We start from the raw sequence: 58,153 nt of genomic DNA on the forward strand, positions 1-58,153 counted from the left end.
CGCATAGGGTCTTGGCTGTCATTCACGGAGTGGATGTCACGCACGGCATCCGCTCGTGTGAAACAGCCCTAAGGGTTACATAGCATCATAAATCAATATAATGCTATGTGACTCACTCGTGTCAAAGAGCCCTCAGGGTGGGGCCAGCCACAAAATGCAGACCACGGTCCCACTATAGTCAATGGGTGCATAAAAAAATAAATAAAAAAAGGCAACACGGATACGGTGGTGTGCACAAGGCCTAGAGTAAATTCACTGTGACGGCTCTAGTCATCTGCAGCCAAATAAACAGAAATGCATCCACTACTATGAAGTATGAACTATCCCTCAGGCTGATGGTGTGCACGTCTCCATTTTGCTGGTGTATGTGCCATCCACTGCATTGACCTTCCCAGTCTGCACACAGGTTACCGTCCCGTGTGTATACAGACTTGTCAGTAGCGTTATTTTATTAATAGGACACGTCGTGTAATGGGGTTTTATTGGAGAAGGCCTCCCTAGCTTCGAACAATGCGTTACCGCGTGGTATGACGTCCCTAGCAGTGGCCATCGCCAGGACCGGAATTATCCGTTTAGGCGAGGGGGTAAATGGCGTAAAGTTCTGGTATTTATAAATGTCTCTTTTGCAGTCAGCATAGAAGGAGACCAGGTGCATATAAAATGCACAACAGCGGGCACAAATGGCCTCCCCAAAATGGCGCCCATCCTTGAGCCTGGGAAGCTCGCTCTCTGTGAATTGAATTAAGTCCTCCCACCCAGGTCCTAGGCGGTTCTTGACGTCACTTCCGCAGGGCGGGTCATCCTCGTTGCTTTTATCTGCGGAGACGGAGCTGCACGTTCGGACTTAGAATTACATTCGGCTGAAGTTACGTGTTTGGTCGGTCAGAAGAACACGATGGAGTCCGAAACCAAGTACCTGCCGGAGCTGATGGCGGAGAAGGACAGCCTGGACCCGTCGTTCACACACGCCATGAGCCTGCTTGCGAGCGGTTAGTACGCCTGGGAGGATGTGGCGGGCGGGCGGGAAACACGTATTGGGGAGGACATGGCGGTGCGCGGCGAGGAAGGGGTGTGGTGGCGGGAGGCGCGGTCCTGAGGGCTGGGCAGGCAGTGTTATCAGAGGGCCGCGGTGTCCATGGTCCCCCGACCCATGAGGCGATAGCCCGGCTCAATTAACCCTTTATCTCTAGCAGGGTTTATTTTTTTTATGTATGTGTTTTTATTCTACGCTCGTATATATCGCTGGCGTATTCCGCAGCGCTGCAGGCATCAGCATCATGCTGTCCCCATGGGGCCCAGGTTCTCAAGCTTTTAGTGGTCCAATTACTATTGGAGGATGTAGGCCTTATCTGCTCTGCCATCAGTGTGACCCACTGGAGTGGATATGGAGCCCCCCAATGCCTGAGCGCGCGTTCCCCTCCCCCAGTGCAGGCCTGTATGTGAGTGCTTTGTGTAAACCGGGGTGGGTCACGTGACTGGCTCCTCAGGACCGTGCCACTGTGGATTGCTGTAGGAGAAAGGGAAAGCCCCGCGATCTCCCCCTGGTGGTAACAGCCGGTTGTACACGGAGGGTTTTATGTGACTGAGCTTCAAGGGTCACTGCTAGGATTTCTGTCTATGAAGAAAGCAGCACAGGTCCTCGGTGTAGGGTCTATATATATATATATATATATATATATATATTGAGGAAATCAGCAGTGTTCCAAAATAACAAAGTAATAACTTTTATTCACGGTAGATGTCTGTCCACATCAGTGACTGCAAGTTTTTATACTTCATCACTTTGGATCCAGGTTGCATCTGGTGGAATAAATTATGCACATTATTTTTTGTGCTGGGGAGTAGTTTTTATTTTATATATTTGGTTGGTGAATCGCACCTATAGCTGCTGGCACTCCCATTTAGTTTTGATTGCGGTTCTGCCAAGTTAAGTTTTTTTTCTCCATTTTTTTGGGGGGGGGAATAAAATATAAAAATTATATAAAAATCTTTGAACTAATGGTGGTCTGTGGGTGGCACTGTTATGGGGCATCTTGTTCTATATATGTGTTATCCACAGGTAACCCCCATAAGTGTCCCTGTGTACAGTAAATAGTAACCCTTATACAAGTGGGGGCCGGCAACTGGTGTTAAAATCGCTGCGGTCACTTTACTCTTGCACTGGGCCCTGCACGCACGTATTCAGATGTAAACTGTAGGCAATCCATATTTAAACTACAAGGTAGCGCAATCCGCGTACCTTAGTACTTGCAGGCAGGCGGTCCATTCACACTCCCTCACAGCGGATGCTCCGCCTGCTTGATTAATAAAGTGGACGGAGCATGTGCCGTGAGGAAGTTAGTGGCCTGCAAGTATGGGTGTTCAATAGTGAGTACTAAGGTACGTGGATTGCGCTACCTTGTAGTTTAAATATGGATTGGCTACAGTTTATTTCTGAATACATGTGTGTGCGGGGCCCGGTGTAAGAGTACAATGACTGCACCGGGCCCCGCCATGAGTTTCCTCCAGCCCCTCCCCACTGGTGCATCGCAACCTGCGATGTAAGGATGGCAGCATTCGCCCCAAAGACACACTGGCATTTTCCCCTTAATACATTTTGATTTGGGTTCGATACCCTAAAAAAAAAATATTGCGATACTCTATACCACATGAAAAAAACACCAAAAAAGCTGCATGCATTCCACATTTTATGGAACGTCCAACTCTTAATAGAACAGTCCGATCCTATTTTTGTGGGGGACAAGGTGACCAAAAAAAATTCGACTCGCGCATTAAAAAAAAAATCTGTATGCTCACCGCATAGTGTGTGTGTGTGTGTAAAAATAAATATATATATATAATTTTGGACTTTTCAGACGTCGCGATAATTTTTTTTAACTATTTTCCCCTTTAGGGGCCAGAACCTGGGATCTTTTTATCCCGTGTCCTATTCGCCCTAATAGAGCTCTATTAGGGTGAATAGGACCTCACACTGTCCCTGCTGCCCTGTGCATAGTACACACAGCAGCAGGGAGCTCACCATGGTAGCCAGGGCTTCATGGTAACTGATCAGAGCCCCAGGATTACCTTGCTGGGGCTCTGATCAGAAGCTGCCACCAATGAGGGGGTGGGGGCACTGCGGCACTAATATAATTAACATTTAATACAGGAGGAAGGTGCAGCATCTGAGTGGTTAACTGCAACTAATTGCAGCTCCCCGCCATCACCAGCCTCCAGGATTTGTATTAAGATGGCAAAAAATTTTGACCTAAGTATCATGATATGTAGAGCGGCTCCCAGGTATCTCACTGCACTTACTATTAGCCCTGGGTGCTGTTCCATTCTCCTGCGGTATCTTCAGGGACTTGGTTCTACTGGGCGGGGACTGCCCTTGTTCTCCTGGGCGTCTCCTTCTCCCAGGCTGTGAGCTCTGCGCTGCGATTGGCCAGTGCTACAGCTTGGGAGAAGGAGATGCCCAGGAGTACAAGGGCAGTCTCCTCCTACTATAACAAAGTCACCGGAGAACAGAGCTCTACATATGAGAGCAGTGTGCTCGTTGTTCCGATACTAGACTGCGCAATAGCGAAGCCTAGTATCGAAAAAAAGGCAAATCCTGGTCGTACGAATGTATTACTGTAGTGCAGCGGCGACATGAAGCGCACTGCGTCATAGCAACCAATGACGCCGTGTGCTCCTGCTCTCGGCAGGAATCCAGGCTGTGTTACCACGGACCGCTCACAGCCCTGTGCATTTGGCCTAAGAGCTTACAATCTACAAGGGAAGAAGACAGTAGGTGGGGGTAAAGGATGCTCATCTGGAGGGTGTGGTGGCAGCATGCCTATTGCAGGTGGTGGGGTAGTGAGTCCCAGAGAGTACCTGAAGTCTTGTAGATTGAGACAATGGAGGAGGTCCTGCAGGACCTCCATCTGGAAAGATCAGACGTGTGAGGAGGGGGACAGGTCATGGGTGTCCTTATATGTAGTTAGTTTATGGGTCTGTTGGTCATTGATCACATGGATTATTATGGCTGCCTGACTCGGGCAGTGGGCTTCTGCATCACTGTATTCCAGTAGTTTTTGGGCGGTAGAACACGCAGGTGGAGGCGGCTGTTTCCCAGTCATTTTGCGGTTATGGCTGAACTAGAAGAATATTAGCACATGGGGAATGTTGGGCCATTAGGACAATCCCAGTCCTGGCCTCTGGAAGAAGCGTTACATTGTGGTCCTTCATTGATTTCACAGGATGGGGCCACTCTCCTCCACGGTCTACATAATGTCTGCAGCATGGTGACTTGCGCTGCATGTCTTTTAATTACCATTTCAATGCGATTTCTATTCCCTATAGCAAAGGTTTCTCCTAATGTATGTAGATGGCCCTGTAGGTCTGAAGGGCAGCAGGCTCATGTATGGGGTTCTATGCTGGTTGCATCCAAGGCACACAAACAAATCAAACCACGGATCCACTGAATGTAGATATGGAAACCGCATTTTTCCCAGTTCCCATTATAGAAATGGCTATATTATGCAAAACGGATGAGATTAGTACGCATTGTGTGATTTGGTGGACAGGCACACGGATGCTGACAAGCTCATGACTTGAGTCTATCTTCCTGACCCATAGAAATGAATGGGTCCATGAGCAATCTGCAAAAAAGTTGCATGTGGACCCAAAATACAGTAAGGCTACTTTCACACCTGCGTTCAGGTGTCCGCTCGTGAGCTCCGTTTGAAGGGGCTCACAAGCGGCCCTGAACGCAGCCGATCCACTGAGAATGCATCCGCCTGCCAGCGCTCAGCCTCCGCTCCACTCAGTGAGCGGACACCTGAACGCTGCAAGCAGCGTTCGGGTGTCCGCCTGGCCGTGCGGAGGCGAGCGGATCCGTTCCGACTTATAATGGAAGTCAATGGGGACGGATCCGCTTGAAGATGACACCATATGGCTCAATCTTCAAGCGGATCCGTCCCCCATTGACTTTCAATGTAAAGTCTGACCGGATCCGCTCAGGCTACTTTCACACTTAGAAAATTTTTCTAAGTTATAATGCGGACGGATCCCTTCTGAACGGAGCCACCGTCTGCATTAATGAGCGGATCCGTTCAGAACGGATCCGCTCGAACGCAAGTGTGAAAGTAGCATGTATGCTGAGAAAGACAACATAAAGATTTGTCTTTTACGTTTTTATTTATTTTCTGTACTTTATCTGTTCCCATTTACTGAGGAGTATTTGCTCAAAATAATGCTGCTAAAAGGAGCTGAACAGGGTGAGGTGTGCCCAAATCAAGGAGGGAATTTATCAGACCAGCGTTTAATGCTGCTGGAGGATGCACTTAATCTATGACTAAGCGCAGGCAATGTTTTTGGATATAGCCAGGTCCATAAATATTGGGACATGGACACAATTCTAACATTTTTGGCCCTATACACCACCACAATGGATTTGAAATGAAACAAACAAGATGCGCTTTAACTGCAGACCGTCAGCTTTAATTTGAGGATATTTACATCCAAATCAGGTGAACGGTGTAGGAATTACAACAGTTTGCATATGTGCCTCCCACTTGTGAAGGGACCAAAAGTAATGGGACAGAATAATGATCATAAATCAAACTTTCACTTTTTAATACTTGGTTGCAAATCCTTTGTAGTCAATTACAGCCTGAAGTCTGGAACGCATAGTCATCACCAGACGCTGGGTTTCATCCCTGGTGATGCTCTGCCAGGCCTCTACTGCAACTGTCTTCAGTTCCTGCTTGTTCTTGGGGCATTTTCCCTTCAGTTTTGTCTTCAGCCATCCAGTGAGTTCTGAAGCATTTGGCTGCATATGGGCAGATAATATTGCCTAAAACACTTTAGAATTCATCCTGCTGCTTTTGTCAGCAGTCACATCATCAATAAATACAAGAGAACCAGTTCCATTGGCAGCCATACATGCCCACGCCATGGCACTACCACCACCATGCTTCACTGATGAGGTGGTATGCTTAGGATCATGAGCAGTTCCTTTCCTTTTCCATACTCTTCTCTTCCCATCACTCTGGTACAAGTTGATCTTGGTCTCATCTGTCCATAGGATGTTGTTCCAGAACTTGGAAGGCTTTTTTAGATGTCATTAGGCAAACTCTAATCTGGCCTTCCTGGTTTTTGAGGCTCCCCGATGGTTTACACCATGTGGTGAACCCTCTGTATTCACTCTGGTGAAATCTTCTCTTGATTGTTGACTTTGACACACATACACCTACCTCCTGGAGAGTCCACGTAAGGCTACTTTCACACTTGCGTTCGTAGCAGATCCATCTGGTGTCTGCACAGACTGATTCGCTCCTATAATGCAGACGATTGGATCCGTTCAGAACGGATCCGTCTGCTTATATTTCAGAAAAATTTCTAAGTGTGAAAGTTAGCCAGACGGATCCGTCCAGACTTTACATTGAAAAGTCAATGGGGGACGGATCTGTTTGAAATTGAGCCATATTGTGTCAACTTCAAACAGATCCATCCCCATTGACTTGCATTGTAAGTCTGGACGGATCCGTTTAGCTACGCACTGCCAGGCGGACACCAGGGTTCGGGTTTCTGCCTGCGGAGCGGAGGCCAAACTATGCCAGACTGATGCATTCTGAGCAGATCTGCATCCACTCAAAATGCATTGGGATCCGTTCGGGGCCGCTTGTGAGAGCCTTCAAACGGAACTCGCAAGCGGAGCCCCGAACGCTAATGTGAAAGTAGCCTAAATAAGAGTTGGGTGTGCTCACCTGTTTGCAAATGCTCATGAAAGCACGGATTGCTGTCAGGAACCGGACAGAGAAAAAAGGAATAATCCAGCTTCATCTTCAACGTAGCAGCTTTATTGATAAACTTAGTGCATTAAAAACCATACAGACAGTCCATGTCAATGTGTTTCGGATCCCCTTAATGCTGATCATTGAGTCATGATTAAGGATCAGCATTAAGGGGATCCGAAACACGTTGACATGGACTGTCTGTACGGTTTTTAATGCACTAAGTTTATCAATAAAGCTGCTACATTGAAGATGAAGCTGGATTATTCCTACCTCCTGGAGTGTTCTTGATCTGGCCAACTGCTGTGAAGGGTGTTTTCTTCACCAGGGAAAGAATTCTTCGGTCATCCACCACAGTGGTTTTCCGTGGTCTTCCGGGTCTTTTGGTGTTGCTGAGCTCACCGGTGCGTTCCTTCTTTTTAAGAATGTTCCAAACAGTTGTTTTGGCCACGCCTAATGTTTTTGCTATCTCTCTGATGGATTTTTTCAGCCTAATGATGGCTTGCTTCACTGATAGTGACAGCTCTTTGGATCTCATCTTGAGAGTTGACAGCAACAGATTCCAAATGCAAATAGCACACGTGAAATGAACTCTGGACCTTTTATCTGCTCATTGTAATTGGTATAATGAGGGAATAACACCCACCTGGCCATGGAACAGCTGAGAAGCCAATTGTCCCATTACTTTTGGTCCCTTAACAAGTCACGAGTAAGGGCTGAGATTGAATTGCGCCAGAAACATGTAGACTCTGCATTTTTGCACCTGGATTTTATTGAATATTGAATAAAGCCTTTTTGGATTACCACAAGCTGGACAAAACCTCTTTTTCCCTAGAATCAGAACATTGTAGAATTTTAAGAATCTAAATCTAGACGGTGACGTTAGAAATGTAAAATAAAATCACTTTGAATTAAGTTTAAATGGGTCATACTAGACATTCAGTTTAGGGTCCATTCACACATCCGTTTTTTCTTTCCTGATCTGTTCCGTTTTTTGCGGAACAGATCTGGACCCATTCATTTTCAATGGGTCCTGGGAAAAAAATCGGACAGCAAAATGTGTTTAAATATAAAACATGTCCTATTCTTTTCCGCAAAATTTGGATCCTGGTACAATACAAAGTCAATGGATCCGCAAAAAACGGAAGACATTCGGATGTCATTCCGTATGTCATCCGTTTTTTGCAGAATCCGTTCCTGGAAACACATAACAAAATTTTTCATTTTTTTTTTTTCAAAGAAATCCAAACAACTTTATTTGATTATTGAAATGTATACATGTTTGTTTTTTGCGGATCCGCAAAAAACGGATGACATACGGAAACATTTTCAGGAACAACGGATCCACAAAAAACGGACCGAAATTTGGATTATAGAAAAATACTGACGTGTGAATGTAGCCTTAAACTGCTATAATCCTCTGGCTGGTAAGGCTGCTGCAGTGGTGCATGGTTGTGCCAAGTGCCACCTTTGGAGTCTCTCCTTCCTGTGGGCAGAGGATCTGTGGTGGAAGCGCCCCTTTTGACACATATCAAATCCATGGTTTGTATAGACAGTTGTGATGGTGACTTGTAGCGGCTCTGTTGGCCGCATTGTAGCGGTGATCACCAGCCATGGAGAGGTGGTCTGTAGTCGGTCTCCTCTCCTCCTAGGGGGAACTGGGATTCTATGCTGGCTGTGCCGCATGAGACAGAGCTGCTACTGAGCTTTTTAATGGAGGCAGTGTCTGTTTAATCGCATCTGTTTCTGATTGGATCAATATTTGTAGCCTTGTCCTTGCATGCCGTGTCTAAGATGTGCGCTGTTAGTTCTGACATCTGCTCCTGCCAGCCCAGATCTCCTAGTGTGTGCCTGCTGTGCTCGCAGCGCCGTGTTCTGTGTGGAAGGCCCATGGAGCCTCAATGAGAAACCCCCTCCCTTCCTCAGCAGCTGCTCTTTGTCTGCCGGCGTGTGGGAGGACGTGTTCACAGCTAGTGACCATTTTGGAGACTGCCATTGATTTACTTGTGCTTGCTCTACACAATCCACATCCTCATACACTCCCTTAGCAAATTGTATTTTTGAGATGACTATTGAGTCCTCAGCATTGCAGGCAGTTATTTCGTCACTCAAAGTAACCTCTATCTGTTAGTGCTGAGAACAAAATGAGCCATTCTAACTGTTCTGAACGCTTGTTTGGCCAGCAGCTAGCCCTCTTGACTGGACCAGTGTGCAGATGGGTGCACGCCACTTGCAGATTCCTCTGGCGGCTTCAGGAAAAAAATGGTTACATAAAAATACTGTGTATAGGTGATACGTTCCCTCTATTGGGGTCTACATATGCATGAACTTGGCTCTGGCTTTTTAGACGCACTTGTATGTCCTGTTTCATATTTTCCAGAGACCTTTAGCTAACATTTGGAGTTGGCATTTTTACCCCAAAAAACAAATTAGTGTGGGGGGACAAAAAACAAACTACCTGCAAAAGCACCGCACCGTGCAGGATCTTGGACCTGTTCTGTAGGGATGGAGATCAGCCACCACATGCAGAACCTCATCCGTGGACTGGTTTTCTAGTTGCCGTGGTGTGGGTACACTTGGGTGTGAGTGACTGCGTCATACTGCTTTCTCAGGACTGTGTGGACTATGTTGGGTTAGTGAGGAATTGTTTGCATAGAATTCAACATGTTGGTATAGGCTTTTATAACGCTCAATCTTCAATTAGTCACGTCTGCCAGTCTTGCATAATGAATTCTCTATACTGGGTTACTCTTGGTGCCATTGTTCCCTGCCGTGTTGAGATATTATGGGGTTATTTCTTCATACTATGTGTCCCCGATATATTTCTGTGGTCATTACAGATACAAAATGAAGTGACTGTTTTTTGTTTGGGGGAGTGTGGCATTTTCTGGTTTGCGTCTGCTATCCATTTTATTTAGACTTGGATGATTTTCCATCATGCTAGCTCTAGTCTAATTATCATACCTTTATAGGACGGCCCCCACTGATGCCATGGCACTTTTTATTTTCTATCTACAGGACCCCTGGCTGTGAGCGCATCCAATCGGAGCACCCCGCTCTTAGCCAGTGACAATGAGCTCAAGGATGTTTACACAATCAAGTTCTCGTGAGAACTTGAGCTCGTTCTGCCTGGTTATGAGCGGGGCGCTGTGATTGGATGTGCTCACAACCAGGGAAAATGCATATCTCCATCTAGTATAATACAAGGCGCATAAATATATGGGGCCATCAAAAGACGAACCGGGGGGTTGGGGTGCTGTAGAAGAAAGTGCCATGGCATCAGTTGGCGCAGCTCTAAGGTACGATAATTAGACTAGAGCTAGGCTGATGAAAGGTCCTCTTTAAAGCTGAGAAATGTACTGACTTTAGATGGACATAGCATTGATCGTTCCCTGAATTGCTTTTCATATGCAGGTACCTTGTCAGTTTACATTTTGAAAGGAATCAATTTTTGTTGGTTATGGTATATTAAAAAAAAAATTTTTTTTTTTTTTTGCAATTACTCTATTTTTCTGCAATTGCCATTGGAGAACATTGTAGGGTGGTTATAAACTTATTTTTTAAAGGAAGTCTGTCACCACATTTTGACATGGGCCGCTTACATAGCGCTGTAGCATAACTGTGTAGATGATTCAAATGGTACTTTTGTTGTGTTCTTGTGAAGTTTATCCGAGGCAAAAACTGACTTTGTATGTAAATGAGGGCTCGCAAGTGCCCAGGGGCAGCGTTCACTTCGTTGGAGGCCAGGCTACTCTGCCTCTTTTGCTTATATCTCAGTTTTTGCCTTGGGTGAACTTCACAAGAACACAACAAAGGTACCATTTGAATCATCTACAGTTGTGCTACAGCGCTATGTAAGCGGTCTAGAATGTCAAAATGTGGTGAGACTCCTTTTTAAAGGGGTTAATCATAAACATTGGTGATGCCGCTGAATAGCCTATACTAGTCTTCCTCCCCCACAGAACACGCGAGTGTAAAGGGTGAGTGTAGGCTGATTTTCTAACTTCTAGTGTTATCTCCAAACTCCATTAAAGGGGTTGTCCGGGTTCAGAGCTGAACCCGGACATACCCAGACTTTCACCCAGGCAGCCCCCCTGACAAGAGCATCTGAGCATTTCATGCTGCAATGCTCTGCCCTGTGCTGAATCGCGCAGGGCAAAGGGATTTTGTGGAGTTCTGGTGACGGAACGGGCTCTCCTACAGGGCTGCCAGGCAGAGCCTTCCGCTTAGCAGTGTGTATGTTGACGTCACTGGCACTCATGGACTGGCTTTAGTGCTGCCCTAGCCTGTAAAACGGCTAGGGCAGCGCTAAAGCTCACCCATCAGAGCCGGTGACGTCACCATACACACTGCTGGGCGGCAGGCTCTGCTTGGCAGTGTTATTGTAAACCAGAGCATCAGAGCATGAACTACTCCAATGCTATGGTCAGGGGGAGGCTGCCTGGCTGAACCTGGAAAACTCCTTTTAATTAAAGGGGTTTTCTGAGACTTTAAGATAGGGCATCAATTTTGGATCGGTAGGAGTCCCACCTGGCACTCCCACCAATCGGCTGTTTGAAGAGAAGGTTGCGCTCCCCTCATTGTTTACACCTACTCACCGCTGTGATGTTGACGGCAAGCAGGTAATCACAAGCCATACCATTCATTTTCAAATGAACGAGTCGTCCCATAGAAGTGATTGTAATTACACCTGGTCACTGCTGCAGTGTAGATGGTGTGCAGGTTAATAATGAAGGGAAGGTACTGCTCATCACCCACCCCCTAAATCAGAAGAAAAAGGCCTTGCTTTTATTGTGTAAAAAAGATTTGATACATATGCAAATTAACCTGAGATGAGTCCTGTATGTGAGAGGAGTCAGGGACAGGACTCATCTCAGGTTAATTTGCATATCTATCAGTGTTTTTGACACAATAAAAGCACACAGCTATGGGGGCTGGGTATTGTGGATGTACTAGCGGCCATCCGGCAACCCATGTCCGCAGCTCTATACCCAAAATCCAGGTGACAGGTACCTTTTTAAGGTGGTCAATGATGCCGCAGAAAGAGGAATTGCTCTGATAAAATTTTAACAATTCTTGAGTAGTCGAGCATCACAGAAAAGCTAACAAGGGATTGCATCGTTCAAAGTTAATTAATAGAACACAGGTTTTGCCTATAATACTACCTATTAATCTTAGGGCTCCTTCACAGTTGCGGCAGGACGGATCCGGCAGGCTGGTCTCCCTGTCAAATCCATCCTTTTGCCGGACCGCCGCTTCGTCTCCATTGACTATAATGGGGTTGGGGGCTGACCTCCGGCGCAGCATGGCGAAAGCCGCTGGACTAAAGTAGGACATGCAGGACTTTTTAGTCCGGTGGCTTTCCTGTGCTGCGCCGGAGCTCAGCTCCCGTCCGCATTATAGTCAATAGGGACGGAGCATCAGCTCGGCGAAACAGTGGATGGACGTATCTGTCCTGCCGCAAGTGTGAAGGAGCCCTTAGTGTCCAGTTCTAATATTTTAAGTTTGATTGCTAGTTTGTCTAATAAAAGTAACATTGAAAAAATCATTTTTTTTGCTACTTTTACAAAACTGAGCAAAGTGTGCAACCGCTAAATATTATCCAATCTTCTTGCAATTTGGCATATATATCTTTTACATCACTGAGAATCAGGGCATGAAAATGAATGTAACATTGAAAAGAGGACGGGACATCAGTAGTAAGTTAAAGGGGTTGGCCGCTTTTTAAGTCCTATCTGCATTGTTACCGTATGTCCAGTAGTGTCAGCTTAATTGGTTCCTTTTTACTTGCAGAAATTGAAAGACTAAAGAAAGGAGGCGAACCCAGAAAGGATGAAGAGGACACATATTTGGACTTATTTTCTCACAAGAACATGAAACTGAAGGAGCGCATTTTGATTCCAGTGAAACTGTACCCTAGGGTGAGATGTGGAGACTTGCATTTTGCTGGGTTACAGATGACGTAAAGCATTTCACTTCGCATACATATTTACAGCAACTTCCTGTACACTCATTAAGGGGGGCTGCTAGTAGTCAAGAGCAGGTCCACGTTGTCCACTCCCATTTCTCTCGAAGGTACATGCTTCATCTTAGCTGCCTACGTTCTATCTATTGATATTGGAGAGGGTCTATCATGGGCCTTCACAACAGCTCCTCTGTTGGCTGATCTGTACATTGTACATTCTTTGCTCATTTGCGCTGTTGACTAATTGAAGGTTATTTTTCTACATTCCCCGCCATACAGAAAATCAAAGTGTACTTGTTTTACGCCTTAAACTGGTAGAGAACACGTAATCGTGTAACCTGCAGAGGTTATTCAAGAATATGTACGGTTACCACCAGGACATCAATGATTTCTGTAAAGCGTTCCATTTACATACCATGCAAGTGGCTACACGTGACAGGCTCCCCTAACCTTTCACAAGACCAAAGTCCAGGCACTGTGTAGAAGATTCTGCTTACTTGCTTGTAGTGGGCAGCAAGCCCCCACAAACCGCATGTGATCTCTTTGAGATGCTATTGGCTTACTCTTTAAGGGTCCATTCACACATCTGCATCCGTTCCGCAATATCAGGAACGGGTGCGGACCCATTCATTCTCTATGGGGAATGAAGAGTTCTGGAGAGCACACTATGTAGCACACTATGTGCTCTCAGCATTTCCGGAGCTCGGCCCAAGCTTCCGGGCCGCGGCTCCGCAAAAAAACGTTATTCTTGTCTGCAATTGCGCGCAAGAATAGGCAGTTCTATGGGGGTGCCGGCTATGGACACTAACGGAGTTTGTGCTTTAAGGACACCATGGGGAGACTTCACTCGGGGCCTCCTGTATTTGTCAGACAAGAACCACTTACACATGGTTAAGGGAAATGCTCAGTTGACGATAACTCCGTTACAGATCAGTATGTGGGATCTCCTGATCTGATGCCGAGCCTTACTTTATTGATCTTTTTATTCTACACAAACTCACATTTTAGTCTTTTCTACTGAAGCGGCAATATAAATGGATTATTTTGTTTTGGTTCCTTACTAAAATCCTTTTTTTTGCTTTGTATTTCTGTTCCTAGTTTAACTTTGTCGGAAAGATATTGGGTCCACAAGGCAATACCATCAAGAGGCTGCAGGAAGAAACTGGAGCGAAAATTTCTGTACTGGGGAAAGGTTCAATGAGGGATAAGGCCAAGGTACGTTTCCATGTGTTCCGGTACCTGCTGTCTGTGATCAGTAATTACTCTGGTACAGTACCTGAAATGTAATTTAATTTATTTTTAAGGAGGAGGAACTGCGAAAAGGTGGAGACCCAAAATACAATCACTTAAACATGGACCTTCATGTTTTCATTGAAGTTTTTGGTCCACCTTGTGAGGCTTATACTCGCATGGCGCATGCCATGGAGGAAGTTAAGAAGTTCTTGGTACCGGTAAGTAGATGTTCATACTGACGTTCTGTTTGACCCTGACTGTTGTCTGACAACCAGTTTGATCTGATCCTTACTGTCCTTCAGTAATGTAGTGAGCAGGCTTTTCTTGATGCTCTCTGATGCTCGCTGTCTGACACCAGAGAGCTGCTGCTTTCCTCTCCTCCATGCATTTTATGTACTGTATAATATCGGACGTTTTGTGAATGAGGTGGTTTTTGACCTTTTTTGATGGGTACTGTTAAGTATATAGGACAGTTGCTTGAACAATCCTTTTGCCTTAATGCTTGTGCTGGTGTGTCACAACTTTCCCAAGCAGAAGTATTCATTGCAAAGCTAGCAATCCCACTGTCTGAACTACAGTTTTCCTACACTGGAGCAGGTATTCCCACCTATATCCTGTGGATATGCCATAAAGATCTGATAGTTGCTGGACTTGCACCTATCTTCTGAGCTGGGGTTTTTCCTACTATCTCCATTTACAGTTCTGGCCAAGCAAGTATGCTGCCAGAAATGTAAATGGGGAGAGATGTGCACATGCATGGACACCTCATTCGTTCTCTGACAGGGTATGGGGGTCCAATCACTCTTGTTGTGAAGGGAGGTGCAGGTCCATCACTTTTTCAGACGTTTGACACATCCTGTGGCTATGCCAAAAATGTTTTAGGTGGGAATACCTCTATAATGACTAGTACAGCTCTGGGCGTGCTTGCTGATTTGTCCTTTTTCTTAAAAGTACCGTATTTTAATTGTCAAAACCCCATGTATATGTTCACATTACTCACAGGATATGATGGATGATATTTGTCAGGAGCAGTTTTTGGAGTTGTCCTATCTGAATGGAGCCCCGCCAGAGACAGCCCGTGGAGGAAGAGTTGGTCCAGGTCGTGGTAGAGGAGTCCCAACTGCATCAGCTCCAGCATCAAGGTAATGTATATTGTATATACCATCTATTTGTGGTATGGTCTGAAGCAGGTTTTGGGTTTTTAGGGTAGGTTCAGACAGCTTTATTTGGAGGTTTAGAGGCTGATTTCCCTCAGGACAATGAGGACTTGGGACAGAGGACAACAAAAGATATGTGGGAAAAAAAACGGGTCCTAAGAATGCCAACCTGGATTCCTGCTGACAGTGTATTACTGTAGTGCGGCAGCATGAAGCGCACAGCGTCATAGCAACCAGTGACTCCATGTGCTCCTGCTGTAAGCGGGAATCCAGGCCGACAGACTGTTCACGGCTGTGTGCAGTTCGCCTAAATCTGATGGGCAGCAATATCTAATTGAGCTAAGCAAGTTTTTGGTATAAATTTTTATTTTTCCTCATTTCCCCAGTTCTCTTCTGGCTCTGTTTACCTGCAGTAACAACAATCTCTGCCCCTCCCACTGCTCTGCAAAGGCAGTAAATAAGTCTGCCCTGAGTGACAAGTGTGCCTGCTAGGAGACTCGGCAGCATGTTGTATGTGTAGAACTACAAGTCCCAGCTGTACAATGACACTGCTGATACACACGGGATCTTCTCCCTACCTGTGCAGAACTCCTCTAGTATGTGAGCTCCTGTGCTCAGCATTTGTCTCCTCACTGCCTGCAGCTACTCGGTAAAGCCTTCAGCCCTCGTCTGTGCTCCTGAAGGAGTTAATCTTGCCTGAAGTATCCAGTGGGAGGGAGACCCAGGGGGCATGGCCAGTGTACAGACTCGATCTGATCTTAGGCTTTGCACGAAACATCAGAGCATTGAGAGAAGGTGACATAACGGGTTATGTGACCCTCAGTGAAATCTGAGAAACCAGCAACTGGAGATAAAGGGTCCATTCACACGTCCATAGTGTATTGGGGATCCGCAATACACCCGGCCTGCACCCCCATAGAACTGCCTATCCAATTGTGGACAACAATAGGAAATGCTTTCTTTTCCATACCCGCAGACTGGACGTTTAGGGGCGCGCTCCAGAAATGCGAGTGCGGACAGCTGTCCCCATTCATTCCTGCCCCATAGAGAATGAATGGGTCAGCACCTGTTCCACAAATTGCGGACCTATTCTATGGATGTGTAAATAGACCCTTAGTCAGTTGTAAAGTCCTTTCATTTGCCTGGTTAGTTACATACTCTGACAACCCCTTTAATGGCCCAGGTTACTGTAATTTCTGATCCTGGCTGCTGCGGGCATGTCGGAGTAACTCAGCTGGGATTTTCTGTATGTTATTAGAGGGTTAAAGCCAAAGCACTCCAGCCTGTGAGCTACTTTGAAGTAATGTCATAGTGCATATATAAATATATATATGTTTTTTTTTTGTCCTTTTTAGAGGCAGGGCTGGAGCTATACGTCCGCTTGTTCCAAGGGGAGCCCCAGGAAGAGGATCTCTTTCACGTGGTGCCAGTGTTAGCCGAAGTGTTGCACCAGCATCTGCATCGAGAGGAGCACCTTCTGCAAGGGCTCGGGCTGCTTCAATTCAAAGGATTTCTCTGCCACCACCTGCAGCTGAAGCCTATGATGAATATGTAAGTAGATGATTAAGCGGTCACTCATTGTAGGTTACTTTGCATGGATTATGTTCTGAGAAACCTATTAAACTAAGGGCCAGATTTATCATTAGCTCAGGTCAGAATAACTTAAACGCTAAAACTGTGCACAAATTTGCAACTTTTTTCTGCTCTGCACTATGCTTGCCGGTTTTCTGAAAGTGGGCATGTTTTCTTATGTAAATGAAACTGCTACTGTCAAACCACATTTATTAGTCTTCAAGGGCCGATCATAAATCTGACTTTCGCCATATGTTAAAGTGGAGTGAGCTGTCAGTGTCATGATAAATCTGGCCCTAAGACTTATCTCGGTACAAAAGTGGATTTGTGGTCTGTCTATTCCTTTACTTGGTCCAGGTGCTGTTGAAGTGGTTATTGGTGTTTTGTACTATTTTGTCTAAGGGTCCATTCACACGTCCATAGAATGTGTTCGCACCCGTTCCGCAGTTATCTGGAACGGGTACAGACCCATTCATTCTCTATGGGACAGGAATGGAACTTCCGGTATGCGGCTCCAGAAAAAATAGAACATGTCCTATTCTTGTCCATAATTGTGGACAAGAATAAGCAGTTCTATGGGACTGCCGGCCGGGTGTATTGTGGATCTGCAATACACTACGGACGTGTGAATGGACATAAAGTCTTATTTTCCATTTGCAGGGCTATGATGATCCATATGCAGAGCAAAGCTACGAAGCTTATGAGAGTTACTACAGTCAAAGTCCAGGGTAAGCCAATGATGCATGATTAGTAGATGGGTTTTTCAGGGAGTATTACTGATTATATTTTTAACTGTAAAGGCTGTGAACTAAAGTTTAAGTAGTCTTAATACAGAATTTCTGCTGTAGTGTCAGTTTTCTCACACTTCATTGTGTTCTTTAGCCTGATACTTGGTTGGTCAAATCAACTTTCCAAAAAAAAATCTGCTTGTGTAACAAAGCCAGACTTTTAGAGGTGGGTTTGTCTAGTATCCCACTCTTTAAGACCCTGATGTAGTGTCTAGTATGAGTCCTACTAGTGGCTAGTTATGAGTACAGCATCATTGGTTAATGCATCCATGTGATGTAAAGGATCATGCCCTTGCTAAAATTCTTACCGAATACAAAATGCCCCTGTAGACTTCTGGTCAGATCCAATTATCAGAGTATTTATGAAGTCTACATGTGTTTCCTTTCAAGCTTATCATTTGGGGGGGAAATGGAGGTAAACGGTATGCCAGAGTGGAGTTTTTGAAGTACTGCTGTAGGATTTCTTAGCAAAATCAAGAAATGAATGTGAAATGTCTTTTTGTGTTTAGAGATACAGAGTACTATGACTATGGGCATGGAGAGGGGCCAGAAGCGTATGAAAGTTATGGTAAGTGTTCTCCTGTGTTTCAAACAGGTCTTTCCAAACATAGGCATTGTCACATTACAGTAAATTAGTGTCTGGCTGGAGTGACTGCCAGAGCCCCCACCTGTCACTAGCCTGTGCTCCTCACATGAATGGAATGGCAGTCATGTATGTGCTGCTCCATTCAACTCTGTGGAACTGCCAGAGGTAGCCCTGAGCTTGTACTTTCATGCATGACTGCCGCTTGATTTAAAGTCACTATTCTCATGTTTTGGGTGGGACCCCAGTGGTCAATCCCTTGCCAATCAGATACTTATCCTCTATACTGTGTATCCAATTCTTTGAATAGGACAACCCGTTTAATTGGCAATAGTAGGTCATGCTGGAATAAGTCTGTTAGATGCAGTATTCTAAACCAGAGCATAAGCCTGAGTTTTGTAAATGTTAGCATTTTTATTACCCATCAATCATCCAGCCCCTGAGGTGAAGGTTGGGACTCTCCCCCCTCCCTGTTTGGGGACTGATATTTTTGGTGTGTAATTCTAGATTTTGATGAACAGGTTTTGAAATGGTGTACTCTATAAATCTTCATAAGCTTATACCATATTTTGTACCTTGTGTTTTTGTTGTAGGACAAGACAATTGGAATGGTGCTCGGCCCTCTTTGAAAGTACCATCAGCACCTAAAGGCAGTAGCTACAGAGACCACCCATACAGACGCTTCTAAGATTGCTACGCCTCTACTAATTACTGATATCTTGTGTCCAAGGACTTCCTGTACCTTATCCCACAACACAAGTAAATCTCTGTGCTCTGTGACTCCTTTCCTCTCCCATCCATACTCCCTGAATCTAACCTGACCTGTCCCTCGTAGGACCGCTTTTAAAACTGGTGAACACAAAATACCCATTTTATTTTCGTTGTTAACAAAATACAAAACCAAAAAAAAAAAAACTTTCAACCGTAAATGCTTTTCATGTAAATTGAGTTAAATAGTAGTATGCAAAGTGACTTTGTTTGAAGGTTTCTAACAAGAACTTTAGTGTTAGCTGTAGACTCTGTCCTGAACTAAGCTGCATTTCAATATTCCATTTTTTTTATTTGAGCTAAACAGTCATTAGCTGTAATGTTTGCTGTTTAAAAAAAAAAATCCTAGCAGTTGACTTTGTAATTATTCTCCACTTTATGTTATTAAACCTTATGGACAAATCTCTTGTTAGTATTGTCTTAATTCACTTGTACTCAAATAGGGTGTTAGCTTTTTAAAAATTAATAATTTAAGTCATGCGTTCTGGCTTTGACCGATGTAGCCAAGCCTTATGAATTCTATGTAGTGTTTTATTTTTTTATTCTCCTAGATGGTGAAACTTCCCTACCTCCAAGGAGGTCTAACTTCTCGGACTCATGTCTGAGAGATGACCGGTTATCACTTTAAAATGGTAGTCATAGGTTCATACAGCAGTGTTGCATTTCAGCACAAAATTAATAATCTAATGGTTTATACTCTCCACCAAATCCCTGGCTGACTGTATGAAGTTTAAATAGCCTTTTTGGAATGTGGTAGATAATGGCCCTGATTTCCAAAGTTAGTTAGAATAAAGACCTATACCCAGTAATTGCTGGCCAACTGTCTTGCGGAGTATGCAGTGGTCTCCAAGCTATATTACATGTCTGCTCAGGAGAGTGTGCCTGCACAACCTCTTCAATCCATTGGGGTTTTTAATATTTTTGATGGCAAGAATAGCACTCTAAACTGCACTAGATTCCTGATGCAGAACTACTAAACCTGAGTGGTAGTGTGCACAGAGCCAAGATCAGGGTCTACTCTATAAAGCAGTTTCCCTGTATCTAACAAAGGGTGATATGACCAATACAGATTGCACCTAACCTATGTAACACGCTTCAGTCTGTCCCCTGTGGGTCTTGCAAATGCAATTGATTTAAGCCAGTAGTTTCTGCTTCCTGGTGGCAAGCAAAGTGAATCTCTTTACATTGAACTTTTTTTTATTTTTTTTTATTACAAATATAAGGTAGGCTGGTGATAGACAAAGATCTGTGCATGACTGACCATAGAATCAAAGCATACTATGCTATTTGGTTTCATCCATGAATATACTGGTGGAACTCGAACTTAGAATGATTTGTGAAGTTCATTTTTTTTTTTTTTTTCAGTAATGCAACTTAAAAGGTGAAACTAACATATGAGACTCATTACATGCAAAGCGAGATATTTCAAGCCTTTATTATAATTTGGATGATTATGGCTTACAGCTTATGAAACCCCAGTCTCAATTTTGAGGTCCCCTATGCTCAGGGGGTATGGATTCATTAGCTGACTAGAGTGTGACACTTTGAGCCTAGAATATTGAACTTTTTCACAATTCTAATTTTAAGCTGCATTAATGCAATTCCTTTTAATTTGCATTGCTGAAATGGATTTTTGCACGATATTCTAATTTTTTACCTGTGTAAGATCAAGTTTTTGCTGCAGTAATTTTGTTTAGCAAAATACCTATTTTTTTTCTTGTGTTTTTTTTTTTTTTAGAACACAAGGTCCATAATTGCCTTTTTCAGATATACAATTTATCTGTATGAAAATGTACATTGCTTTATAATAAACTAACCTTGTTCTTAGTTTTAGTGATTAAAAAAAGACTGGATCCAGGTTTTAATTATTCTCTATTAAAACCTAAAAAGATGGACACCGGTGACTAGCCATTTTTTCAGAGAGACCCTCTTGGCTTTCCATACACAACCATATGCAACATTAAAATCCCACACTATCTCATAATTGTATTAACCAATGTTACTAGAACAGTCATGCTACTATAAAATGTGACCACTATAAATGTTGCTGGAGGACAGTAATGTAAAAATGCTCTAACTGGATCTGTCTCGTAAAATATTCTGTCCTTAACTGGTGCAACAATAAGTAGAGGTTGAGTATTTCTCTGGTGCCAAATATTGCTGAGAAGAAAAAAGGTTCTGTTATCACACTAGAAGTTAAGCAGCTAATACAAGCTTGTGTCCGCTGTATTCATCCACTGCCTAACTGCACTCAGTGCCAATCATTGTTCAGGGCTTGTGAAGGCTAAAAATCACGCCGTTCACGCAGCAGATTTTGTCCACAGAATTTTGGGGCGGACACCAAGCAAAATTCTGGTGACAGCTGCATGGTGTCCTGAAGCCTCCTGTTTTCAGTGGGAGGCAGTGCTGCTCTCCACAGGCTGGTAGATGAAAGCCGGGACTAGACAAATAAGACATGTCTCTTCTTGGCATGGCCTGTGGCTAGCTGCCGCGAGCAGATCTGTCATCTGAAATGAATAACCACAGCAGAAACTGCTGCGGTATATAGCGTGGCTTTTGACAGCGTTAGAGGACCTGTAACTTTTCCTGACATGTTTAGCAACTACTTGAATTCCCATTGTAGTAATTTTGGCATATGACAATGTTGTGCTATTCCTTTATTCCTGCTAGAAGTTATGAATTACTAGCATTTTGCCATGAAGGTTCAGATGGGTGTGACGCCATCCAAGCAGTGCTGTTAGCAGACTGCAGGGACACACCACTTCTTCTAGCAGGCAGACTAATGAATGACACAATGTAGTTTTAAGGTGCTCCAAAATTATTACAAGGGGAACCCAAGTAGCTACTAAGACATGTCAGGTGGGGTGACTGGTTCTCCCTAATCCAGTAGACACAAGCATTGAATTGCAGCACTCATAGTGAAGTAACCTAAAAAGCAGAAATGTTTCTGAAACTTGGCATCACAGATAAACAATATATCTCTACATTTCTTATACTGCCATTAACTAGGTTACAGATCTGCCTTAAGGCTGTCATGAGAAACTCCACGTCTTTAAATACAACATACAAAAAAATAGTTGTAATGCAAGTTTTGACGGTTTTACATATAAATGGTTGTCTCATCACTTCGGTCCGTTTTATCCTTCCTAGGAGTGTTAATTCCTATGGCAGGGTTGAGGTCTGGCTGCATGGTGTAAGCCTTGCACATGCACAATAATAGAGAGACAAAATTAAACTTGTTATTTGTAGTCTAATGGAAAAAAAGACTGGACAGTTCCCATGGGCTGCGGACATCGTACAAATGCCAAGGTTCCTTAACCTTATTAAAGAAAAGAAAAATCATGCAAGAGACTCAGGATGTGTAAATCATGCATCGCAAACCAGGTAACCTAATTCCCTAATACTGCTCTCCGCACGTTAATGTATCAAGACAAACGTCCTGTGCAGTCTAACTGGGAAACTGCCTAGAAAGCTGAATCTGTTTCTGAATATCTAGGCGTGCTAGTTAAAGTGTACAGGCTGTAAATATTTCATGTTAATATCCATATAAACTGATAGCAGATTGAACGTTATCTACAGAATTTATCAAAAAGCTTTAAAAGCCATGTAAAAAAGAACTGGAACAGTTTTTACATTAAATGGAAGTTGACATAAAAAGGTTTCCAAGTTGCCTTTAATGACAATAGCCTTTAAATCTGCTACCTTTTTAATAATAATCTGCTCCGTTATTGAAAGTATTAAAAGAAAAGAAAAAAAAACAACACACCCTGCTCCTTCAATTTTGCTGTTTTTTTGTTTTTGGGGCGAGGTGGGGGTATTCCTTTGGTCAAATTACTATTTGAAATGTCTGCCCATCTTTAACAATCTGACTCTTCTGTCTTGTTTTGCAGGTGTTGATTGGACATATGTGAACAGTTTGATTTACAGGTAAGCAAAGCTGCACTCCCAATAATATAAAAATAAAAATAAATTTGCATTATATAGGAACTTGTCTCCATGAAATGCAGAGTAATCTGCAGGAGGAGCAGAGCAGATTGATATGGTTTTGTGGGAAAAGATTCCTTAAAGTTTTTATTTTATACACTTAAAGGGACACTGACAGCCCCAATTAGCATATTTAGGTATATATACGTTGAATACAGGTCTTATAAAGTCTATTAAAATGATCTAAGTATCCCCCCTGTCCACCTTATAAGTACCAAAATATAAAGTTATATAACCTGCTTGTCCGGTCACCAATCTGCCCAAGGGGCGGCGCTTCATCACAAAATGCGCCCAGCCAGCCGCTCCTAACTGCCGTTCTGAAGCGCCGCCCAGCTCATCAATATTCACTTAGCTGGGCAGCGGCTACAACTCTCCCGACTCAAGTGCTGCAGCCTCTGCTTTATGCGCATGCGCCGGGCACTTGAGTCGGGAGAGTTGTAGTCGCCGCCCAGCTAAGTGAATATTGATGAGCTGGGCGGCGCTTCAGAACGGCAGTTAGGAGCGGCTGGCTGGGCGCATTTTGTAATGAAGCGCCGCCCCTTGGGCAGATTGGTGACCGGACAAGCAGGTTATATAACTTTATATTTTGGTACTTATAAGGTGGACAGGGGGGATACTTAGATCATTTTAATAGACTTTATAAGACCTGTACTCAACGTATATATACCTAAATATGCTAATTGGGGCTGTCAGTGTCCCTTCAATCTCTTTTTTTACCTTAGAGCAGGGATCAGCAACCTTCCACACTCCCGCTGCTGCAAAACTACTACTCCCGCATACAAAATTACTCAGCTGTTCTTGTAACTCCCTCAGAAATGGAGGATTCTGGGAGTTGTAATTTCAGAACAGCTGGAGGTTGCTGATCCCTGCCTTAGAGCAACCCCTGTGGACATCTATCACGGACTGACAGCTATCGCTATACACACACTTATATAGGGACTCTTATCACTGATAACCCCCCCTGTGTACAGCTGAAATCCGAAATTTAAATGTGTAAGTGACAAGTTTTACTGTGTCTTTTCCCACAGAACTATATATCGCTCAGCTCCTTCTGCTCTAGAACATGCTGCCTGCCAATGATGACGCTCTCTCCTTTCTGAACTATATTGTGCATGGGGGAGGTATCTTATCACTGATTGCATTCCCTGTGTAATCATGTACCAAGAGATCTCACTGATGGCTGTACACGGGCCGCTTTAAAGAGGACTTTTCTAGCAGGTTTATGTAGGGCATATTGCAGGGCTGTAATATCACTTACTGCTGTGCCCCTCCTCTTTCACTTTTCCCACCTGATATGCTAATGAATAGCATCGGTACAGGGAGGAGACTGCTCCCTGGCTGTTGCGCGGTCCAATCACAGCAGAGATCCTTTTCTGATGGGGAAAAATTTTCTTAAGTGGCGATTTTTAGGCCTCGCCACTTTCCAAAACCAGGATGGGGCAGGAAAGTTCTGGTGCAAATGAAGACATCTAAGAGCTGCCAAAGTATGTGCCTAAGTTAGGACTAGGCCTTAATGTCATTCATTAGGAGTGTTCTCTGGCAGCGCAGGAGGATTCAATGACTGGTGTAAAATCTCCCTAATAGTATTAAAGGGTTGCGTATATGGGACTCTTGATGATATGCTTGGTGCAGGGCCTGAGGTGATAGATGACGCCGGGGATTTTGTTGAATCCCTACACCCTGAGATCTGTCACCCTTATTCCCTATAGAATCTATGCAATATTTACAGAGATGAATAAAACTGTATACAGTCTTGTTTTCATTTTCTTTCCAAATCCAGTCTGTGATTTATCAAATGTATTCATATGTTTATATAGGATTGTAGAGGAGCGGTTCTACATTTATTTGGGATGGCCTTTCTGTAAGCCTGACGTGCAGAACTGTGGATTCAGTGGAGATTTCAGGCAATAAACCGGATGTAAGACTAAGCTCAATAATGCAGAGGACCTCTGACATTTTTGCACAGGTACAAAGCTTTGAGAATTGCATACAATACAATCTGCTTGTATTTTCTGAAACTTCACTCAAACTAATTTGAATGCTTGTTTTATGTAGTCTGACATTAGATCTGGCAGATTCGGACAATTTTTCTGTGAAACGGTCAACATACTGACAGTCTGCAACCACCAAAATTGGCAGAACCACTTGATTAGGAAATGTTCAGGTTTTATATACAGTTAGATGGTACCCTGCAATCATAGTTAGAAGTCTTTCATGTGGTTGTCTACAAAGTGACATTCTGGGACTCGTATATGCATTCCTTGCATGTATAGATAGAACCGCTTTAATTTTATGTGAGTTGGTCACCAGAGGTTGCAGTAACTCCTGTACAAGCGTCATAGACGCCTGTTCAGACAATTTTATGCTTTGAAAAAAAGGCTAATGCGTATGAATACGCATTAAGGCTTTTCATGCAGTTAACCAGCACGCTGTCACTCATGGGCAGCACAGCAATACTGCTGTTGCCCAAAACATCCAATAACAAAGCTCCTTGCTTGCATGTGTAGGGTTGGCAGCGAATAAGGAGCTTATTAGGGGGGTGGCCTGCTCACTGGCCAATTTTGGCGTGCTGCTTTTACACGCTGCTCCAGAGTCCCTGACTGTAGGCTAACTAGTGACTCCATGAAGCCTGGAGAGCAGCCCGTGAGGAGGCCAACTGATGTGTGGGGACCGGTGGACACAGCAGAGCACTGATCTTTGCTCTGCACTGGGTTAATGGGATCACTTAGAGTGCAGCATGCCTGAATTCTTCTGACTGCTGAGCCAGCTGCTGACATCAGAGGTGAGGTGGTGACTGCCAGACTAGAGGTTATCATACTTCTCAGAGTCTTGACACCGGAATGTAAAGTACGATGCTAAACTCTTGTGTTGGGTACTCAGCCAGAGCCTGCTGGTGTAGTAATCAGTAAGTCAGCAGGCTGGGCACCTGAGCCAGCAGACTCACTGATCACTAGGCTCAGGTACTCAGCCAGAGGCTGATCATCTGAGTCAGAGGCCTCACTGATCACTGCACCAGCAGGCTCCAGCATAGGTGCTCGGCAAGAGCCTGTGGATTAACTGATTACTGCACCAGCACGTTCTGGCCTGCTGGTGCAGGCTATGGCTCAGTTGCTCAGCCAGGGCCTGCTGTTGCAGTGAGTCAGTCTATCATGTTTATGCAGTGCTGTGTGTATCCTGCATCATCCCAGCAAAGACATTTTCTGCGCTGCTCGGTCATCTCGTATGTGGGCACTGGATCTACACAGCAGAACATTGTGGGGATAATTGTGGTGCTGATCGGCCAATGTAATTCTGGAGATGCAGAGCACTGAAAACTTGCCATTTTGGCTGCGTTGTGTTTTCTCCATCAGATTTAAAATAAGTTTTTAAATTGCACAAAGCTCAGAAATTTAAAATGGTCTAAATTTGCATAGAAGACAATGTATAGAAGACAATTCCAGCTTAGACTGGTAACTGTTTCCTGCAAAATGGCAAACTCAACGTTTAGGCCTTTTTATATCTATTGATTTACTTCAACTTTCGTACTCCACTTCAGGTGAAAATGCTCCAAGAATGGCAAGAGGAGTATTTTTACTCTTTTGGAAAAAATGTAGTGTGACCTCTGGGTGCCACAGTCTTAGAAGGTAACCCTTAAAGAATTTGCCTGAGATCTAAAAGAAATGTAAGGCTGGTCTCTGGCCATTGCTGGTTTCAGCAGGGATATGTGCAGGAATGGCTTAGCAGTCACGTGCCATTACTGATGCATCACTGTTCAGTCCGATTGGTGTTGACGTGCATGTAGACACATGTCGCACTTTCAGTCTAGCAGGGATGGAAGGCACAACACTAAAACTGGGAGGCCCTGACAAGCTGGAGAATTTTTTCAGCACATATCAGGTTACCCCTAAAACCACTCTTGGCTATGGAAACCTCTTTAATTTGTTGACTGCTGCAGCTAATAATGGATTACTTAATATTCCTTCATCTCATGCACGTCAGTATGGGCACAACTGGAAATAGTTATGCAACAGAGCGTGCTTCAATCTAGTGTCCAATGGGTAGTCTCAACAAACCTCAACCTTTCACAAGTCTTGGGACTCTTTTTAGATAAAGGTGAATTTTTACTGTTGGGGGTTATTCCCATCTCCTACTTAAGCATTTTTTTCACCCCCTCTCTGCCCGTTCTTCCACTGCCGTGCTTACGAAGAAAGGGCTATGCTGTTATCACATGACCAGCGTGATGCCCTGCAGGGCTGTGGGTATAGGCTTCAAGTGCTGGGACTAAACTGTGAAACGTGTTGCATAGCTGCATACAACACTGTAACCTACATTTGAGCCCCAGTGACATTTTCACTTCTATACAGCAGTTTCTCCCAGAGATCATCTATTCAAGAGCTAAGACAGGCAGCCATTTGTGAGACTCCAGACATGAGAAATTCTTCACTGTACAGTGCAGCTTCTGCTTCATATGCAGACTGCACATCACCACCCTAGCGAATACTGCCCTATACTAACATATACTGCTTAGTTCAATAGCAGTGAGGAGAGCCTTTGACAGATTCCCTTTCATTTGTTCAGTTTACCTTGTATGTAGCATGGTTTGCTTCTGTGCGGGTTCAAGTATGCTGAATTCCTGGTGAACATTTAAGTACACACCGCCCACAGCTAGATGTGAGAACTGGTTGCTGTGTGTGTGTGAGCCTACTTCTGTCCAAAGGCTGTCATACACATTTGATCAGCCGACTGACATATTTTTCTTTACCCCCCCCCCCCCATCATACACCTATTTGGTTCAGCCAAGCATATGTGTATTTGATGGAAGAAAGCCCACTGTCAGATACTTCTGGCAGTGGTTTATCTCCTGGAAGAACAAAAGGATTGAACTAAAATATTTGGCTCACCCGATCAGGAGCTTCCCCCATAAACACTGCATGGAGGTGGCCGGGAAACAGTGGAGCGTTCCAACGCTCGCCTTATCAGTAGGACCTATTGCAGTGCACAGGAGATATGACGGGCTATCTTTCCATAACTCAGTGCTGTGCCGTTTCTGTAACTCCACTGTTTCACGGCCGGCTGGTGGGAAACGGCAGCATTTTATGATCAGGGGGTTCAAGTACAAACTGTCATAAATAACAGCAAACAAGAGGAATGAGGGCCCTGCTTGCAAGAGCTTACAATCTGATTCATGAGCCAGGAACCAGACTATCTGTTATGCTTCTGGGTGCATGGGGTGTGGTGGATACTGATGGTTCAGGTTTAGAAGGGTCGTAGGGTGAGAGTTCTAGTTAAGGGGATGCAATAGACCAGGGATCAGCAACCTCCAGCACGCCAGCTGTTGTAAAACTACGACTCCCAGCATGCTCCATTCACTTCTCTGGGAGTCATGAGAACAGCCAAGGAGCTGTGCATGCTGGGAGTTGTAGTTTCACCACAGCTGGCGTGCCGAAGGTTGCTGATCCCTGCAATAGACTAACCTAAAATGGGAGCACCTAAAACTGTAGATGTTATGAATTAACCTAATTGCTTGGGCTAGGGCATTCCAGAGGAGTGGTGCAGCTTGAGAGGAGTGTTGGAGACAGGAGTGACAGGTTCAGATAATGGTGGATGGTAGTTGTAAGTCATTACATTAGCTGAAGAGAGCATGGGTAGGATGGTAGACAGAAATGAGGGAAGAGAGGTGGGGGGGGGGGGGTGCAGCACTATGGGAGCTTTGTGGATGAGAATTAACAGTTTAAATGGAATCCTGTACTGTATAGGTAAGAGTCCAATGACTGGCACAGAGGCCAGTTGGTAATGAGTTACAGTAAGAGATGGGAATGGATGAGTTTCCAGAGTTGGGCAGATTCTAGAGATGTTTTTGAGGTGCAGGCAGTGTGAGTGGGCAAGAGGATGAATAGAGGGTGAAGGAAATCAGTGTCAACCCTAAGGCTACTTTCACACTAGCGTTCATAGGTCCGTTCGTGAGCTCCGTTTGAAGGAGCTCACGAGCGGACCCGAACGCCTCCGTCCAGCCCTGATGCAGTCTGAATGGAGCGGATCCGTTCAGACTGAATCAGTCTGGCGGCGTTCAGCTGTCCGCCTGGCCGTGCGGAGGCGAGCGGATCCATTCAGACTTACAATGTAAGTCAATAGGATCCGTCCCCTATTGACTTTACATTGAAAGTCTGAACGGATCCGCTCAGGCTACTTTCACACTTAGAATTTTTTCTAAGTTATTAATGCAGACGGATCCGTACTGAACGGAGCCTCCGTCTGCATTAATATGATCGGATCCGTTCAGAACGGATCCGATCGAACGCTAGTGTGAAAGTAGCCTAACACAGCAGGCATTCTGCTTAGGTGTGATGGTAGTGCCACACACTGAGATGGAGATAGCGGGTTTAGGTAGGTTAGATCAAGACACAAGTAGTTCAGTTTTTAAGAGATTGAGTTTTAGATGGGGCATGTTAGACAGCAGTCATGCACTGGCATTCTGTAGTACAGCAGGGGTGATTTCACTGGAAGTGTATATAGTTGGGTGTCACAATCATAGAGATGGTACTGGAAACCAAATCTGCTAATAGTCTGTTCAGTAGGGGTTGTATAGAGAGAAGGGGACCTAAAACTGAACCCTGAGGAACCCCAACAGCAAGAGCCAGAGAATGATACTCGGGTCAGATGGAAAGAAAACAAGTGTTGTCCTAAAGGCCGATAGATTGGAGCATAGTGAGCAGTAGATGTTGGTGTACAGTGTCAAATGCTGCAGAGAGATCAAGGAGAATTGGTAAAGAGTAGTCTCTGTTACAATTAGCTGTCAAGATGTCTCTCACTTTAAGGGCAGTTTCTATAGAATGTAGGGAGGGAAAACCAGATAGTTTATACAGCATTGCAAAATTGTGTTTACAATCTTCTGCAAATCTAAATTTATTTATTTTTTCTCCTAGATGCCACAATGGGAACATCAACCAAAGTTTTTCCTTCCTTCCGTCTCTGGATCATGGAGGAATTCTGCAACTTAAGGATTTGAAGAATAGTTCATGCAGATGAGATCCTGTCGAAATCTGATCATGCAGATCTTCTAGACACAAATGCATCTATTAATTTCAGTTTGTTCCCAGTCGACCGATGCCACTTTCTATTTCCTTTCTGCTCTAGTAATATACCATGCTGTAACATTGCAAATTACATCAGAGGAAGGATGTACTGATTCTAATTCCTTTCTGTAGCAATGTGTGAGAATCATATGCTGAAATAAAAGTATACATTGATGGTAGCAGTCTGTACTTCTCATTTTGCGAATCACTAAGGCTACTTTCACACTAGCGTTATTTAAATCCGGCATTAAATTCCAACACCGGAACTGCCCACCGCATCCTGAAAAACATGTGTAAACAGATTACATTTGAATCCTGATAAGGATTTTGATCACAATGAAAAAATGCAGATCCGCCATTTATGGACTAACTTTATTTTTATTTTATTTTTTTACTTTTTTCGGGTTTAACATGCAAAAGCCGGATCCGGTTTGACTGAACACATGGCGCCGACCCGGCGTTAATGCAAGTCAATGGGAAAGACCGGATCCGGCGTTCAGTCAAAGTGTTCAGGATTTTTGGCCGGAGGTAAAAATACAACATGCTACGGTTTTCTGAAAAGCCTGATCAGTCAAAAAGACTGAACTGAAGACATCCTGAGGGACAGACTCCATTCAGAATGCATTAGGATAAAACTGATCAGTTCTTTTCCGGATTTGAGCTTATAGGACGGAACTCGGTGCCGGAAAAGAAAAGCGCTAGTGTGAAAGTACCCTAATAATATACTGCCAAATATAATTTTTTATTTAAATCAGTTTTTATTGACAATATTCCACAAAATAAAGAATGCTTGTACAATTTATTGGTAATAAAGAATAAAGCGGTTACAAATATCATCAGAGTCCATCTGTTCATTAAGCGCATCAAAAGAATATAATATGCTTGAAACAATAATAAAGGTCAACAGTGACTGCCATTACAGTGTGTTATGGTCAATTGTACAAGGCTTCTCCCAGGCGATGAAACAGGCACTGCCAAATATAATAAAAAAAAATCTGCATTAGAATATACATTAAGATAAAAAATGCTGTTATGGATCTTGTACAAGGACCCCCGTTTTTTAAAAATCTCAATTCTTAAAGCTAGAGAGCAACTCTCATTCTAGAAGATCTAATGTCTGCATAAGGGTCCATTCACACACCCGTATGTGTTTTACTGACACTGGCAATGGGTGTTCCACATTTTGAAGACCGTGCATCGCCGGCACTATAATAGAATATGCCTAATCTTGTCCACGATTAGGACATGTTATAGGTTTTTCTGGGAACGGAATTGCAGACCCGGAAGTGCGGGTCTGCACATCGCGCTGCCCCATAGAAATGAATGGGTCTGCAATTCTGTTCCGCAGAATTGCAGACGTGTGAATGGACCCTTAGGCTTTGTTCACATTGCTGATGGTTTCCGATCTATTCCATTAAAGTACAGAAAAAATCCATTATTTTTTTTGATGGAAGAAAATAAAAGTACTGTCTGCAGGACTTAATTTCCATTCAAAATGGCAAACATAACTCAGTTTATCTAGTAGAAGGATCCTTTTCTTAAAGATTGTCCATAGCAGACAACCCCTTTAGAGGGAATCTGTCAGTTCCAAAACATCCTCCAAACTAGAATAAGCAGGGTATAGTGACACCAATTCTGAATATGTAACTTTTATCTTCATACTTGAATTCTGACACGGTTATCCAACAAACAGCAATAAAATGCATTAAGAGGACAACCAAAGTACCTCAACGTACACACGTGTTTTGGGCGGATCAGTCATGGATCTGCAAAAACAAGTCTGTTATAATACCACCACATGCATCCGTCATGAACGGATCAGTTTGTATTATCTTTAACATGGCCAAGACTGATCCGTCAAAAACTCCATTGAAAGCCAATGGGAGACTGATTCTATTGTCGGAGAACGGATCCGTCCCCATTGACTAACATTGTGTGCCAGGATGGATCTGTTTCTGCAAGCAGCGTTTTGGTGTCCGCCTCCAGAGCGGAATGGAGACAGAACGGAGGAAAACTGATGCCTTCTGAACGGATCCTTTTCCATTCAGAATGCATTAGGGCAAAACTGATCCGTTTGGACCGCCTGTGAGAGCCCTGAACGGATCTCACAAATGGAAAGCCAAAACACGAGTGAAAGTAGCCTAAAAAAAAACAAACAGGACTAGAGGTCACACCCTTGCTGTATATGAAAACATAAGATTAATAATCATACAATTTTGCAAAGTAGAGGAAAAAATGGTCGGCACTGCCGCAAGTGTGAATACTTGACTTGGTACTGCTTCAATGCAAACTTCAGCATAAAAGTATCGTCTTACATAAAAAATGGAAGGAAAGACATGCGGCACTCACCAATTCTTCTATGCAGCTTTATTCAATAATAAAAACCAGCGGTATGCGGGCACAGGACAGAGGCTACAGCCATTTCACGCTAATTGTGCTTTCTCAAGCCTTTAATGTCGGCGTGCAGACAATAGTACTCCCACACCGGCTACGTCATTAATTACACAGATGACTTAGAATAAAGACAATTCAAAACAAACTGCAGCAGAAACAGTCACCACATTATAGAAACGCCGCTAAGTCACTTTTATCGTTTAACCCCAATGGGCCCATTGCCTTAGTTTTAATTATCCAAGCCGCTTCTCTCCGGAGTAGGATCTGGTTTCTATCCACACCCCAATCTGGACTACTACAATCCCTTCACTTTTTAAAACACTGCTATTGCCTCCATGTGCCTCATGTATGTGGTCAATCAATCTAGTTGCTCCAATTCTAGTTTCATAGACCTTGCTCCATGTGCAAATACATGAACAGAAAAGTATCTTAAGATGGGAGGGATTGAGAATGTGGTCAATCAATTTATATCGTGTAAAACACAACTTGTGGTGCATGTGCGGGAGGTTTTACATTGGCAAGACTATCAGATGCCTATATATTGGATTTAGAGAGCATAGGAGATCTATTGAAACTAGAATTGGAGCGGCTAGATTGACCACATACATGAGGCGCATGGAGGAAATGGCAGTGTTTTAAAATGTGCAGGGATCTAAGTAGTCCAGATTCCAGAACGGGGTGGGGGATAGAAACCGGATCCTACTCCGGAGAGAATCGGCTTGGATTATTAAAACTAAGGCAATGGGCCCATTGGGGTTAAACGATAAGTGACTTGGCAGTGTCTTTATAATGTTGTGACTGTTTTTGCTGCCGGTTTGTTCCAGGAGTCAGACCCCCGCCAATCTGATCATCAATATCTTTTCTCCTTGCCCATGACAGCACCCCTGCGAGTAGGACCTCCCATTCAGGACAGGAGACCTGAGAAAATAAAAAGGTTTACACCTCCGTTCAGATTTCCTGTTCTCCGGATAGGAGGTTCCTAAGGGAGTTTTTGCTCCTAGGAAGATTTATGGATGGAAGGTCTGGATCTACTATACCTCAATGGGACCTATCACATGGCAGCATAAGTCTCTCGTAGGAGCTGCTTGCTAAGTCTGCTTCTCTTCCCTAGTCCCCCACTTTTGTGGAAGCTGCTGTGGCCGTGCCAGCCGGCTCTGGCGTTTTGAGTTTGTTCTAGGTGTGCTTCATCAGCAAGGCGGTGACATCACTTCCAGTGCAGGCACCAGACTAGATTGGAGAGCTTATGGACTGCTGGGGCCTCTGTGGAGGTTGCTAGGCGTGTTATAAGTTGGCCTATGGGGGGAAAGCAGCCAGCCATCCTGCACACAGTACTGTGCTTCTGGATCCTCTGCTCTTTGGAAATATGTCAGAGCCAAGTGATAGAGAATTAAGAAAATGAAAATACTTTATTATTTTACAATAAATATATTCTCAAATAGTTCATTAGTTATAATGGCTTGTTTTGTCTGGGGAGCAATCATTAGGAGAAATAAAATGGCCATTGTCCTATTAGTACACACAAAACCTGTCCTAATCACACAGGAGGACAAGTTACTTCACAACACTGCGGTAAAGAGCTGCCTCATCATCCTCTCTGCTCTGTCAGTATACAACTGATAAGATCTTCAGCTTAGGCTACTTTCACATTTGCGTTCGGGGCTCCGCTTGTGAGTTCCGTTCAAAGGCTCTCGCAAGCGGCCCCGAACGGATCCGTCCAGCCCTAATGCATTCTGAGTGGATGCGGATCCGCTCAGAATGCATCAGTCTGGCAGTGTTTGGGCTCCGCTCCGCTCCACTCAGCAGGCGGACACCCGAACGCTGCTTGTAGCGTTTGGGTGTCCGCCTGGCCGTGCGGAGGCAAACTGATCCGTCCAGACTTACAATGGAAGTCAATGGGGGCGGATCCGTTCAAAGGTGACACAATATGGTGCATTTTTCAAACAGATCCGCCCCCCATTGACTTTCAATGTAAAGTCTGGACGGATCCGTTTGCATTATCATGAACCATATTTTTTATTTTGTTCATGGTAATGCAAACGGATCCGTTCTGAACGGATCTAAGCGTTTGCATTATAGGTGCAGATCCGTCTGTGCAGATACCAGACGGATCCGCACCTAAACGCAGGTGTGAAAGTAGCCTTAGTCTCTGTAAGGCTACTTTCACACTTGCGTTTGGTGCGGATCCGTCATGGATCTGCACAGACTGATCCATTCAGATAATACAACCGTCTGCATCTGTTTAGAACAAATCCGTTTGTATTATCTTTAACATAGCCCAGACGGATCTGTCTTGAACACCATTTAAAGTCAATGGAGGATGGATCCGTTTTCTATTGTGCCAGATTGTGTCATAGAAAACGGATCCGTCCCCATTGACTTTCATTGTGTGTCAGAACGGATCTGTTTGGCTCAGTTTCGTCAGACGGACACCAAAATGCTGCTTTCCGCCTCCAAAGCGGAATGGAGATGGAACAGAAGCAAACTGATGCTTTCTGAACTGATCCTTTTCCATTCAGAATGCATTAGGGAAAAACTGACCCTGAATGGATCTCGCAAACGGAAAGCCAAAACACCAGTGTGAAAGTAGCCTAAGAATGGAGTTCATGAGGAGACATAAGGTACGGAGGGGAGGGTGTGGATAATGAGCAGCAGCGATTCTATGCAGTCTCCATTACCACAGTCTGTCCTGTCTGTAGTTCATGTCTCCTTATGTCCTCCATTCCTACAGAGATTCAGCTGAAGATCTTCTCATCTGTATTCAGGATTATACTCTTTACCTCAATGTTATGAAGTAACTTGTCCTGCTGTGTTATTAGGACAGATTTTGTTTGTACTAACAGGGTGGCGGCCATTTATTTGGGAATATATTTATTATAAAGTAATATTTAAGTATTTTTTAATTTTCTTAATTCCCGGAGAACCCCATTAACTGATGTAGCTGGTTTCTTTTTAACAAACCAGATATAATAATTTTTTCACATTATGGGGGATGTGTAATCACTAGTCCCTTAAATAATAGTGCTCACACCTGTTTTCTTGGGTTCCTGGGGTATGCTTGGGAGGGATCCAAATTAACTGACGGTGTATACTGTTCTTACCCCAGGTGCAAGCGAGGGTATAGAGTAGCTTAGTGCTGATGCTTCAGGTGAAGTACTTCAGGGGCTATTTGACAAGCTTTAAGTAAAATCCTTGCTGCCTTCTCTAACCCTTGTTTTGTCAGTGAGTGAGTTCTCTTCAGCATTGCTCACATGTATAGCAGGTCTTTCTTTAGACTAAGGCTCTACCTCTGCAGAGGCAGAATTGCCAGTTTTTGGTTCAATTCACAGCATGCCTCGCTGCCTCCAGGTCCATTTGGCCTCTTGGTGCCTTCTGTGCTTTCCCTGCGTAGTGACCTCTGTCTTTTGTTTGGCCTGCAGACCTTTTTGTCCACAGACAGAGGGGATGAGCTTTGGATTGTGGGTTGGAGTATTTGCATCATCCCTGATATTGAATAAGATTAGAAACTCTTATGTTAGCAGCTATCTCTATTGGGACTTTAGTTGGGTTCCTATTCTGTCTCTGAATAGAGTATTGGACAGGAAATGGAGTCCCTCCCTGGCTTGATTCATATTTTTGTCTCACAGGGATGCGGTCATGGCCAAGGAGAAAAAGACAAATGCACAATTATCGGTAAGTGCAATTGTCTTTTTCCCGGATAACCCTTTAAGATTTAGACCAGGCAGTCCATTCTCCACTATCAATTTTGTTGCTTCCCCTTCAGAATCTTCTCAGCCCTTCCATTCAAGGCCCATTCTACAGTGGACCCTTTGTTCCTGGGAGAGGAACCACAGCTCACTAAATTTTACACTGAAGAAAGTAAAAGATTCTCTTCACTGGTGGAAATCCTAGATCAGTGATGCCCAACCTACGGCCCATGTGGCTGAGTCATGTGGCCCGCACAGTGATAGAGCTTGCGCATAGTGGAAGATGAAGGGACACGCCTGGGCGGCTGCAGTAGCCCAGTATTAACATGATCAGCTACACCCACCTGTGCCCGGACGCACAGCAGCGAGGGTCTACTGCCTTCCGTGGGAAGAAAACTGGCCGACTCGCGCTCCCAACGGGGAACACTGCACACACGAGAGCCATCACATCCTGACTGTGCTACGTGTACTCCGAGGAAGCGACCCCAGCGCAGTACAGAGTAAGTGGAAAAAAGCCTTGGCCAGCAAAGCGCATCTATTGTGTGTGCGAGCGGGATGAGGCTCCATCTGGAGCAGGCCTGGCTGCCGCTAACAGCACAATAGCCTCTGTCCCATATCCGCACTGCACCTTGCCATGTTCATGCAGGTTTCTGGGAGGGTTACGCTCTGATCTGCCCCAAAATACCCTCCATGTATCCTAGTGACTGGCTTGTAACATGACACCCATAAGGGAATAGAAGGTCCTCTCCTTACAGGCTGGATATCAGGACCCAAATCTGTGCCCCTTGTGAAACCTGTCACTGATCTGCAGCTGGAGAATATGGTGTGCTGCGGGCAGATGAGTTGCCCACAGCATAAACTAATGCTGGGCAGTGCACTTTGTCCTATCTATGCCCCATGGTTTCATGCCAAATCTGGTCCAATTAGAGTGGTCTTCATTGGTCTTTGTTAGAATTGTGACACTGGTAGCGGTGGTAGAGAGAGTGGCCCCTTCACAGTAGTAATGCTCACATGTGCCCCCTTCGCAGTAGTAATGCTCACATGTGCCCCCTTCGCAGTAGTAATGCTCACATGTGCCCCCTTCACAGTAGTAATGCTCACATGTGCCCCTTTCACAGTAGTAATGCTCAAATGTGCCCCTTTCACAGTAGTAATGCTCACATGTGCCCCTTCACAGTAATCATGCTTACATGTGCCCCCTTCACAGTAATCATGCTTACATGGGCCCCCTTCACAGTAATCATGCTTACATGGGCCCCCTTCACAGCAGTAATGCTCACATGTGCCCCCTTCACAGTAGTAATGCTCAAATGTGCCCCTTTCACAGTAGTAATGCTCACATGTGCCCCTTCACAGTAATCATGCTTACATGTGCCCCCTTCACAGTAATCATGCTTACATGGGCCCCCTTCACAGCAGTAATGCTCACATGTGCCCCCTTAACAGAAATAATGCATACATGTGCCCCCTTCACAGTAATCATGCTCACATGTGCCCCCTTCACAGTAGTAATGCTCAAATGTGCCCCCTTCACAGAAATAATGCTCAAATGTGCCCCCTTCACAGTAGTAATGCTCACATGTGCCCCCTTCACAGTAGTAATGCTCAAATGTGCCCCCTTCACAGAAATAATGCTCAAATGTGCCCCCTTCACAGTAGTAATGTTCAAATTTGCCCCCTTCACAGTAGTAATGTTCAAATTTGCCTCCTTCACAGTAGTAATGCTCACATGTGCCCCTTCACAGTAGTAATGCTCAAATGTGCCCCCTTCACAGAAATAATGCTAAAATGTGCCCCCTTCACAGTAGTGATGCTCACATGTGCCCCCTTCACAGTAGTGATTCTCACATGTGCCCCCTTCACAGCTGTAATGCTCACATGTGCCCCCTTCACAGTAGTGATGCTCACATGTGCCCCCTTCATAGCAGTGATGCTCACATGTGCCCCCTTCACAGCAGTAATGCTCACATGTGCCCCCTCCACAGCAGTAATGCTCACATGTGCCCCTTCACAGCAGTAATGCTCACATGTGCCCCTTCACAGAAATAATGCTCACATGTGCCCCATTCACAGTAGTAATGCTCAAATGTGCCCCATTCACAGTAGTAATGCTCACATGTGCCCCCTTTACAGTAATCATGCTTACATGTGCCCCTTCACAGTAATCATGCTTACATGTGCCCCCTTCACAGTAATCATGCTTATATGTGCCCCTTTCACAGTAGGAATGCTCAAATGTGCCCCCTTAACAGAAATAATGCATACATGTGCCCCCTTCACAGTAATCATGCTCACATGTGCCCACTTCACAGTAGTAATGCTCAAATGTGCCCCCTTCACAGTAGTAATGTTGAAATTTGCCCCCTTCACAGTAATAATGCTCACATGTGCCACCTTCACAGTAATAATGCTCACATATGCACTCTTCACAGTAATCATGCTTACATGGGCCCCCTTCACAGCAGTAATGCTCACATTTGCCCCTTCACAGCAGTAATGCTCACATGTGCCCCTTCACAGCAGTAATGCTCACATGTGCCCCTTCACAGCAGTAATGTTCACATGTGCCCCTTCACAGCAGTAATGCTCACATGTGCCCCTTCACAGCAGTAATGCTCACATGTGCCCCCTTCACAGAAATAATGCTCACATGTGCCCCATTCACAGTAGTAATGCTCAAATGTGCCCCCTTCACAGTAGTAATGTTGAAATTTGCCCCCTTCACAGTAATAATGCTCACATGTGCCACCTTCACAGTAATAATGCTCACATGTGCCACCTTCACAGTAATAATGCTCACATATGCACTCTTCACAGTAATCATGCTTACACCTTCACAGTAATCATGTTCACATGTGCCCCCTTCACAGCAGTAATACTCACATGTGCCCCCTTCACAGCAGTAATGCTCACATGTGCCCCCTTCACAGTAATCATGCATATATGTGCCCCCTTCACAGTAGTGATGCTCACATGTGCCCCCTTCACAGTAGTGATGCTCACATGTGCCCCCTTCATAGCAGTGATGCTCACATGTGCCCCCTTCACAGCAGTAATGCTCACATGTGCCCCCTCCACAGCAGTAATGCTCACATGTGCCCCCTTCACAGTAGTAATGCTCAAATGTGCCCCCTTCACAGTAGTAATGCTCAAATGTGCCCCCTTCACAGCAGTAATGCTCACATATGCCCCCTTCGCAGAAATAATGCTCACATGTGCCCCCTTCACAGCAGTAATGCTCACATGTGCCCCCTTCACAGTAATCATGCATATATGTGCCCCCTTCACAGTAGTGATGCTCACATGTGCCCCCTTCACAGTAGTAATGCTCACATGTGCCCCCTTCACAGTAGTAATGCTCACATGTGCCCCCTCCACAGCAGTAATGCTTACATGTGCCCCCTTCACAGTAGTAATGCTCAAATGTGCCCCCTTCACAGTAGTAATGCTCAAATGTGCCCCCTTCACAGCAGTAATGCTCACATGTGCCCCCTTCACAGTAATCATGCATATATGTGCCCCCTTCACAGTAGTGATGCTCACATGTGCCCCCTTCACAGTAGTAATGCTCACATGTGCCCCCTCCACAGCAGTAATGCTCACATGTGCCCCCTTCACAGTAGTAATGCTCAAATGTGCCCCCTTCACAGTGGTAATGCTCAAATGTGCCCCCTTCACAGCAGTAATGCTCACATATGCTCCCTTCACAGAAATAATGCTCACATGTTCCCTCTTTACAGTAGTAATGCTCACATGTGCCCCCTGCATGGTAAAAATGCCCAAATGTGCCCCTTCACAGAAAAAATGCCCAGATATTTGCCCCTTTACAGCAGTAATGCTTACACATGCCCCTCACAGTATTTCTTTCTGGCAAAGCTACCTGGTTCCGGCCCGCGAAATTTAGACCGTGTCGAGTGCGGCCCTCAGACGAAAAATGGTTGGGCACCACTGTCCTAGATGAATCTAAACAGAAGAGTTCCATGGAGTATTGCTCCTTAAAAATTGATATCCATGGACACAAGTCTTCAAGGTTGGGGAGCTCAGGTCGATCATCATTACTTCCAGGGGTCCTGGCCCCCAGAAGTCTGTCAGATGTCATTACACTACAGGAAGTTAAAGGGAGTCTTTGAAACTCTAAAAAATGCTCAAGCCTTAATAGAAAGATCACATCTGAGAATAGTATCTGACAACATCACAACACTTTTTATTTCTTCATCATCAGGGCAGTACAAGGTATAGTCATCATCACACCTTATAGGAAAAAATCTCAAATGGATAGACAACAGACTACCTCCTATTTCAGCTATTCACCTAAGTGATCAGAAAATCAAACGTCGGACTATCTGAGCTGCAGAAAACTAGAGCCTGGAGTGGGGTCCTTAGATGATTAGGTCTTCCATCTCTTTGTAAGGAAATGGGGCCTACCCAAACAGACCTGTTTTTGTCCAGTAGACACAAGAACAAATTGGTCCTCTTTTCCCTCAACAGAAGAGACTATCTATGGCAGTACATGCAATATCCCAACCTTTTGGATATGGAATTTGCCTATGCCTTTCCCCTAATTCCTCATGTCATCACGGAGGAGTCTAAAAAGGTTATCCTAGTCCTTCCCTTCTGACCCTAAAAGATCCAATCCATCTTAGGCCTCATGCACACGAGTGTTTTTTCACTGTCAGTGATTTGGCTGTAGTGGTCAGTGTCCGATTTTGCTTCAGTTGTGTTTCCTTGTGTCTTCCTTTTTTTTTTGTCTGACAGGGGGGAAAAAAGGAAGGTTAATAAAAAGTGTAATTTTATTGCACCAAGGTCTTGTAGAAAAAAAACGGACACTGACGCGGACACGGATGACATACCAGTTGTGCATCAATTTTTTTCGACTGACCCATTGACTTGAATTGTCCGTTTTCCACTGACAAGAATAGGACAGGTTATATTTTTTTTGACGGACTGGAATCACGGATCACGGACGCAGAGAAAAAACGGAGGACTATCAGTTTTTTTTCACAGCTCCATAGAAATGAATGAGACCTCCGCTAAACTGTGAAAAATGACGGAACGGACGCGGATGCACACAACGGTCGCGTGCATGAGTCCTTACAGTTAGGATGGACCTGTTTCAAATCCCTCTTCTCCATCCAGATATTCAGAACCTTTGTCTTTCAGCTTGCATCCTATAAAAAGAAGGGTTGATGGATAGCCTTATTCCTACCTTTCAGCATAGTTCTTCAAGTGGTGACATCAGCAATTTATCTCAAGATATGGAAGACATTCTGCTCTGGTCAGGTGATGTTTCACTAGATCTATCATCTCCTGATATACCTAGAATTCTTTTTTTTTTTGCAGTCAGACTTTGACAGGGGTTTGACCTAGTACAATAAAAGTACAGATTTCTTTGTGCGCTTTTTTCGATTTCCCTTTAGCAGTCCACAGACGGATTAAGTGATTTTTTACAGCTATTTCTATTATTAGACCATCGGCCAGAAGAAAATGTTAGATGCAATCACTCTCCATCAGAGATCCTTTTCTTAAGATCCAAGATGATAAAATCACCTTTAGGTTAGATCCTGCTTTTCTTTCAAAAGCGGTCTCCAACTTTCATTGGGAGCAAGAAATTAACCTCCCTGCCTTTTGTTCAAATCCCAAGAACCAGATAGAGGAATCTTTTCATGCCTTTGACATTTCAATGGATCCTCCAGTATCTGAAATTTTCATGCCTTTGACATTTCAATGGATCCTCCAGTATCTGAAATTTTCATGCCCTTGACATTTCAATGGATCCTCCAGTATTTGAAATCTACCAAGTCTTGGAGATTAGACTCTAATCTGTTCCTTTAAAAAAATGTTTGTTTTTATTGAGTCTTCTAATTGACAAACATTACAAAGAGTAAAGTGTGTATTCATACAAGTTGAGTAGATCATTGATTTATCAAGGATGCTAGATACATATGGAGTTGCAGGAGTTGTGACTACGTTTTTGAAGCAGTTCTAACACATCAGTATTACCAAGCATGTACAGCTGCATGAATGGTTAATGAGCAAATAAGACTCTTTCAAGTTTCACACTTGCGTTTTGGCTTTCCATTTGTGAGATCCATTCAGGGCTCACATAAACGGTCCAAAACGGATCAGTTTGCATTCCAATGCATTCTGAATGGAAAAGGATGCGCTCAGAATGCATCAGTTCAGTCTCCATTCCGCTTTGGAGACGGACACCAAAACGCTGCTTGCAGAGTTTTGGTGTCCGTCTGATGAAACTGAACCAAACGGATCCGTCCTGGCACACAATGTAAGTCTCCATTGACTTTTAATGGTATTCAAGACGGATCTGTCTTGGCTATGTTAAAGATAATACAAACTTATCCGTTCTAAACGGATGCAGACAGTTGTATTATCTAAACGGATCAGTCCATGACGGATCCGCACAAAGTGCGAGTGTGAAAGTAGCCTAGATGTAACTGCAACTAGAGCGAGATCACTCTGTGGCTGGGTATGACAGGATCCCCAGCTCTGTTCTTTCAAATTTGCAGGAAAGAAATCTTCTAAAGCAATCATTGCAAGATGGCTAAGGACCTTGATACATGAATTCTACAGTATATGATCCACAATAAAGATGATACACAGAATTAGTATAAACATGTGATCCAAGTCTGAATCCATTCTACCAGAATCAAAAGTGCCCCAATTGTTATATGGCACTCATTCTACATATATATGGGTACACACATGGTTGACAGCATTAACAAACATCCTGTTAAAAAACACACTGCACCATTGCATTTGTTTTTAAATTACAAAATGTTCTAAAAACTTTCCAGATGGAGTTTAAACACACACACACATTTTTATCTGAATAAAAACAGTGTCTTGTTCTCAACAAACATTACAAAAATTATGCCTTACAGCTCTTTCACATGAGCGAGTTTTCTGTCCGGATGTGATGAGTGTAGCATTGCATTCAGAATGAATCCTGACCAATTCATTTCAATGGATCTATGTACATGAAGATGAACACTGATCATATCTGCTTTAAGGAAAAATCGCAGCATGTTCTATATTGTGTGTTTTTAACGCAGCTCTGGCTCCATATTAGTCAATGGGCTTGCATGAAAAACGGAAGGCATCCGGATGCGTTTTTCACTTACAGTTGCTAGGAGATGTGTTATTATTCAGTTTTCACGCTAGTGAAAAACGCATACAATCCAGACAGAAAAAAACACACACACTGAACGCAATCGCTTATCCTGAATAAGCATCCCAAAATTATGCCTTAAAATGGACAGATGCCTACCCCTCCCCTATTTATAAACACACACGCTAGTGTCAGAAGAAACAGTGGCTTGTTCTGTCCTGAACATGCATCCAAAAATTATGCCTTAGGCCTCATGCACACAACCGTGTCTGTTTTGCGGTCCGCAAAACATGGATACCGGCCCTGTGCGTTCTGCATTTTCCTGTTACGCATGTCCCGGATTAAAAATGCCTGTTCTAGTCCACAAAACGGACAAGAATAGAACATGTTCTATCTTTTTTTGTGGGATGGTGGAACAGACACACGGATGCGGACAGCACTCGGTTTGCTGTCTGCATATTTTGCGTATCGAATGTGGACCAAAAATATAGTCATATGCATGGGGTTTTAACGGAGATGGATGCCTGCCCCTGTTTATACAAATACAAATGTTAATTTTGGAGGAAACAGTGGAAAATTATTCCTTTTATTTGGGGGGGAGCAGCAGCAGTACAGTGTGGATATGGAAAGTGTAAGGTAGTAGGGGTAAAAGTGGCACGTGGCATCAATAGTAGCAGTAGCAACACAGCAAAGGGGTAGTAGTAGTGGCGGCTATGTAGGGGTAAAGATATTGGCAGTTGGGGAAGTAGTAGATACGATGGCAGTGGTAGCAGCGATGCAGTATGGAACATGTGTAGGTAGGCAGACAGCAGCAGTGGCATGATGGGGATGGTGATAAACAGCTACCATCAGCAATGGCAGATTTATTTATCAGCCTCAACTGGAGGTCTGGAAAAATCCATTCATTTTGACTAAAAAATATGTTTTATACACTTGCAGAGGACAATTGTGGTAGTTTGGGTGTGATGCTGCCACCTGCTACACTGAAAACCTCTCTGAGGCCAGACAAGACAGCACAGCAACAAGGACAGTTCTGGACACTCTGGTTGTTCCTGTCCAAAAGTCCATGTGGTCAGGATATGGGGAATGTGCTGGAGAAAGGCCACAGTCCAGGAAGGCCTGAACCTGGTTGTTCAGACGGTACATCTCCATTTGCTAATTTGCATCATCCTGGTTCAGTACATGAAAAAACTGCTAAATCATGTTCATGAGACTTAACTGGCTGCTACTGCTTCTGTAACTTGTGGTAGCAGAGACGGTGGCAGAGGGCTGACTTGGCAGAGAGCAGATAGAGGCCTACTGGTCAGACACGCGGGCGTCAGGTGTCTGCTGGCCAAAAGCTGTGGCAAGCTGTATACACAGTGTATCCTGGTAATACAGTCATTTTGCCTCCCGTTTGGCAACAGGAAAACATTCCCCCATTTTGCTTTAAAGGGCTTCTGTCACCCCATTAAACCGTTTTTTTTTTTTTTTTTTTTCTTTACTAATAATCCCTACACTGCGATCTCATCATACATAAGCTAATTAATGATTTTCGTTCAGTAGAATTTGTTAAAAATCGATTTTTGAAATATGTAAATTACCTTGCTACCAGCAAGTAGGGCGGCTACTTGCTGGTAGCAGCCGCATCCTCCGATGGTAATGACGCCCCCTCTGCTTGTTGATTGACAGATCCCGTCCGCTGGCCCTTTCTCTGCTGGCCCTGCCTGTTTTGATTAAATATCTGGCGCCTGCGCCGCAGCCGTACCGCTCTTCAATCTGCTCAGGCGCACTGAGAGGCAGCCACTCGCTCGGCCGCTCCATCCTCAATGCGCCTGCGCCGATGACGTCACATCTACACCCGGCGCAGGCGCATTGAGGAGCGAGCGGCCGCCTCTCAGTGCGCCTGCGCAGATAGAAGAGAGGTACGGCCGCGGTGCAGGCGCCAGATATTGAATCAAAACAGGCAGGGCCAGCAGAGAAAGGGCCAGCGGACGGGATCTGTCAATCAACAAGCAGAGGGGGCGTCATTACCATCGGAGGATGCGGCTGCTACCAGCAAGTAGCCGCCCTACTTGCTGGTAGCAAGGTAATTTACATATTTCAAAAATCGATTTTTAACAAATTCTACTGAACGAAAATCATTAATTAGCTTATGTATGATGAGATCGCAGTGTAGGGATTATTAGTAAAGAAAAAAAAAAAAAAAACGGTTTAATGGGGTGACAGAAGCCCTTTAAGCAAGGGGCTAAAATGCTTAATGCTAACAATACACTTTCAGTACATAAGCAAGCATACAGTCAGCATTCCCGAGGACCGAGTTCTTTCCTCCTCTGTCCCCCACTGTGATTGGTTATCATGGGCAGTTCTTCCAACATTCCTGGTTGCATCAGAGTGAGCATTTGCACTAATGTAATTATCAGGGCGATGACATTGTAAATGCCGTAGTTGTCCCTACTGACAAATGTGATGGCCTCTTTGAAGGGCCTGAGTACGCGACACACATCTCTGATGAGCTGCCACTGCCTGGCCTCCAAACAACAAATGGTCCCTACTGCAGTGGTCTGCAGCCTGATGACATCATTCAACAAATTATGCTGCTCATACAGACGCTCCAGCATATGCAAGGTGAAATTCCAGCGAGTTGGGACACTGCAGATTAAGGGGTGCAATGGCAGACTGTTCTGTTGCTGCAAGTACAAGAGGTTGTTCCTTGCCACATAAGAATGGCTCAAATGTGAGGACAGTCTACTGGAAATGGCCAGCACCTTCTGCAAGCCACAGTACTTTTTCAAAAAGTGTTGCACCACTAAATTTATCACGTGCGCTATGAAGCGCAAAATTGAATCTGGCGTTTAGAGAAAAAAAAGGCACATATGCGCAGCGTAGCCAGAGAAATGTATATTGAGGTGCTGGAATTGCCTGGGAATATGCCTATAAAACACTTATGAAATGTGGACGCTTCCATAAAAAAAAAAAAAAAAAAAAAAAAAAGCTGGCTGCAGGATTTTGGCTATTGCAGTGTGAAGCTTTCTAGCAGCTGTCCTCAGTATAATGGTCCATTTACACATCCGTAAGTGTTTTGGGGTCCGCACATGAGATTGTGGACAAGAATAGGACATGCTCTATCTTTGTTACGGGACTGCGGAACAGAACTACGGATGCGGACACCACACGGTGTGCTGTCTGCATCTTTTGCGGCCCCGTTAAAATGAATAGGTCCGCACCTGTTCCATGAAATTTCCGGATGGATGCGGACCCAGAGCTACGGACGGGTGAATGGACCCTTAAGCACACACACACAAAGAACTATAATTTCCCTGTCTGATAAATCCCAGATTTTTCGACCTATTGATTCTTACCTAAATAAATGTCACTAAACTGTTTCTACAACAAAACAAGATTTCTGGATTATGTATGTAATTGCATTTTGCCATTCAACACATGTCCACTTGTATCACAAGCTGCACTAGGAATGGTGTCTGTGGCTTCTGAGCAAGCTCACAGACTCATGGACCTGCCAAAACCCTGTCCCCTGATTGTCTCACAGGCAGCCTGTGAGACAATCGGCAAGTCCCCTCCCTAACCAGGGTTATGCGATCCTCCTTGCCCTGTTTCCCGCACATTTCCAAAGTAAAATATCGTGGGCGCTGTTTTGTGTGATTAGTCCGAAGCGAAACGCCAAAACTTCAGCTTCGTTTGGCATCAGAATTTTTGTGAAATTGCTAATTAATCCGATTTGTTTAGAATCGATTTGCTAATCTTTTTCCTCTTTTGGATGTTAAATCGGTTGGCCAGTTTATATTTCTAGCTGAATATGTGCTGGGAACAGCCTATGTATGCGGCTAGTAATTAGCAATATTAAGCTATCGATGCTGATGTCCGATAGTTTAATAAGACTAGTTTAGACTAGACATATTTACATGACAATGAACATGCCTGCTTCTGGGGATTTGCTCCGAACATAGCTGCTGATAAAGTGTTCCATCCATCAGCGGCCTTCATTCACCTTCACTGAGAACAGACTGTGCATGCGCTAGATCCACTGTCACGACCTGACCTGCATAATAATTTTAACTAGCCATTGTGGGGGAATCGCTCTGGTAGACAGGATTAGCGGACGCAGTATAGAGGCAACCGCCAATAATTGAACAAAATACTAAACAATATGTGTGGAAACATATAAAAAAAACCTCCTAAATAATTAGAGCCACACAAATGACAATACAAGAATACATCTTTATTAAATCATCCAAAAAGGACATCATATACATAATCATAAGCAATAATGATAAAACCTTGCGAAAAGTGCTATGAAATGGAAGAAAGCCCTCCCCACATAAACTGGAGTCAATAGGGTAAATATGCTGCCCCCAGTGGTGGCTGTAAATAACACGGTTTAACACAGGGTTCCAAATACAGTATAAACCAACAGGCTGAATGAGCCGTACATAGAAAATAACACCCCGATCCACCAATTAAACAGTATATTAAGCAGTCAGCAGTAGGGGAGACAGTAAATATGCCACACCGATAATATGCAATATGTATATAAATACCATGATGTTATCATGTTATAACGTGTGTTCAATGGGATATATGTAGCTGACATTCCAATAATGGAAGTATAATAAATCCCAAGTGGGAGATACACATGGCGTAAAAACACACCGTATAGTCAGCACAATCACCAATCTACCACTGAAAACATGCAACAGTCCTGAAGCCATAGCAGGGCGCAGACGCGCTTCTTCGGGGGTCGTGTTAAATCGTGTTATTTACAGCTACCATTGGGGGCAGCATATTTACCCTATTGACTCCAGTTTATGTGGGGAGGGCTTTCTTCCCTTTCATAGCACTTCCCGCAAGGATTTATCATTAATGCTTATGATTATGTATATGATGTCCTTTTTGGATGATTTAATAAAGCAGTATAGAGGCAACAACAAGTTCTTTGGATTAAACAGTTCAGCGTTTTATTCACATTTTAGGCAAGTGACAAAACAAACAGTCATAATCAAACAAAAACTAAAGGGTTAATGGTCACTCGGACCTTAGCATAACTGTTGCAACCTCACTGACTAGTAACATAAAATATAATCTTTATTAATCACTTTTTAAGATACACCTATCACTTGGGAACTCGCTACTTAAAATTCCTCAGAGAGATCAGGGTTTGGGATCTATCTCATACTTGTTACATTGTATGTGTCCACATTAGGGCTCTTTCACACTTGCGTTCTTTTCGTCCGGCATAGAGTTCCGTCGTCGGAATGCATCAGGACGTTCAGGATGCATCAGGATGTCTTCAGTTCCGGAACGGAACGTTTTTTGGCCGGAGAAAATACTGCTGCATGCTGCGCTTTTTGCTCTGGCCAAAAATCCTGAAGACTTGCCGCAAGGCCGGATCCGGAATGAATGCCCATTGAAAGGCATTGATCCGGATCCGGCCTTAAGCTAAACGTCGTTTCGGCGCATTGCCGGATCCGACGTTTAGCTTTTTCTCAATGGTTACCATGGCTGCCAGGACGCTAAAGTCCTGTTTGCCATGGTAAAGTGTAGTGGGGAGCGGGGGAGCAGCATACTTACCGTCCGTGCGGCTCCCGGGGCGCTCCAGAGTGACGTCAGGGCGCCCCAAGCGCCATGGGGCGCTCTGACGTCATTCTGGAGCGCCCCGGGAGCCACACAGACTGTAAGTATACCGCTCCCCCGCTCCTACTATGGCAACCAGGACTTTAATAGCGTCCTGGGTGCGATAGTAACACTGAAAGCATTTTGAAGACGGATCCGTCTTCAAATGCTTTCAGTACACTTGCGTTTTTCCGGATCCGGCGTGTAATTCCGGCAAGTGGAGTACACGCCGGATCCGGACAACGCAAGTGTGAAAGAGGCCTTAGACTTGTCAAGACGGGATTGTACCACCCATCGAGTCTCCAATCTATGCAAGAGTCTCTAAGTCTCACACTGTCTAAATGAAATTTCCCACTGAGGGGTCCCTGCCTGATTTCCCTGAACTAAAATATTTAATCCTGCATCCCTACATGTTTCGCCGTGTACTCGGCGTCTTCAGGGGATGACATGCCGGTATGACATGACATGATATGATACCTGCATGTTGTCCCCTGAAGACACCGAGTACACGGCGAAACATGTAGGGATGCAGGATCAAAGATTTTAGTTCAGGGAAATCAGGCAGGGACCCCTCAGTGGGAAATTGCATTTAGACAGTATGAGACTCAGAGACTCTTGCATAGATATAGCATCGCAACCTCCTGAGGGATCCTTTGTTTGTTGTTCAAATAGATTCAAACAAAAAGTCACCTTGCGGTGTTGGTGGTAATTAACACCATGCGGCAATTATGCCTCAAAGAGTCCTTGCTGATAGCAGCACCAACCTGTTTTCACACCAAACAGGTAGCAAGTCTTCATCCAGACACAAGGCTCCCAGATCCCAACACAGAGACTCAGCTGCTGAGCCCAGCTGCCCATTTAAGGACAGCCAGGTGCTGTCAAAACACGGACCAGCACTTAAACTCCAGTCCGGTATTTGATCTCACCTGGCTGGAAACCAGCCCAGCCGCACACATATTGGGAGGAAAATACCTGTCTTCCCAGAAAAAACGCTCACTGTGTCACACCTTATTAAAGGGATTCTGTCACAAAGTTTTGGCCTATAGAGCTGCGGACATGCACGGCTAGATCGCCGCTAGCATGTCCGCAATATATCTGTCATATAGGGCTGTGTGCTTTTAATGTCTTTAAAAAAGGATTTTATAGATATGTAAATTAGTGTTGTAGGTGTCGAAGGGGCTGTACTAACCTTCGTGGAGTCCAGCCGTGCCCAGCCACGTCCGCCTATGAAGGAGCCCAGCACCGCCTATGTCCTCCGAATAGATTGCCGTAATCTCGCGATGCGCGAGCTCGCGCAGGCGCAGTTCTTTCCCTGAGGCTGATGCCAGCACAAGGAAGGAACACTATACGGGCACTGCGCATGCGCGAGCTCGCGCATCGTGAGATTACGGCAATGTTATCTGAGGACATAGGCGGTGCTGGGCTCCTTCACAGGCGGGCGTGGCTGGGCACGGCTGGGCTCCACGAAGGTTAGTACAGCCCCTTGGACACATACAACACTAATTTACATATCTATAAAATCCTTTTTTAAAGACATTAAAAGCACACAGCACTATAGGACAGGTATATTGCGGACATGCTAGCGGCGATCTAGCCGTGCATGTCCGCAGCTCTATAGGCCAAAACTTTGTGACAGAATCCCTTTAAACTATTGGACATTTTGGTTTATTACTAGTTGCATGCATGTGCTTTTCCCAGCATACGTCGTGCAGCAATTATTATAAACTGGCCAACCCCTTTAACCACCTAACTGTTCTTTCCCAGCTCAGCGCAGGCTGCAGGAAAAGTACTTAACTGTTCTGCCCTAGCTGAGCTTGGGCAGAAGTGGAAGGGGGTGGGCTGCTTTAGCTGTTGATATCTTCTGAATGGTAGCAGCTAGAAGCATGCAACTGGTCTATCAGCTGTATTCACTGCATCCCGATTTCTAACAGTGATATTTTCCCTCGTACTGAAGATATTGCTGTCATTCTGGTATTGTTTGAAAGCTTGGAATGCCAAGCTTTCACCCCATATCTCTAGCTGGTACCAAACCAGAGATCAATAGCTGCCCCCCCCCCCCCCCCCCCATTAGTCTAAAGGAGGAGAGGGAGCAGTTGCATTGCTGACAGGCTGCAGGAGGAAAGGAAAAATAGGAAAAATATATAGAAATGCAACATCAGCGTACTGACCTACATAATAAAAAAAAAAATTTACCACTCAGTGAACGACGTAAATACATTCCACAAAATAATGTAAATATTGCTGTTTTTTTTTTTTCTTTCCCCCTAAAAATAAAATAATAAAAGTCATTTAATACACTATATATACCCCAAATGGTTCCTAAAAAACCTACAACTAATGTCCCCTGCTGCACTTTCTGTGATGATGTTTGCCATGTCCTTGAGGCCATCCTGTATTTCCCTAATTTCCCATAACCCCTTGCTCTCACATGAACTAGCAGACAAGCAAAACCAATACAGAATGCAGATAACTCCCCCCACTATCTCAGAGCAGTGTGTATCCTGTAACATAAAGCTGGCATTCCAAGCTTGCAGGTGATATGTTCAGTATAGGGGAAGATATGACTGATAGAAATCGGGATGCAGTGAATGCAGCTGAAAGTGAAAGTAAAAGCAGGTTTTACCCACGATTATTCCCGACTCGATTTCTAACAGTGATATCTCTTCTCTGGATATCTCTGGAATGTCAGCTTTCAAACAAGACCAGTTGTATGTTTCTTGCTGCTACCTTTCAGGAGAAAGCAGCATCTAAAGCAGCCCTCCCCCCTTCACTTTCTGCCCAAGCTCAGCTCCAAGGCACTCAAGGCTGTGCTCCTCCTCCCAGTGCTCTCCCGTCTCATGTTTATAACAGAGAGGAAATGGACTGCACATGACAACGCTGTGGGAAGATGGCTGCAGAATGGCAAAGTGGCATGCATTTGTAGGAGTTATTATGAGGTCAAATGGAAAATGATTACATTTTAAAACAAAAATGCACATATACTGTAGGGTGTACTAAAACGGCAGTTACACTTTAAGGCTAAAATTAATTATGTCACTAAGGGGTTAAAAATGCAATTGTGTACCCTGAGTTGTGCACCAACAAGATTTACTGTAGACACACATTAAAAATCTACAATAAAAAAGTGACATTTTTGGGAGGGTTTTTCCAATTTAAACGTGACTGTTAGGAGGTTAAAGCCCACTACATAAGGACAATGGACTTGTCTTGGGCTGAGAAAACTAATGCATCAGTAGACCAAATCTGCAAAGTGGCCTCTTGGTCCAATATTCATACATGCTCTAATCATTACAGACTAGACATTCATGCTAATATATGCAATACGCCAGTCCTTCAAGGTGAGCGAATGTGAGGTCACGTGGGTCAGTTAACAGACCGAGGGTTGCTTTTGGTGCTCACAATTTTTATATAACCTGGGCAGGCGTACAGCAGTGATGGAGAGGCTGGCACATAGATCCTCTGGGGCACTCTCTTAGTACAGGGACCAGGCCGGGTGGTAGGCGAGGTGTCCTGGGTGTTGTAGGTTTAGTGTGCCTGTGGCAAGATCCCTTATAGTTCGTGACGCCAGTGCCAGTAACGGTGGCACACCGATTTGTTGAAGGAATAATGGAGGTACACACGTTTATGGTGAACTAGAACTCCTCTTTACTGAACAGTTCAACTATATACAGGCTTCAAACAGTTCCATATGAAAGATTTTGGTAACAGGCATGCTTCACATAAATGGCAGGTAGAATTCTAGCAAGATAACTCAGAGGGAATAAACTCACAGATCAGGCTGTACTTTCTGCAGAATCCTGTCTGGCTTTCTCCAAGGCCCGTATGCCTAATAGCTGGCTTTATCCTTGGGTAGGGAAACCTTCCTCTGGTATAAAGCCACTTGCTGTAAATAACCTTCTGCCCTTCAGCTTTCTACTTGGCTAGATAAAGTTTAGCACTGCTCTGTACTTGGCAATATGCAGGATTACTTCAGGAGGAAACTTCTTCTCCTGGACTAACTTCTGAGCTTCCCTTGCTCAGCACTTCAGGCAGGCTAGAATGAACTACTTAGACTCCTGGACTAGACTGGACTCCCCCTTTCCTGTCTGGGCCTAACTACATATACTAGGGGGTTCCCTAGATCCCTCTACAGCTTGGGAGGAGAAACTACACCCCTAACAGGCCTGGTACACAGGAGTTAACATGACAATATACATTATAATGCAATGCAAAATACCAATCTCCCACAGGAGGTGGGGGCAACATACCCGGCTGCTTTGAGGTTGCCCGACCTCGGCGCAACACAGGGGGACCGCCCAGCTGGAAACTGTGACCTGAAAGACAAAAATGCAAAGCAGGCATATACAACAATCACTACATTTGAAATTATCAGGCAGCTCCGCTGGCAAAGGACAAGTGCGGTGAAAAGGGGTATCGTTCTCTTCACAGGATAGTACAGGGAACAGGGGCGCTGACCTGGTACAGCGTATCAGGAATAGCCAGGATAGTCCATAATGATAAAAATGCAATAATAACATAAGTTCCTGGAGGCTCAAAAGAAAAACATGAGTCTGTACCCGGGTCTTGTAGGCAGTTAAACAGGAGTTTCCCGGGGGGAGGTACTCTGATCAACAACGTAGTCTCCAAATCTCACAGGTGGGTGCCCCCTAGTAGGCCGCGTGGACCTCCTTACTGGCAGAGACTCTTCTTGCCTTGGCTCAGGGGGGCCAGAGGGATCCACAGGCTCTGGAGCCCTTTCAGGTATACTCTGGGATAGGTCATCCTTGGGTCGAGCACTAGTAGGAGCTGGAGCCGGTACCACCAAGTTCAACCAGAGTGTGAGGAACCAATGAAGTGGCTCCTTGTCATGTAACAGGTTCTTGACAGCCTGCATAGGATCAACAGGTTGGGCAGACAACTCTGGCTCAGGAGACTCTGGCTCAATGTCCCCTGCTGCAGTTTCTCCTTCTATGCAGGGCTTTAAACGGTTCCTGTGTATGATCTGGGAGCCTTTACCTTCCCTGGAAATTTGGCAAATGTGGGCCTCAGCATTAGGTGTGGTAATGTGAACAGTGCTGGAAGGTGTGTTGTCCCACTTCAGGTATCTCAGATATGTGAGACAAATAAAATCCAGAGAGTGGTAGTAGTCTCAGCAAAGCATAGTTTGCTGACACATTTCTGCATACATTTTCTGGGCTGGATTTTACTTGGACTGGTGGCTAGGCTTGGTAAAGGGAGTTCCCAGTCCACACCTTTCCAGTATGGGTTTTCCTCTCTACCTGAGGTGATCGCAGGTGAGGTCTGCTGTAATCAGGCTTGCATAAAGCGCCTCAGAGTAGGTCAGTCTGAGGAGGGAGAGCGAGACTGTTTTGTGAAGCAGAGGCTCTGTGTGTGGTCTCAGTCAGGAGGACTGAGGGGCCACAAGGCTTTGAATAGCCTGAGGTTTAGAGGACCTAGCGACACCTAGAGAACGAGGGTTGCACGCCCAGCATCTGGAGGACTACTAGTCCACACTCCCCCAAAAGGTACTGGAGTTGCCACAGCCTTGAGGCTGCAGTATTGATGTTGGCTGAGGAAAGACACATATAATGTCCATGTGTGAACTGTGCTCTAATGAGTGAGGTAGGGACGTATTTTGTTTAGGTAGCGCCTAGACGGGCAGGAGTTTATTTGTGTTTTAAGTGTTGGCGGTGCGGGAACCTCACCCCACCCAGTGATGTATAACTGGACTATCCTTTATAAGAAGACTGTAAAAATAAATGCACAGTTTGGACATGAAAATCCGTTGTCTGGTGAGATATCTGTGAGTGTGACTCCCTGAAAAGAGACGATCCCTTACATAGGAATAGCAGTTATGACGTAGGGAGTCCTCTCCCACTTACTGTCCAGTTTACTGGTTCGGTGGTTGTTCCTTAACCACACCACGTCTCCTATAGCTAGAGGTTCCCCATGAGCAGCCAGGTCATAGTCTCTCTGTTGCCGCTCTCTGGCACTTTCCATGCGCTACTGAACAATCTCTTTGGCATTTAGAAGACGTCTTTGATGCTCCACTACCCAATCAGTTTTTCGTAGTGGGTTAATGACGTCGGGTACTTGCACGTCAAGGGGGTACTGCTCTCAACATTTCAATGAGAGTTTGATTCATCTTTTCACAGAGTCCGTTACCTTGCGGATGATAGGCTGTGGTCCGGACTTTCTGGCAATTGTGTAGCAGGCACATCTCCTGGAACAACTGTGATTCAAACGCAGACCCCTGGTCGGTGAGGATTCTCTCTGGGCAGCCGTAGGGCAGGAGGAAATGCTTCCAGAACGCTTCCGCCGCAGTCTTGGCTGTCAGGTTCTTCACGGACACTGCTACAACAAACTTAGTGAAGTGATCAATAATGGTCATGGCATAAGTATAACCTGAGCGACTTGGCTCCAACTTCACATGATCAATGGCAACAAGCTCCAGGGGAGTTTTACTCACAATAGGATGGAGAAGCGCTCTCTGGTCATGGCGCTCACATCTCCCGCGATTTTCCACAGTTCTTTGGCCCCAAAATTTTCAAACAGATAGGGCATTTATCACTTAGTAGGCAATTATGGCCCACAGTTCAGATTCCACTATGGCATAGAAATATTCGCATCCTGTTCGTGACGCCAAAATATGCAATACGCCAGTCCTTCAGGGTGAGCGAATGTGAGGTCACGGGGGTCAGTTAACAGACCGAGGGTTGCTTTTGGTGCTCACAATTTTTATATACCCTGGGCAGGCGTACAGCAGTTATGGAGAGGCTGGCACATAGATCCTCTGGGGCACTCTCTGAGTATAGGGACCAGGCCGGGTGGTAGGCGAGGTGCCCTGGGTGTTGTAGGTTTAGTGTGCCTGTGGCAAGATCCCTTATAGTTCGTGACGCCAGTGCCAGTAACGGTGGCACACCGATTTGTTGGAGGAATAATGGAGGTACACATGTTTGTGGTGAACTAGAACTCCTCTATACTGAACAGTTCAACTATATACAGGCTTCAAACAGTTCCATATGAAAGATTTTGGTAAAATGGAAGGCTTCACATAAATGGCAGGTAGAATCCTAGCAAGATAACTCAGAGGGAAAAAACTCACAGATCAGGCTGTACTTTCTGCAGAATCCTGTCTGGCTTTCTCCAAGGCCCGTATGCCTAATAGCTGGCTTTATCCTTGTGTAGGGAAACCTTCCTCTGGTATAAATCCACTTGCTGTAAATAACCTTCTGCCCTTCAGCTTTCTACTTGGCTGGATAAAGTTTAGCACTGCTCTGTACTTGACAAGATGCAGGATCACTTCAGGAGGAAACTTCTTCTCCTGGACTAACTTCTGAGCTTCCCTTGCTCAGCACTTCAGGCAGGCTAGAATGAACTACTTAGACTCCTGGACTAGACTGGACTCCCCCTTTCCTGTCTGGGCCTAACTACATATACATGGGGGTTCCCTAGCTCCCTCTACAGCTTGGGAGGAGAAACTACACCCCTAACAGGCCTGGTACACAGGAGTTAACATGACAATATACATTATAATGCAATACAAAATACCAATCTCCCACAGGAGGTAGGGGCAACATGACCCTTAGTAATGCCACCTTTACGTAGTGGGACACTACATATAGACATCAAATATTACCTCTTAAAAGGGTTCTCTGCTTTTGCTATATTGATGAACTATCCTCAGGATAGGTCGTCAATATAAGATCATGGGGGCTCGACTGCCGCAGAACTCGTACGAGCCCTATGTCCTAAACATTGCAGTAGAAAGTAGGTGTACATTACAGCTCTGCCATCCCATTCACTTCAATGGGATGGCTCCCTTGAATAGGGGGTACAAGCGCTGCATTCTTTTCAAACAGCTGATCGGTGGGGGTCCCAGCAGTCGGGCATAGCATCTAAGCGGATAAATAGCCAAGATTAACGCTCCTGCCAGATTGTCAGAGCAGGAGCTGTCATGTCATGGAACACAGTGAAGCCCATAAATCAAAATAGCTGATTCGTCCTTTTTTAGTCCCTTCACAGGTCTCCTGTCTGTGCAATGCGGAACGGGTGCGGACCGATTTATTCACTATGTGCTCTCTGCATCCGCATTTCCGGAGCGCGGCCCCAATCTTCCGGTCCGCAGCTCCGCAAGAAAATAGAGCATGTCCTATTCTTGTAGGACTTCTCTATTTAGTGCCGGCCATGTGCGGCCCGGAGTATTGAGGATCCGGACGTGTGAATGGACCCTAATAATGGTGTCTATACAGACCAAACTGGCCCTTGCTTAATTTCTACAAGGCTGTGGAATAACCGGATAAGATGCGGGTGCGTCGCGGGAGACTGTGCGATTTTTCAGCACGAGTGCAAAACATTTTAATGCGTTTTGCAGGCGCGTGAGAAAAATCGGCATGTTTGGTACCCAAACCCGAACTTTTTTACAGAAGTTCGGGTTTGGGTTAGGTGTTGTGTAGATTGTATTATTTTCCCTTATAACATGGTTTCACTTGAATGGGGTCCGCATTGCAAAAAAGTAGTGCATGCACTACTTTTTTGCAGTGCGGAAGCAGGGACAGAAAGCCCACGGAAGCACTCCGTAGTGCTTCTGATCCGTGCCTTCGTTCCTCTCAGCACCACATCTCCTGGATTGCGGACCCATTCAAGTGATGTGGGGTGCACTTGGCCCGGTGCCTGTGTATTGCAGACCCGCTGTATGCAAGCCGCAATATGGCAACGGCCGTGTGCATGAACCCTAAGAGCTCATGCACATGACGTTGGTATTTTACGATCTGTAAATTGCAGACCTATAAAACATGGATACCTCCTATGTGCATTCTGTATTTTGCAGAACAGCTGGCCCCGAATAGAACAGTCCTATCCTTGTCCGTAATGTGGACAATAATAGGACGTTCTATTTTTTTGTGGATCGGCCATCCGGACAAATGGAAACGGAAGGCACACTGAGTCATTTCCATTTTTTTTGCAGGCCCATTGAAGTGAATGGTTCTCTGTATGGGCACAAAAAAAAACCTGAATGGATACGGAAAAGAAATACGGTTGTGAGCGTGAACTGTTGGAAATAACTGAGGCTACTTTCACACTAGCGTTCGGGCGGATCCGTTCTGAACGGATCCGCCCATAATAATGCAGACGGAGGCTCCGTTCAGAACGGATCCGTCTGCATTATATTAGCTAAAAAAAGCTAAGTGTGAAAATAGCCTGGGACGGATCCGTCCAGACTTTCAATGTAAAGTCAATGGGGGACGGATCCGCTTGAAGATTGAGCCACATTGTGGCATCTTCAAACGGATCCGTCCCCATTGACTTACATTGTAAGTCTGGACGGATCCGCACGCCTCCGCACGGCCAGGCGGACACCCGAACGCTGCAAGCAGCGTTCAGCTGTCCGCCTGTCCGTGCGGAGGCGAGCGGAGCGGAGGCTGAACGCCGCCAGACTGATGCAGTCTGAGCGGATCCGCCTCCATTCAGACTGCATCAGGGCTGGACGGCTGCGTTCGG

The 58,153-nt window shown here is 44.8% G+C and overlaps 1 protein-coding gene and 1 long non-coding RNA gene across 3 annotated transcripts; both read left to right on the plus strand.

Moving 5' to 3' along the window:
* Positions 1–766: 766 nt before the first annotated feature.
* On the plus strand, positions 767–19,226 carry KHDRBS1 (KH RNA binding domain containing, signal transduction associated 1). 2 transcript variants are annotated; one of them, XM_044286614.1, is made up of 9 exons: positions 767–989; positions 12,552–12,679; positions 13,822–13,938; positions 14,028–14,174; positions 14,959–15,098; positions 16,469–16,664; positions 17,346–17,413; positions 17,983–18,041; positions 18,650–19,226. In XM_044286614.1, exons 1-9 carry the CDS (start codon positions 896–898, stop codon positions 18,742–18,744), a joined length of 1,044 nt encoding a protein of 347 aa, XP_044142549.1. In that variant the 5' UTR covers positions 767–895; the 3' UTR covers positions 18,745–19,226. The 2 variants fall into 2 exon arrangements, with proteins under 2 accessions (XP_044142549.1, XP_044142550.1); XM_044286615.1 differs by having other exon boundaries at positions 768–989; positions 14,983–15,098.
* A 1,128-nt stretch (positions 19,227–20,354) lies between these two features.
* On the plus strand, positions 20,355–30,285 carry LOC122932365. The gene is made up of 3 exons (XR_006388299.1): positions 20,355–22,751; positions 24,626–24,774; positions 29,711–30,285. It is a non-coding gene; the product is annotated as an uncharacterized LOC122932365 (long non-coding RNA).
* The last annotated feature ends 27,868 nt before the right edge of the window (positions 30,286–58,153 follow it).

Source organism: Bufo gargarizans, chromosome 3 (genome assembly GCF_014858855.1).
Source record: "Bufo gargarizans isolate SCDJY-AF-19 chromosome 3, ASM1485885v1, whole genome shotgun sequence".
Taxonomy (NCBI): domain Eukaryota; kingdom Metazoa; phylum Chordata; class Amphibia; order Anura; family Bufonidae; genus Bufo; species Bufo gargarizans.

Bases quoted from the DNA above. Each gene is read 5' to 3' on its own strand.
- KHDRBS1 (XM_044286614.1), top strand. From the start codon at position 896: ATGGAGTCCGAAACCAAGTACCTGCCGGAGCTGATGGCGGAGAAGGAC. The intron at 12,680-13,821 runs GTGAGATGTGGA...TTCTGTTCCTAG, and splicing joins CAGTGAAACTGTACCCTAGG to TTTAACTTTGTCGGAAAGAT. The intron at 13,939-14,027 runs GTACGTTTCCAT...TTTATTTTTAAG, and splicing joins CAATGAGGGATAAGGCCAAG to GAGGAGGAACTGCGAAAAGG.